The sequence below is a fragment of the Anser brachyrhynchus genome (genome assembly GCF_964034855.1).
Source record: "Anser brachyrhynchus genome assembly, chromosome: Z".
In the NCBI taxonomy this organism is placed as follows: domain Eukaryota; kingdom Metazoa; phylum Chordata; class Aves; order Anseriformes; family Anatidae; genus Anser; species Anser brachyrhynchus.
In genome coordinates, this window is record NC_137697.1 from 40675061 (window position 1) to 40747149 (window position 72089).

The following is a 72089-nucleotide window of genomic DNA, read 5'->3' on the forward strand; positions in this document are numbered from 1 at the left end:
CTCATTTTCTGTTCCTGGTTTCTACTAGGTTTGTAATTTTTTTTCAAAAAATCATCTGGGTCAAAATTTTCATATTTTAATCAAACAGAAAATGGTGTTTCTGCTTTCTCACCACATGTGAGGCAGTGGCTGAGTGCTGTTTCCTAATTTGTTGTTCACTTTGTACTTTCTATACTCTCCAGCATAGCCAACATTCCACTTGAGCATAATGAAGATAACTGTTGTTCATCTGCTCTTTTGGAATCATTTCTATGTGTCTGTAGACACTGAACTTGATAAACATTTAATTTGGATGAAAGGCCCAGTAATCAGTTGCTTTGCCCTGGTCATTCATATGGAGAAAAAATCCCCGTGAACAAACCTATCTCTATAAATATTTCTAAGTGTGAATTGCAGAAGGTTGCTTTATCACTTGCTTTTGGTGATGCTGAAAGAAATATTTTTATTCATACAGCATTGAAAACACAGCTCAGTAAAATGATATGCAATGATAAATTTTACTCACTACTTTTAGAGCAAATGTTCTTCAGAATTAATTTCTGTGCCACTTTCCTCAATGTTTGAGATTTTCTGCCTTTCTCCTTTCATAAGTGTTACTTCTGTTCTCGTAATTGCAACTCCTAATTTAATAGCACAAGTGATTTTATTTAATATATTGCTTCAATAGTACAGGCAACAAAACACTTGTACTTCTCTTGTACTCTTCTTCCTTACGCTTCAGGCAATTTTCAGTTCACAGAAGATGACTCCTACTTATTCTTTGAAGGCAGATTTCCTCAGGCACTGTATCAAATGCTTTTCTAAGCTCCTATTATATTAAATCTGACATATTTCCATTTGTCCATGGACTCCCTTGTATTATTCTCTCCTATGTGAATATCAATAGACTTACCAGAATCTGAAAGATGTTGTCACAGTGAAGGGGCTTGCTGCCTCCTTCTCCTGAGGTTTATCCTCTGGAGTTTCATTGGCCCTTGCTTCTACTTCCTTGTCATTTATTTGTAGAAAAACAGTCTATATTTTCATTTAAAATGTCCCTGTTAATTTTCTGCTTGTGTTCTTTAAAGTTAAATGATCAAAGTTTTGAATCTTTACCAGGTCCCCAGTAGTTGTTTCTGTTCTGCTAGAATCCAACATTCTGTGTTGGGAATGATTCACATTTCAGATAGGTACAGAATAGACTCAAAAACAAAAACAAAAACAAAATCAAACAAACAAAAAACATCAACATAATCTCAAAGTGTATATACTAAAAGCATGGAAAACAGAAAAATTTCAAGTATTTGCGGAAGTCAGTCAATATCTGTGTAGTTTAACTAAAAATATATATATTTTTTCTTTTTCTGGCAATGGAAAGTATCAGAGTGCTATTTTCTTCTAGAGCCTCTCTTTTCTCATTCTTTACTATCTCCATCACTAAAACAGAATATTTATCTCAGAATATTTTAAGTTTACTCCTCCTTTTGTTGCTTTTCACACCAATATCTATAACTAGCCACTTTGCAATCTCAGCATCTACTAATTCTGAAAAGATAAGTATGTTAGACCTATATGTTGACATAGTGTAAATATTCCTATATATAGTTTCTTTCCTACTGTTTTTTTTTCTGTTGCTAGAATCTTCTATTATTTTATCTTTTTCTTCATAAATAGCTGATCTTGAGCCTGTATGGTTTTTGTCATGACATTACCAATTTCTGCAATGTATCCACTTTAGCTTATGTGCTTTACCTTGACCTCATCTGCTTTACCTTGAGCTCATCTGTTTTTTTAGTCCCTCCAGCTTCTGCACAAATAAATTGATGTCTCTTATACAATGTTATTGTTCATGTGGATATGGGGCTACCAATCAGTATAGCTTTCATGTCAGTTATACCTTTGGGAAACTTGTGGATTATCTAATGAAATAATACATTTTAAATGTGCGGTGTAAAACAAGTTTTGTGCAATTTTAACTCTCTAGAGTAACAAGATTCAAATTCCCAACTGTCATGTAATATAGAAAGATCGTAGGAATCTATTCATACATTCAAATTTCATTTCATTTAAAGTGCCCAGCATAAATTATTGTTTTGTACGTAAAGGTCACACATTTATGTTTGCGTTCCTAAGGATTTAATCTAGAACTTCACTGTGGATGTGAGCAGGAGTCCACTGCTGAGGTTCTCAGAAAAGCATATGAGACTTTAGGTGAGAGAATTCTAGTGGCAAAATGTAGATCCAAATTCCACTAACTAGATAAGTTTAAGATTTTTTCCTATAGAGTTAAATCTGCTGTTACTGAAATTAACAGTTGCTTAGCCATTAGCTCAAACAGGATCAAGAAAAATCCCTTAAAATGTGATCCTAATTTACGCTTGGCATGCAAGTCATTCACCTTTGCTTTACATTTCTGTAAAGATGTGTTGCAATTTTTTCATTCAGTATCTTGTCAAAAAATAATTGTTTGCAAGTTCTGCAGTTTACCAGATTGGCTGGAGTCTGATTTCTGTCCCAGATACACTGTGCAGTCATACTTTTAAAAAGAAGACTTAACTACAGTTATTTATGTACCTGGAATGGCTTCTCACCTCTACAAATACCTGTGTGTTTGTCTTTGCAGTTCAGCTCATCCTTACTTTGAACTCCCATGAACTATGGATCATGGAACATAGTTCAGTCTGGTTTCAAAATGCATGCGAAATATTGCGTTTTTGGAGTTCTTATTCCAAACATCAAACCAAACAACCCCTCTTCCCCCCATCACACACCACTTTTTGGCTCCACTATATTTATATAGAAGGTTGTTGTCCTGTTCCGATTGCTCAGAGGGCCATTTGCAAGTCACCCACAGTGAGATTAAGACACAAGTGAGGTCAGATATTGTCTGCTAGTTATTACTTTTGTATTAAGATATCAAAAGAGAAGCAAGAGAAAAAAAAAAAAAAGAAAAAAAAAAAAGAATGATGGAAAGGTATTGAAATATGAGTGAAGGTATGTTCTAGATTGCAAGAGATAGTCACCACCATGGATCCAGCAGTGTCTTCTTGGTCTTGCTGTGGGCAGGGGTTCTTGTGTCTTGAAAAGACACTGGTTTTTTTACAGTGTCCCCTCCTCATGGTATTTTTATTTGATTTTGAAGGTAATGGCATGTAGCAAGTTCATTACTGCACATGTACTTATTTCCAATTGGTTGAGATCACTGCCACTGGGCAGGAACACCTCCAGTATCATGTGCCTAGAACTTGCTGTACTGGCATTTTTCTCCTACCCATGCATTTTGGTATTTACAGGCACCAGCCAATCAGGAAGAGATGTGCTAGCCGTATGGATAGGTAGGTCTACATTGTTAGGCAGGAAACTCTGCAAACAATGCTTGAGGTAGAGTGTAAATGGTGTCTTTCACAGGTTTCCTATTTTCTCCTGAAATGTCCTTGGCGTAGAATGTTGCATAGATTAATAGACAGTGTTTGGCTTCTAGATCTTGCACTTCCTCATCTTTTCAACTGTAATCAACCAATGCTAGGACACCTATTCCTTGAAGTATTCCACTCAGGTGCCTTGAAAATAAAGACCATAATTCAATGAATTGATTTTGCCTGGCAGAGATCCAAGTCTGTTGAAGTAACCGGGGCACAAAATTGCATCTAAACAGAAGTAAATCTATACTCAAAACTATTTTAAAAATAAGTTTTGGCTAAACATCATACAGCTCATCAACAGTTGTTAAATAATGGTGTAGATTATATTGTTAAGGTTGTTTAGAACACTTTTGTTTGCATTAGAATTATGTTCATTACTACTTCAGCTGAATTTGAACTGCATTTCTGATCAGTGAATATAAATTACAAAAGTACTGTGTGATTTTTGTAAAAAAAAAAACAAACTTTAAAACTATTTAAATTATATTAGATGTGTCTGTTTTTATTACACAGAAAATCATGCAATCCCCACTCCTGTTAGTTAATTGCTCTAGCAGGAGAGGTCTAGCCATTGCAGAGGTACTGAAAAATACCAGATTTTGTATTTGCTTTTGTCTAGGAAATCCTGACTTCTCCGGCCCATGCATATTTATTCATATTTATGCAATAGCATTGCACCTGCCATCATGGCTAAATGTCAGAGAAAACTGATATTTTGTTTGCATTAAAATCTTGCTTAAGTTTAATTAAGGTAAACCTTGGTCTTGGAACAAAATAAAAATATAGGTATTGGTTTGCTTTAAACTAACTGATTAAAAAAGTCCAACTTTATCAGTATAGAACGAAAGAGAAGTATTCTCTGTGATGTGTAACAAATACAGCCTCTTCCCTGACATCTTGGCAGACAACCTTGCCAAAACACAGTGAATAGATTTACCCGTGTGTGAAGATAAATCCTATTGCAGTGTTTATTTTGTAAATAACTTTTGTATACAAATATTTCTAATATATCATGTTTCTTCTGTGCTAGCAAACAGAACCCTCAATATACTAACATTAAAAAAAAATATATTATTATTATATTAATTAATTATAGTATTCTATAAATGTGAAAATGCTGCAAACATCAAAGGAGGAAAGACAATGTTGCAGTAATAACAACAACAACAAGAACAAAATGGCACAGAGACTAAGAGAGATTTAAGCCAATTATCAAGGAACTTTTCTTAGCGCTCTCTAATTCTGTGTAATAGGTTTTGAAAGGAAGTCTGCCCATCAATCGGATTATTTTAGAGCAAGCCAAAATCGATCAATCATTCAATCAAATAAAGCAATCAGCTGTTTTCTGGAAAGAATCATCTATGTTCTTTACGAAATGGGGAAGATGACTTAAGAGATCTTTTGTGTTTCTTATTTCCATGTTGAAGAGAATAATTGATTGAGCCTCTGCCTTAAAAAATAAATAAATCTATAAATAAATAAATTGCCGTGTAAATAATGTATTCGTCTCAATTTAAAAATAGGCCTCACATACCATTATGATAAAATATATCCTTCTGAAAGCTTTCTCACATCCAATGTACAGAGAAAAAAGGTTTCTCTCCAAATAAAGTAGGAGACATTGAGATTCTGATTCTATATCCTGCCCCCCTCCCCCAATCTGCATTTTTTATGTTTTTTTTTTAATGTTTATTTTTATTATTATCCATATATTCATATACACTGGTCATTTATATAAAATTATTGTGTTTTTGAACATCCAAGAGCAGGCCAAGCTTAAGTAGCAGAAACCAAGCTATCAAATGAAAACTGGTTATTTTCTCATGTATCTTGTCCTCACTATTTCTTCTGAAAGTAATCTCTGAAGTTCCTCATCTACCTGATACTGAGTATTAAAATAATCTAAATTGCTTAATACAGGACAAGATGGGAAGTTTTGAACAGAACTTGAATCCTGGAAATAATTAAAATTCTCATTGACCTCAGGTTTGTAAGGTTAGGTATCAGAGACACAGGTATCAGAGACACAGGCTAAAAAACTGTTGGAACTTCTGTAAAATTTGTATTTGTTCAAGTGTTGGAGAGAGAAACTAGTAAGGGTAATAGGATCTAGTTGTGCTGGCAGTCACAGAATCACAGAATGGTTGAGGTTGGAAGGGACCTCCATCTAGTCAAACCCCCCTGCTCAAGCAGGGTTACCTAGAGCATGTTACACAGGATAGCATCCAGATGGGTTTTGAATATCTCTAAAGAAGGAGACTCCACACCCTCCCTGGGAGCCTGTTCCAGTGCTCTGTGACCAAAAACATAAGTTTTTCCTCTTATGGTGATGAAACCTCCTGTGGTTCAATTTATACCCATTACCCCTTGTCCGATCACTGGCTACCACTGAGTAGGGTTTGCAATATGATACAATTTCCAGGGCTTACTTTGATGATGTAAACTTTGATCATTATAAGTAAAATTGATGAATATGGAAAAAAAGGAATCACCTTGTACATGACTTTTAAAAGGGTTTTGTAAGCTGTATAGGTATGTTCTGTTACTGTATAAAAATTATGTTTTTGCTGTGAAGATCTTATAAAAATTATTGAGAAAATGTTATTACAAATGATAGTCTAAAGCAGGATGAGTCAAATGTACAGTAAAATTTAAATTGTAAGAAGTAGAATATAAAATAAAATATCTTTCAAAGTATAAATTTAATATTAGGAAAAGGTTCAAGAGGCATAGTTCTCAGACCCTTAAAGGATTTTATGGAAATAATCAATTTTATGTAAAGCAGCAGCCATCTACCACATTTTGGAAATAATTTTCTTGTATTCAAGTACCTGTATACTATAGCTGTAATATTGTAATGTTTTAAAACAATGTAGACAAATAAGTAATAAATATTTTTTGACTATTCTGCCAGCTCATATATCAAGAAATATTAGAGAGAAATAAGAATGTCATTGGTTATTTTTAGAAGATATATGGTTATAATAAATAGAATTATTGCCTCTAGGAATTTATCATATTCCTTCCAGCTGATTCTGAGGTCCACATTCAGATATTTTTCTAGAAATGTATTAATTTCTCCTAATATGAACATTACAGTGTCTTTTATCTTGATCCTGCAAACCACTTTTACAAATATATTGAGGCTCCAGTCATGAAAGTATTAAATGAGACTTTGAATGTAAGATACTTGGATTTCATTTCAATAATGTGTGGTGGTTTTACTCATGTGGGTGGCCAAGCTCCACCACAACTGCTCTCTCACTCCCCCTCCTCAAAGGTAAAGTCTCATCTCACTCATCTCTCACTCCTCTGACTCTTCCAGCTGCTGTGTAGATGCATTTTTTTCTCCCTTTCTTAAATATACTCTCACAGAGGTGCAAACAACATCACTTATCGGCTCAGCTCTGGTCAGCAGCGGGGCCCTTACCTAACACAGGGCAGCTTCTAGATTCTTCTCACAGAAGCCACCCCTATGGCCCCCTGCTACCAAAACCTTGCCACGTAAACCTCTGTTAGGCTTATCATAAAATAAAGATATTGAAGATATTGAAAACTTTTTATTTTTTTTTAAACTACTCCCTATCTGTACGACAACAAAAAGCTTATTTTTGTTTGGAGTGTAGAACAGCAGGTAGATGTCTAGGTTTTATATTTCCTGTAATTTCCAAACTTCAGTCACAAACATTTATTTTTTTCCTGTTTTGTTTGAAGAAATGAAGAGATGCTCAGCACTGACAATGTAGGTTGACACTTTTGTAAGTTATAATTTGCTTTTCTTCAGTGCATCAGTCCATGATGTGGAGTTCTGTAATAAAACAATGACATGATACAATATCAAATTATATCCTTTTTAATTCAGACCGAAGGAAATGGATAACTCTTGTAATGGTGCTGTTTCTTTACACTGATCAGACATGAAAACAATTAAAAAGAAAATTTGTAGAACATTGAGTTAGACTGCAGGTTTTGAATATTCTTTTCTCATGTTGTTAAAGAGATCCTAACATTTCTGAAGTCTAATCCATGTAGCTGTCATACTGCTGCTTTTTATGTTTTGCGAAGTATTGCATAGTTTTTCATTTACAAATATAGTGTATAAAATCTACTCTTCTTATCTATATGTAATATATCTCTATATATAATTGGATTTCTCAATGATAAGGTAGTCTAAAATCGATTTTGATTTCCTAGGCCTTGTTTAGAGTGTCCTGTGGGAAGAAATTACTGGTCAGACAAATTAAATGGACTAATGTTTAATAATTTTGTAATAAACAATTTCTATTTTTTTTTAGCATGAGTTGAAATAATGAGCCTCTTTAATTTAATATTCATCTTTAATCATAAAAATAAATCTTATTGTGATCTTTAAATCAGATGATGAGATCCTTTTTATTTGTTCAAAAATTTGTATAAAGTTGTAATAATTTCTAGTTAAGTGCCTAGGTAGCACCTATATTTAGTTTCATAAAACATATTAAAAATAACTTCATGCGATCTAATCTTTCAATTTAAATATGTACCCAACTAATTTGCTGAAAGCTGCCTATAACTTCTAGCTGATTAACAAGGAAGGTTCTAGTATTTGGCTAGGGTGAGAAGAGATAGAAAAAGTTGGTCCTGAAAAATAAAAATAAAAAAAAATAAAAATCTGTTAAATAAGTGAATGTTGTCTCAGTAAAAGTTAAAGTTTCAGTTGTTTCTTTCTACTCAGTTTATTTTAAAGTTATACCTTTACCTCTACCAGAATCTTTATCAATAAAACTAACCATTTCTGTTTAAATAAGTTTCGTCTGATTTTCTCTAGAATCCTATTTTCTTTATATGTCTTTCTAGAGGTCTTTCTAAATATATATGAAATTGAATGACAATTCTTATCAACTAGTTTATGTCTTCTAACAGCCATAGGTGCATTTACTGCTTCAGTTTTCTAAGGAATTAAAAAAAATAGGCAACTGCTTATGCATCCAAAGTGTAGCTCACGCCTCAGTCAACCCTCAGTTCTTTAACTATACTAACACTGAAAAATATCAGAGGATAACAGCCACAATAAGATGAGCTTCACAGTCCAAAATGTAAAGAAGAGGGACTTAGGAGCAAGAGAGATGTTAGACTAGAAAAAGAAAGATATGAGGAATCAGATACAGCACCACTGGGTCCCCTAGAGGTATGTGGACACAGAATCTCTATTACTACTGAATCATAAGTTTTGTTTTATGGACAGGGAAGGGATTTTATGCATTACAATAATAATAATAATATATATATATATGTATAAATCAATACACATTTTTGGTTTCTGTTTTCATATTTGTAATTATATAAAATAATATATCTATATAACATGTATATCTACATAATTAATAAGTAGTGTACATATTGCATTATTTGCAATGCTACTTTTAAAGATTTTACCATCCTTTTAAAAGTCTTGTTAAGTAACTATTACATAAATTAGACTTTTATTAGATATGCGAAGGAATTTCAGAATACCTAATTTAAATCTTTAAAAATTTAGAGACAATCCATATTTTTATTTTAGGAAAAAATTTGACTTACAGTTACTTCATGTTTTATGTCAAAAAAAAAATGAATTAGGTTGAACGTAGACACTTGTGTCTGTGAGAAAATAATAACATTTAACCAATGCTGGATTAAATGAATCATTCACCTGTCCAGTTTGGGAAAAGTTCACACTTAGAAGATGCCACTAAAATACTGCTTTTACCAACTGCTTTTGTTGTTGTTTTCCTTTTTCTCTATCTCCCCCACTCTTCTCTCTTCAAACTTTGTTCTCATTTAATAATGTATGAATTAATATATGCATATCTGCATATAACATACATGCACACATATATACATAAATATATATATCCATACATACATATAAGTATGTAGGGAAAGATGACATATTAAATGCACATCTATAGATTTATTTTTTTTTTTAAAAAAGCTGAGGTTTACATTAAAAGACCAGTAGATATTTTAGTCTGTTAAAAGTTACATTATGTTCTTCCTCCTATACAGCATACACTGTAAAATTATTCTCTGTTCCATCAATATTAGACTAAAATGTTTAGCTAAAAGCAAAAATGACAGATATTTAAAAAAAAAAAGAAGGTTGAGAAGGGTTGGAAGGAAGGAAGGGTTGGTCTATAAGGAAAGACCAACTGGATAAGGAGAAATGGGAGTGGAAAAGATACTTATTATCTTTAAAGAGAGAAGATGGATGTTAACTGAAAGGAAGCAAAATAAGGAAGAAATAAGTGGTTCTAAGATAAATGATATAAGAAGCGAGTGTACTGTATATTATCCCGCAGAAGATGACAGATGTTTCTAAAGCCAAATGAAAAAGTATTTCTAGGAGTAGAAAAATTCTACATTACAACTTCAAGAAAGGAAGTGATATATAATACAACATGGTTACACAAAGGAGCTGTCACACATAAGCTGTGAATGATACGTCAAAATAGAGAAAGAGAAGTGGAAAAATCAGTAAGCAGCAGCCACTATGGCAAACAACAGAGATCTATCAGCAAAATGTTTAACTGCTATCAGAAAGGGTCAGGAAATTTCACAGAGAGACCTTTGAGCCACAATTGGGAAAACTATAAACATTATCTTAAAAGCAGAAAGAAAATAAAAGAATTTTATGTTCTCTGAGATTGTTTCAAACTGGAATCAAAGGCTCAAAATCATTTAGCAGCAGTGTATAGAATAAATCATTTTTCTCTTTCATCTTGTTAAGTGTACTAGAAGATGAGCAAGGCCCTCCAGAGATGAGTAATGATCAGAGATGGGCAAAATGCCTTCTGAGCACTAGTATCATTACACTTTTTACATTCGTTTTAGAAATAGAGATTTTGCCCCTTTAAAACAAAATATTTCCACAAATATTCTTGAGAGACCTATATATGTATATATATATACATACATAGTTTAAATTACTATTAAATTTTTAGTAAAATGTCTTCCCACTTACCTTTCCACTTCTTACTTTTTTGCATTCAGACATCTACACAGTTGTGATAGCAGCTGCATAATTAACCACATATTCTCCAGATTTCATGAAGATATAATGTGTGTTGTGAATCTCTAGGCCCTTGACACTAAATCTTTTCCATCCACCTACTAGTAATAATGATGAACAGGTGGTCTTCACATCCAAACCTAATTATTTCTGGCTCTTGCTAGATTTATCATGTCAGAAAGATAATGGCACTATAGGGGAACTCTGTAGAAGAATCTCAAGATGTGAAATTAAGTTACTTCATTTGTGGTCAGTAAATCCCACATGATCTTACCCCCTGTTGGTTTCTTGCTTAAACTCAGTTGTCTCACTATTTGTGAAAATCTCTCTAAGACATACGAGTGGATTAACATGAGAGAGGTGAAAGCAGTTTTCATGTCCCTGGTCCCTTTTGCCAAACTCTCACCGAATTCCAGGTTGTGGATTTCCCTTCTGCAAATGAGATTTTGTGTACTTGAAAAATTATTAATCATATCACTTGGATTAAAGAAGAGAAAGGAAGCTGAATAATGATCAGGTTAGAATAACCAAGTTCTTTGTTTTACAATAATAGTTGACAAGCTATGTGGAAGATATAGCCTCCTCAGTGACAAAATTATCACTGATTTATGAAATTAAAATGTTATTTATTATCAAAGAGAGAAATATTATATAATTGCATAGAACTGTTTGATAATATTGGATTTGACTGTGAATATGACATTTGATTTTGTTGCTTACATTAGACAATCAGATTGTAATCCCATGACAGGAAATGTAAAAACAGAAGCATTTACCAAATATATATATATATATATATATATAATAATTATTATTATTGTTGTTGTTGTTGTTATCGTCATCGTCGTCATCATCATCAGTTGTAAACTGGATGATATTTATTATCTAAATTATCATATAAACATAAACTTTACCTTTATATACAATTTTGCATACTGTCTACAACTTATGAAAACACTAAGTAAATATATATTGTTATCTTACAAATAATTTATAGCTATAGATTTAGGATATACATTTTACTCCAAGAGCCTGGAGTGGTTTATGTAAGCCACTGAAACAACTGAAGGTGAAAACTTCATACTATTTATACTACAAATTTCATAAAACAAAGACAAAAGCAAACAAAGAACAAAACAAAACAAAACAAAAACATACCAAAATAAACCACCACAACAACAACAAAAACACAGAAAGATTTGGGAGTGACACACTTGTATCTTGGTTTGGCTCCTTTGTTTCATTCCTCCACTTGTGATGTATATTTTGAAATTATTTCTATCTCTAGCATACTGAAAATGGTATGGGATAAATGTGTAATTGAGAGTGAAGAAAGAGTTGAACAGCATAAAAAGAAAAATCAGACACATCTGCAGATTCCCAAGTGGTTGTATATGCCACATGTTTGACAGACCAATAATCTCCTGTTCTCATTATGATATATAGAGAAATACGAAGGTTTTATTAACATTGAAGTGATTTGGCTTCAACTCTTCTGAGCAAAGGAATATATCAAAATTGTCCCTACATCCCTTCATACTGCTTTGTCATGCGTTCATTTACTCAATATATCTCATATTTTTCCACATTTTTCTTTCCCTTGCCATTCTTTTGTAAATGTATAATTACCTTTGTACTACGCATTGACACTGGAAGGCTAAACTGAATGAGATATCCGGATATCATGGTACTGAAAATAATAATAATAGATTAAATATCGTTTTTATTAAAAAGATGTATATTTACAGTAAATACCTTTCATTATCATAATTTGGTACATGTTAAAGAAATTTGATATGTGTCAATGAAGGTTAACTTCCTCTATTTTTCTTGAAGCAAAAAGCCACAGATGACTTTTTCATTATAATATCCCATTATTTTTTTTGGAACAGAACTTTTAGTCCAAATTCCACACCCACAGCGGGTGGGGTGTGGAAACTTGATTCTTGAATCTTCCCTAGTGATTTCAGGAGCCTCAATTACCTCACTACTGGGTTTAAGCATATAAGGACTATTAGTGCTGGTTCTCATTGCGTAAAATGAGCTTAGTCCTTGATGGTACCACTTCAAGCACTAAGGCACATGGAGAACACCACTAAGGCACATGGAGAACAGAGATGTGATAGTGCTGGTGACAGCCAACTACTTACTAAGGGCAAATCATGACTGACAAATCTCGTTGCCTTACAGAAAGGGGTTACAGCATTGATAGATAACTGTTGTGGTTTAACCTGGCTGGCAACTAAACACCACACAGCCGTTCGCTCACCGTCCCCCCGGCCAGCCACCCCTATATATTGTTTAGCATGACGTCAGATGGTATGGAATAACCCTTTGGCCAGTTTGGGTCAGCTGTCCTGGGTCTGTCCCCTCCCAGCTCCTGCTGCACCCCTAGCCTGCTCGCTGGCAGGACAGAGCGAGAAGCTGAAAAGTCCTTGGCCTGGTGTAAACACTGCTCTGCAACAATTAAAACATCAGCATGTTATCAGCGCTCTTCTCATCCTAATCCAAAACATAGCACCCTACCAGCTACTAGGAGGAAAACTCTGTCCTAACTGGAACCAGGACAATAACAGAAGAGTGCTGTTATTTGCCTGGACTTGTACTGATTTTGATATAGTCCAGATATATTAATATATAGCTGATATATATATATATATTGATATATCCTTATGTCTAAAATAGAGAAATATAGATATGTTGAGTGAACAGTTCCAAGGATAAGGAATTGGTAGTATGGTTGCACTGACATTGTTGTAGTTAATGGTTTGATGTACAGGTGCAGACCTGTGAAGAATGGTGTCCCTCAGGTGTCACTGCTGGGACCAACATTATTTAACATCTTTAATTGTGACATGGACAATGGCACTGAGTGCACCCTCGGCAAGTTCTCTGATGACATCAAACGGTGTGGTGCAGCGAATACACCAGAGAAAAGGGATGCCATCCAGAGGGATCTTGATAGGCTTGAAATGTGGACTTGTGCAAACCTCATGAAGTTCAAAAAAGCAAAGTGCAAGGTCCTGCATCTGGGTCGGGGCATTCCCAAACATGAATAAAACCTGGGTGATGAGTGGATTGAGAGCAGCCTTGCCAAGATGTTCTTGGGCTACTGATGGACAACAAACTGGATGTGAGCTGGCAATGTGTGTTTGCAGACCAGAAAGCCAAGTGTATCCTGGGCTGCATCTAAAAGAGTGTAGTTAGTGGGTCTAAGGAGAAGATTCTCTCCCTTTACTCTGTTTTCACCCAACCTGGAGTATTGTGTTCAGCTCTGGGGCCCCCAGCATAAGAAAGACGTGGACCTGTTAGAGCATGTCCACAAAAATAATCAGAGGGCTGGTGTGCTCTAGCATGTGTCAGTGAGCATTAAATGTAGTTTAGGTAGTCTTTCAGATTAGTTAACTGAATCACCTCCAAGAGTTACTTCTGTACTCTTTCTAATATGCTGACATCACTTTTGATTTTGTTGAATTCTTATCCTTACAAAGTTCAACTCACAGAATGCAAAATGAGCTTCCTCAAACTTTATAGGCTAAATTGTCAAAGCCATGAACAGGGAATTACACTCAGCAATGCTCTTGACAATAATGCTTTCAGATAGGAAACTTAATTTATTGCTTTAAAGATGGTAACTTGTGCTTGTTTTGAACTCATTTGTGGAGTCTCTCCAAACTAAATAGTAATGTTTTAAAACATCATATAATTTGTATAAATAATTCCAAAAGTGAGAGAAGATATTAATGGTTTTTGAATTGTGTCTGATAAATATAATAATAAAGAAATAAAACATTTAAATCACAATATAATGGTGACCTATAAGAAGGTGAAAGACATTTTATCCTTGGAAATACAAATAATGTTATTTTCTCTTACTAACTTAGTTACAGAGTCATTGAATAATTTATGTTGGGAGTGACCTCTGATGATGACATCCATTGTTGAAATAAGAGGCCAATATGACAGAGTTGTGCAGGTTGTCACCTGTTGGGTTAAAGCATCAATCAGAGTGAATGTTCTCTGGGCACCTGCTCCTATATCTGATTGCCCTCTTTGTGAAAATGTATTTCCTCATATCTGTTCAGAATTTCTCTCTCATAACGTCTGATACCTCTTCTACCACTCCTATCACCTATTAGAAGAGTTTGGTTTGGTTGTTTCCTGTCTACCCTCTCACTAGGTATATGGATACGTCAATAATAATCCTCCTTAACCTCTTGTTGAGACTGGATAAATCCATTCTTCTCAGTCTCTTTTCTTGGTATATATTTTTATACCATGAGCTCAAATGTAGCATAAACACTGGAAGAAGTCTGGACAGCTGGAACTATTCAACCTTTGTGATCTACTTCTGCTGTCATAAATGCGTGTGGAGTGGACAGAGAAGGAATTTATAAATAAATTATTAAACTATTATGTATACAGATGTAAACCTCCATGACTTTTCTCCTATGAAGAAAGGCTGAGAGATCTGGGGCTGTTCAGCATGAAGAGAAGGCTCCAGGCTGACCTGATTGCAGCTTTTCATAGCTCAACCGGGGCTTATAGAAAAAGATGAAGAGCAACTTTTTGCTAAGGCAAATAAAGATAGGACATGGGGGAATAGTTTTAAACTAAAAGAAGGGAGGTTTAGATTAGAGACTAGGGGGAATTTCTTCACTCAGAGGGTGGTAAGGCCCTGAAACAGGTTGCCCAGAGAAATAGTGGATACCCCATCCTTGGAGGTGTTTCAGACCAGGTTGGATGAGGCCCTAGGCAACCTGATCTACTGTGTGGCCTCCCTGTCCATGGCATGGGGGTTGGAACTAGATGATCTTTAAGGTCCCTTCCAACGCAAGCCATTCTATGATTCTATGAATGCAAATATTTATGTGTATATGCATGCATTTATGATAATGATTAAATATGTGTATATCTTATACAAGCTTTGGCAGTGTATTCCTTTTATATAAATGTATTTGTAATTTAAACTTTTTTTTTTTCTCAAATGTTAGTATATATATATTTTAATTAACAAAATTGAAATAGTTTTTCAAAATGCATAGGGAAATTGAATTATAAATGGTATACAGAGTGTTCTAAAGAAAGAAACGGTCAGTATTTAACAAAGCACATTTCATCCAAAGCTTTTTTTTTTTTTTTTTTTTTCCCAACATGTTAGCTGTGTGAGGAGAAGACAGTATTTCTTATTCTTGCATTACTATTTATAAGAATTGCAATGTGATTATTTTGTGATTGAAAGAAACAGAAGACTTAATTTTGTCTATCACTCTACTTCTACTCATGTGTATTCAATGGTTCCTGTTGCTAAAAAAGACCTATCATGAGAAGGATGTTCTCTGGACTAGTGGTGGACTAATAACTATTTTTCCCAGCTCTCACTGAGTTCTCATCTACTTAAATCTACTTTTTTCTTCATATAGTATTAAAAAACAAAACAAAACAAACAAAAACAAAATGAAGCAAAGAACAACCAAAGCAAACAAACAAACTAAAAACAACAGAAAACAGCAATGGCAAATACTATCTACCAATTTAGGGAGAATTTTTCCAGTCATATGAGCTTCCTGACTGAATCCCTAAGAGTAACACAAGGACATTTTTGGAAAAGAAGTCATCAGATGTATGACAAAATTGTCATCTATTACTGACTTTTTTTTTTGTTTGTTTGTTTAAATTTTGTTCTTAAAAAAAAAAAAAAAGAAAAAAAAAAAGAAAAAGTTTTATTTAGTTCTATGACCACCAGGAAATTAGAAGTCTTAGAGGGCTTTTTTTGATCACACAGAAGAAATTTGCTCCCTCCTCAACTATGAGATGACAACAACCTAGAATTTCATCATTAATACTGAGAAAGCAATTTCCCTTATTAATGCTTTTGATTTCTGTTAGATTTTTTTCTGGGACAAATACTAGAACACTATATTTCATAACCCAGGTTTATGATTACAGATCCAGTTCCTTTGAAAATATATTATGTAACTATACTGTTTTTATGCTGTTTTGACATAAATCTGAATTATTTTTATTTGTTTTTCTTTGCCAGATTTTGCATTTTGAAATGGGAATGGGGGAAGGGGTAGTGGGAGGTGGTTAAAGGTTTTCATTTTTATTTGTATGGGGAAAGCAAAACTATAGACCTACTAAAATGCCTGAAAAAGAAATGTTGTAAATGTTTAAATTTTGTAATGTCCTCCAGAAAACAAACAAACAACAACAACACACAAAACAAACAAAACAAAAATCCTTATCATTTATGATGTCTAAACTTTCATTTAAAAGACTGTTATTATTTAGACCAGACTCTGACATTTATTTTGTGAATTTGTCACACATATTCTGCTTTTGTCAGAGCTCTACTATGAGTTGAGACAAAAATCACAGACCAAAGTTTCTGACACAACAATTTTTATTCTGTTAGAATAACAGAAAACGTCTTAATGAATCAAAGCAGACTGATCAATTTTCTCCATGGTAGAAAAATATTCTTAGCTTACAGGTCAAAAATATTTTTGTTAACCAGGACACACGTTATCCCAGAAAGGATAGAAACAGAGCTTAGTTCAGAAGCCAAATCTATCTCTTGTGAGATTTATAAGCAAGACAGTCTGTTTTTCTATTTATTAAACAGCACATTAACTTGTCATAAAGTAAAAGAAAATATTAGCTTAATGCAAGACCTTCTCATGTGCAGAAAAATAAAGTCAGACAGTTGTGGTCTTTTTAAAATGCATAAATTCAGAGATCTTCAAAATAAATTGTTGTAAGGTGTATAAAAATTAAGTAATATTTCCCTTAATTTTCCACATTTTTTTCCCCTGATGGAATTTTCAGGTAAGCAAAAATTTGCCACATTAAGAAAGAATGATTAACATTGTTGGAAAACTTCATTATATTTCTATCTTCCCCCTTAGAATCTTGTATAACAATAGTTGTTCATCACCTATAATTTGTCTCCTTACTGATACCCCATTAAATTTTAAGGGTGTAATTTAACCAAATAGTGAGCTGAAATGAAAATTAAAATCAAACTGAAATGAAAACTTTGGAAAATATATATATTTATATATATATATTAATTTTAAAAGTGGTCTTTTAAACCCTAAGGAATACTTTAAAAATAAATTCAGTAACTCAAAGTCAAAATAATAATTAAAACTCTAAAATATATCTGTGCTACAATCAGAGTAATAAAATTATATATAAGCTATCTGGAAATTACTTCACTGGCTTATCATAAACAGCCAAAATGTACAACACAGAGATCAGCAAGAGCTAATTTTCTTTTCTTAAAAGAAGTCATTTCTAACTGTAGCTACTACATTATTTTTAATCCCAGTAAAACTGATGGGAGAAGTAATAATACCCTTAGTAATGTTACATTTGAATAATGTATTGTAAATAAACCATGGGGCCATTCACTAAAAATGAAGAAAAAATTCTGAATAGCTGCTCATTAAGTGAGCATCATCAATTCTGTGCACAGACAGTTATTCTCCGGAAAAAATACTGTGTGACTATGTAATTAAAATGTCTTATAGTGTACACACAAATTGGTCTATTAAAGGTTGTCTCAGCATCTAATTCTACCATTCTTAACTTCTCAACATTTGAGGATGAATTCCTAATAATGGTGTAATATTATAGTTGCGCAACTGTTGCAACGATGGACTCTAAATGAAAAAAACAAAAAGAAAAAAATAAAAAAATAAAAGAAACCACAATAATATATATATATATAACAAAACAAAATGAAAGAAACCACAATCAAATATATATATATTTGATTATATATTTATTTGATTACATATATATATATATATTATTATGTTTTGTTTTGTTTTGTTTTCTTTTCTTTTCTTTTTTTTTCCTTTACTATATATATATATATACATATATATATATAAGAAAAGATTAAAAAAACATTATGATATCCACCCCCCCCAAAAAAAAAATAAATAACATGGTTCTATTGCATGTTATAAGAAGTCTTAAACAAGGAACAGAGTTATTTATTTTGAAAACAAAGCAAACGTGTTGACTGATTACTATTAAAAAATGAAAACATTAACCAGCGATTCATCTTGATAATCTATTTTCTTTACTTGTCAACAGGGAAGGACTAATCTACAGCATTCTGCATAATATACAGAATTACTTTCTGTTTTTTGAATTACACAAGTGCCTTAGAATTATTTTTCAGATAATACTGACTCTTATGCAAATTACATAGTGAAGCTGCCTTCACTACAAAAAAAGCATGATGCTTGAAAAATATGTAGCTCAATGTTAACAGTCTGTCTAATGTATAGTGTCTGTATAATGTATTGTGCAGTAAAGGAAGATATCATCTGAAAGCAGATTTGTGATAAACTCCAAACACACAACTCTGATTTTTGGTTTAAATGCATGTAAAAAGAAGCTTGTGACTTTAAAAGCTTAACATATATAGTAATTTAAGTAGGTATACTGTAGGGAAATGAAAATTTCTCTATCTCCAATAGAAACAACCTATTACTATGGGTAGAACTGTGGGTTTATTTTATTTTAGGACTCAGATCTTTTAAAGCTCAGCCACAAACCAAAATTAACTAAAGATGCTACAAAGCACTAAGGGTTAAATTTACATTCCTATACATTCCTATTCTTTAACTGCCCTGTGCTTTAAGTATTCATGAAGGTTTGTAAATCCTCACTGGACTTGGGCAAGTAGGTCCAATACTAAAGTCTCATTCTTTATGCAAAATAAAACAAACAAAACAAAGCGAAAACCCACTGTGTCTCTGTGAACATCCTCCAAGCCTTTTTTTTTCATGAGGAAGATGAATTTGGCAGTTCGACTAAGACAGTCAGTCCATAAGCTAGACAAAGGGGAAAAAGGAAAGTGATCTTTCAAGACTGGTTTGCCTCACCTGTTTTTTGGGAACTAAAAAATTCTTGTTAAACTGGAACTTTGTAGGGATATCCCAGTACATGTACCTTGTTCCTTACATGCTGTTGGTGGTCTGATCAAGTCTGATCAAGCATACTTAGATTTGGGTCAAATTTCTTGAGAAAGCTAAGAGTTTTATAAATCTTTATTTAAGCACTTTTTGTATATGATATGCACTGCCTTGTTAAGTGATAATGTTAAATCAATACCTGAACTCAGTCCATTCTACAGCTCATTTGTCTGCTCTGTGAGTTATTTTCTTACTTTGATATTTAAGTAAGAAAATACCCATTCATGTTACAAAGCATGTGTAACATATATATACATATATATATATATGGATATCCATATATATATAACATATATATATGGATATATGGATATCCATCTATATATATATGTTGTATATATAGATCGTAACTATATATATATGTCTGTTATATGGTAACTATCCATATATGTATAGAGCTTTTCTAAAGCTCTTTTGAGGGGTTAGATGTCATACAACTCAGCTGTTCTTGCAGGAGCATCTTGAAGAAGTGTACCTCAGGTGTACCTGTTCATACAGTAGGAAGTGGTAGTTGTAACACCTATAGATGAGGTGATAAAGGTCAGTTTTGTAGTGTATTTTAAGACAGGATTCAGGGCTAAACTTCAGGCTACATCGTCTTTTCAGGTTACTCACTAGTAAGTTTTCAGGTTTGCCTCTGAGGTAATTAGTATAAAGCCAAAACCTGAAGGGTGTGTGTGTTTTAGAGGGCAGTCACAGTACATTTAGAGTACTGGAACTTCCACCTTCTGTCACAGCTATGCACTACAACTCATCTTAGACTTCATTAATTGAATTCTGATTATTCCGAATACCTATGAAATACAGGCAGCAACTCTACTGATTGTAGGTGTCAAGATACTAGTAGTGGGGTGGCTTCAGGGACGGCCTCTGTTAGAAGAGTCCAGAGCTTTTCCAGTGCTGGAGACAAACAAGTCCAGCTGTCTCCAAAATGGACTCACACAGTTAAGACCACCACCCATGTGCGTGGTGCCTCTGTGAAAGCATATATAAACAAGGTCAGAAAGAGAAGGGAACAAAAAGACTGAAAGAAGAGGAAACACCGAGGTCAGAGAAGGAGGAGGAGGAAGTGGAGAACAAGAGAGGTGTCTGAGGATTGGAAGAAAGCCACAGTCATACCAGTCTACAAAAAGGGCAAGAAAGAGGACCCAGGCAACTACAGGCCAGTCAGCCTCACCTCCATCCCTGGAAAGATGATGGAACATCTCATCCTGGAGGTCATCTCCAAGCATGTGGAGGATAAGAAGGTGATCAGGAGTAGTCATCATGGGTTCACCAAGGGGAAATCATGCATAACCAAAGAGATAGCCTTCTACGATGGGATAACTAGCTGGGTAAATGAGGGGAGAATGGTGGATGTGGTCTTCCATGACTTCAGCAAGGCTTTTGACACTGTCTCCCATAACATTCTCATAGACAAGATCAGGAGGTGTGGGCTAGATGAGGGGCCAGTGTGGTAGATTGATAATTGTCAGGATGACAGAGCTCAGAGGGCTGTGCTTAGTGGTGCAGTCTAGTTGAAGGCCCGTAGCTAGCGGTGTCCCCCAGGGGTCAGTACTGGGTTGAGCGTCGTTCAGCTTATTCATCAATGACCTGGATGATGGAACAGAGTAGACCCTCAGTAAGTCTGCTGATGACACAAAGCTTGGAGCAGTGGCTGATACCCCAGAGGGCTGTGCTGTCATTCAGAAGGACCTCGACAGGCTGGAGAGATGGGCTGAGAGAAACCTCATGAAGTTCAAAAAAGGCAAGTGCAGGGTCATGCATCTAGGGAGGAATAACCCCAAACACCAGTACAGGCTGGGGGCTGACCTGCTGGAGAGCACCTCTGCAGAGAGAGACTTGGGAGTCCTGGTGGACAGCAGGCTGACCATAGGTCAGCAATGAGCCCTTGTGGCCAAGAAGGCCAAAGGTATCCTGGGGGCCAAGGAAGAGTGTTGCCAGAGAGGTGATCTTCCCCCTCTACTCAGCCCTGGTGAGGCCACAGATGAAGTATTGTGTCCAGTTCTGGGCTCCCCAGTACAAGAGGGACATAGAACTACTGGACCAAGTCCAGGGGAGGGTTATGAAGATGATTAAAGGATTGGAGCATCTGTTGTATGAGGACAGGCTGAGAGAACTGGGCTTATTTAACTTGGAAAAGAGTGGACTGAGGGGAGACCTCATCAATGTGTATAAATATCTGAGAGAAGGGTGTCAAGAAGATGGAGCAGGTCTCTTTCCAGTTGTGTCTAGAGATAGGACGAGAGGCAGCAGGCACAAACTGAAACACAGGAAGGGGCACTTCTTTATTGTGAGGGAGACAGAGCACTGGGCTGTCAGTCCAGTGGCACTCAGTTGCCCAGAGAAGTTGTGGAGTCTTCTTCTCTGGAGATATTCAAAAACATCTTTGACGCCATCCTGCTCAATGTGTTCTAGGTGATCCTGCTTGGCAGGGAGGTTGGACTAGACAATCTCCATAGGTCCCTTCCAGCCTCAGCCATTCTATGATTCTGTGATTCTGCGGTTAAGTGTGCTATGGTGGAGCAGATCTCTGACCTGCAGCCCTTGGAAAACCTACACTGGAATATATGTATATTTCTGAAATTCACTTCTATGAGCAGTGCAGCCCATGGGAGAGTCCATGCTGGAGCAAGGGAAAAGTGTGAGTAGGAAAGAGCAGCAGAAGGAAACTGGTTTGTGATGAGCATAAACACCTTCCATCCTTCTGCGCTGTTCAGGGCAGAGAGAGACATCTAGAGTGAAGGAATGAAGATAAGCCTAGGAAATAGGGGAGGAAAAAATGTTTGATATTTACTTTTTTTTTTTTTTTTCTTAATATAAAAAATCTGTTTTATTTGGAAGTAAATTAAATTAATTTTCCCTATAGGAAATCTGCTTTGCCTTCAACAGTAATTGATAAGCTATCTCCCTGTCTGTATCTTGGCCCATGAGCTTTCTTGTTATGTTGTTCATTTTTGTTGCTGTTTGTTTTTGTTTTTGCTTTTACTAAGGATGGGAAGTGAGTGAGCATCTGTTTGAGAGTCTTGCTGCTAGTCTGTTAGACAAGTGATCAATTTTAACAAATAGGTTTCAGGAAACAACAACAACAAGATTTGTTAAACTCCTGACCATTTGAAATAAAAGAACTTATTTAGTGATGCCTTCACTGTTCAGCATATTTAGTGATACCCTCACTGGAGTGCTGTTGCTAAAATGTCTTGTGCAAATGTCTGTTTTCTAGGAGAAAAAAATATCAAAGTTATAGAGGTGAGAAAGAAATTGTCAGCTTTGAAATCTATCCAGTCTTTCTTCAAAGTAATATAGAAGGCTGCCTTGTTCACTTGTCCTTGTAATTGGAAGAAAACATTCAGATGAATTGAAAAACAAAATAAAACAAACAAAAAAAACATACAAAATAACACCATCAAAAAAAAATAAATCAGAGATTTCAGTTGAATATCAGCTTACAGGCACATTGATATCCTGTAGTCATTTCTGAAATAATAAAGAAAGCCATGTATCAAGGAGCAAAAAAAGGGAAAATTATCTAACATATTTTTTCTCATAACATTTAATATTCTTTCTAAAACCAAAGATTCATAGCAGATAATTTAATATAATCACTGTTTAAAGTTTTCTTTTGAAGATATCGTGTTCTTCTGTCAGTTTTCCCTTTGATAATATGATAGCTTTACATAATATTCATACATATTGTTTTTATTATAAGGACATTTAAAACATATATTCTCCTGTGACTGACTGTATGCATCAAATGTCTCTATTCTATCATAATTTAAAAGAAGCGGTGAGTAGCACAACACTTTTATTTAAACAATTTGAAATCAATAATCTTCTGTTGAATTACTGAAAAAAATAAGCATAAATAAAAAATATTTAAATTCAGAATCTTATTTTTTACAGAAAAGTGGAAAAAATATTTTTGTGTACCTTAGTTACAGATATTTTTCAACAGTTTTCCCCCTCCCTTAGCAACATTTGAGAGCTTCATGTATGACTAGAAAAGTCATGGTGAATGGAACTAAATCCAGCTGGAAGCCAGTCACTAGTGGTGTCCCCCAGGGCTCAGTACTGGGGACAGTTCTCTTCAATATTTTAAACAATAATCTTGTTGAGGGCATCAAGTACACTCTCAGTAAGTTTGCAGAAGACACCAAGTTAGGCAAGAGTGTTGATCTACTCAAGCGTAGGAGGGCTCTACAAAGGGACAGGCTGGATTGATAAGCCGAGGCCAACTGTATGAGGTTCAACAGGGCTAAGAGCCAGATCCTGTACTTGGGACAAAACAACCCCATGCAACACTACAGGCCGGGGGAAGAGTGGCTAAAAAGCTGACTGGAGGAAAGGGACCTGGGGGTATTGGTCAATAGCCAGCCGAATATGAGCCATCATTGTGCTCAGGAGGCCAAGAAGACCAAGATCATCCTGGCTTGTATCAGAAATAGTGTGGCCAGCAGGACTAGGGAAGTGATTTTCCCCCAGTATACATTTCCGCGGCACACTCAGTTTGAAAAAGACAGCTCAACAATTGATGAATAAATGGAATGGAAAGAATCACCAGCTGTACTCCTGATATGAGACAGTACAGCTGCTTCCCATATTGCATTTAATTTAACTTACGCTTGCTTCCATTGCAAATATTTTTGCTATTACTTCTGTGTAATCTAGGTTGCAACATATCGTTATCCAGAATTTACACTGATAGTAAGAGATATTGCTTTCATCGTGATTCTCTGCTCCATGTACCACCCCCCTTTTTCCCCCCCTCCCCCTCCCCATTCCTTTCCCTTGAGAGGAGTCCGCAAAAGGGACATGGTGACTCCTGCAATAGTTCTCCTGATCTCTGTGGCTGTCACAGGGTCATGGTGCTGGATCCTGTTAAAAGAATTAGGTTTCTTGATCTAAGATAGTGTTGCAGAAAGATAAATATATCTATATTATTCCAAGTTTCATAACTGAGAGCAATACATGTCTTTCTTTGTCTGCCTCTTTGTGGGATCTGCAAAAGAACGTGCCAGTGTGGGCACCATCTGTAGCTTGCATCATGAAGAATGATCCTGTTGAGAGTACTGAAAATGTTCTTGCTGTCTAGGCTGTTGTAATGGGTGTTTCACTGACCCCTCTTCAATAACTGAGAACTGGAAGCTGTGAAAGTACAACACAACACTTTGTGATTATGTGTGCACTTTTGCTAGATATTGCTGGCTAGATTTTATCTCTTAAGCACCATTCCAGGCAGACAGGTTCTGTACTCAGTTAAATACACTGTATGTCTACTGCCTGCTAAGACATTCCTAACAGTATGATGTAAATATGCAGAGAACACTTAAGAAGAATTATATTCTTTACTCACATTTTTTCTTTCTTACCTGAGGAGGAATGAAAGAAATCTCTATGCCCAATCGCCCAATCCCAAGTTTTGCTCTCCTAAACTCCTTTTTTTTTTCTTTTTTTTTTTTTTTTTTTCAGATTCCCTTGCAATATTATATCCGTTCCTGTAACCATTGTGTTTGTAGTCTATTAAAATGGAAAGGTAATGAAAAAGGATGCAAAAATGCTGTAGTTTTGGTTGGGACAGCTAATTTTCTTTGTAGAGGCTCACACAATGCTGTCTTTTGTATTTTTGTATTTTTGATGAAAATAGTGGTGTTAACATACTGGTGTTTTTAGCTGTTGCAGAGCAGTGTTTGCATAGATCTGCAGACCTTCCTGCTTATTGTGCTGCCCTGACAGTGAGGAGGCTGGGGGAGCACCAGAAGCTTGGAAGGGACACAGCCTGGACGGCTGGACCAGGCTGATCGAAAACTTATTCCATTCTATATGGTGTATCATGCTCAGCAATAAAAGTTGGGGTAAAGAACGAGGAACGGCATGGAGCGATGGCGTTAGTCTTCCCAAGAAACTGTTATGAGCCTTACTTTCCAAGAAGTGGCTGAACACCTGCCTGCTGATGTGACGGGGATGAATAAACTCCTTCTCTGGCTTTGCTAGTGTACATGGCTTTTGCTTTACCTAGTGAACTGTCCTTATCTCAAACCATGAGTTCTCACACTTTTTACTCTTACAATTCTCTCTCCCATCCTACCTAGGGAGTGTGAATCAGCTGTTGTGTGGTACTTAGCTGTTTGTAGGGGCTAAACCACAACAAAGAGTAACCATTTCAGCCCTCCCATCACAGTGATTTCCTTTTAGGCTCAGTCCTCTGAGAAACTGCCAAGCTTTACCAGGTTTCCAGCAAATTGATCTAGTGGGAGGTGTCCCCACCCATGGCAGGGGGGTTGGAATTAGATGATCTTTAAGGTCCCTTCCAAGCCAAACCATTCTATCATTATATGACTTACCTGAGTTATGGAGAAACACCAATAATTTTGTCAGATGATCTGTCAAAGATGCTCACAGAGTGTACTAAGATTCTTTATTCATTGATTATCCTGTGATTAAAAGAATGATAATTTAATTTTTGTTAGTTAAGGTGCAAAAGTAATTTTATTTTATTTTATTTTATTTATTTTATTTTATTTTATTTTAAGTTTCCTTATAGTATTAGAATAAAAACAGACATTGATAGCTGGTTAACATTTTTTCTTTTTTTTTTTTTTTTCTTTTTTCAGCTAGAGCAAGATGTCTATTACCTCCACTCAACCTTTCACAAAAGTGGCAATCTCACAAAATGTGCCACAGAAGTAACATTTATTTCCGTAGCCTCCAGTCACACTTTATTAATCTTACTACAAATATATATATATATATTATTTATATATATATATTATATATATATTATATATATATAAATGTGGGGGCAAGGGCGAGGGGGGAGGTTCACAATTTTAAATCTTTCTCAAAAATTGTAAGAAATAATATTATTCCTGACACATATTTTATTCTAAAGGATACCTTCCTGACAAAATATTCTCTCATCCACTTTTCAGATTCATTATTGAAGAATCACAGGGCTAAACAGAGCACATAAAAACTGATTTTAACCTCCCAGGCAGCATTTAAGACACCTAAAAAATCAATTTATGGTCTGCTTTTTACATTTACATTTAATTTTTGCAGCATGTCTTCTCTGACGATTTCTAACCACCCAAGAGGTTTTTCATTTTATTTTTATTTTGCAAATTTTGATCTGCCATGACCTGTACATAAAAACAAAACAAAACAAAACCACAAAACACAAACAAAAAACCACCAACCAACCAAATAAAAACCTCAAACCCACTACCCAGTAACTTGTTGAAATTGTGCTAATAATCTGAGTCCATACGTTTTTTAATGTAAACTGTTCAAAAACTTGTCAGCACTAGAAGCACTGTCTCTTCAAAGACAGAAAAGGAAACAAAAATGTTATTACAGCAGTCAATATATCTGAGCTCCTTCTTCTTTCTGTAGATTTTTTGATGCAAATTGCTCACTGTAATCTGTAAATGCCTGATTGTTTTTATTCTGTTTCTAGCTTAGAAGGAAAATTGGAGAAGCTCTCCTTTAGTGATAAGTAGTATATATTTTCCAAGCCTGTTTTAAAGAAAAATTAATATGCTTGTCAATGCATATTTTTTCTCAAACCATTGAGAATAATGAATTAAGATTATTACTTATACTATGTGCACCTGGACTGAAGCTACTTTATTAACTGCAAATGTGGGTAACATTATGAGTTAGTTTGCAGGCAAAGGTTTGCAAACAATGTACTTTAAATTTCAGATTAAAAGATACCATTCCATATTTAACTACTTAGGGTCAATGACAGTAGTGTTTGTCTGCCAGGACAAAATTATGCTTTAACACTATTTAAATAAAATATTTCTGCAGTGTAAAAGTGAAAGTGCTGTCTCAAATTTCTGTTATGACAACATTTCTTGAACAGTTACTTTTCTTGTTAGTGTCATTAAACCAGCTTTTTCTACAGAGAAGTTGTAAGAGAAGTCAACTTTCTTATCCGTAACAATGCACTAAAGTACTTAGGTGAAATCCGTTAGTATGATTTAACACTGTTGTGAATTTCATTTCACAAAATAAATAAATAAATAAATCTGAAAGCTGGACAGATGTCAAAAACAACGAAGAAGATTGAAGCTGACTGTTAACAATCTGATCATAAAAAATCTTTTCATAAGATTGTGCCTCTGTGAAGATATTGTAGAAGTCATCGAGGAGAATTCTAAGAGAATGGGATCTGATGATATTTTATAGTAAAATTCTAAGTAATATAATTGCAAATAATACTCTACAATGCAATACCACTCTAATTATTTCTGTATCTGCACATACACTGAAACTGTCATGCACCTTTCACAGACCAAATGATTTTAGTGGCAGTAGCTATAAGTTATTAATCAATGGCCTTCACCATTTGCCTTTTATTTAACCCACTGTAAACCTGAAAAGATATCAGATTAGGCTGTTTTGAACAATATTCCCTTAACAGTTGCTTTATACTAATTTTTCTTTCATTTTTACATATTACATTTACTCAGCTGTTTATGGAGTAAATATTGTGTACAGAAAAATTATAACCTCCTTCTTAAGTAAGTAGGACATTTTTCTAGACTGGAAAGCAAAGAACCATCTCCCTCTTTTTTTTTTTTTTTCTTTTTCCCTGCCTGTAAAAGGAATCTGACACAAGAAGAGAATGTGAATTTGGCAACAAATTTGTGGTGCAAGAAAGAAAATTACAATTTTTGACTTGCCATTTATATGTCTAAGAGCATAACACTTCCTTAATAACATAAATTAACATAAACCTTTCTGTTGAAGTAAGACTCCTCCAGACACCTATGTAGAACTGACTTCCATTTGTTATCCCAGAATGTCTTCTAGACTCATTTATTTATTTATGTACTTACTTATTTTTCTGATTAAGCTTACCTCAGAAGATATAAATAGAATGCAAATTAGAGAGAAAGGTTGACTTACATGACCTACTTTGTGCAGTAGGGCTGGGACGGGGAATACTGAATGGATGTGATCACCATTCACAGAAACATAGGTTTCCCTTTCTGGTGACTGAAGATGTTAAACACCTGTTGCACTTTTAAGAAAACAGAGTGAGTATATTAATTTTATCTTGGTCAAGATTTCCTGTCTTAATGAAGAAGCGTGGTACTCAAGGCTGTTTACAAGCAATTTCTTCAGCACAATGTGCATGTGCTGAAGAATGCATGTACATTACTTTTAAACAAGGATGAAATGCTTTGCCAGTAAGAGGTATTGCACAAATGAGAGTATCTGCTCTTCTTATCTCCACCTTCAATACTGTCACTATGCTATAATTACAGTTAAAGAATATTTGAAATTTTGCTTTGTGTTTTCTCACTCAAGCCATCTGTTTAAGCCCAGATTCAGTAGTAGGTAACTATGAGATCTGACATGATAAAACAAACCCCAAACCTTATTAATAGCAATACTTTACAGCCAAATACTCTGAGACTAAAAGCAGATGGACACATGCTTAAATATCCATCACACAAACTGATTTTTACAAATTCTTAACTGAGTAAAATGGATGGTATTCTTTTCATTGCAATTCATGAACTGGGGGGGGGGGGGGGGGGGTTGAGGTGGGAGGGCAGTGGGAGAAGGGAGGGAGAGGGGGAGAAGGGGCAGGAGGAGAGGTGGAGGGGGAGAAGGAGAGAGAGGGAGAGAAGGGGGGAGAGAGGGAAGGAGAGGGGGACAGAGAGGGAGAGAAAGCAATTTGCAAATTACTTGGCAATGTGAAAACCAATAACAAGTTAATGTCTTCATGCTGTTCTAATAATAATTAGGGGACCACCAACATTTCTGAATAAAGAGAAAAAAAGATAAATGAAGAGATCTTCTAGCCCAGTAACATGAATTAGAATTTGGTAAAAATAAAATCTGATTAGACAAAGAACATTAAGAAGTTTTGTTATGAGGAAAAACTAATAATTAGAGGTGAATGATACAGGAACTCTCAGTCTTAAAGGTTGTCTAGAGACAAAACACTATTCAATTTTTATGGAGGGGAAAAATCCTAATGTTGAAGCTGTGAGGCAAACAGAAATGTGATTGTTTAGAACACAGGATAGTTATGCAAAACTTGCTGTGTTTTAAGAAAACAGAAAATAAGGCATTACTTGGAATAGTTCATTAACAGTACTGTAGTCATCCCCAATCTTATCAGCATACTCATGTTTGCTGCATTAACATGTGGGCTTGTTTCTCATGCAAAGGTGGTCATTATAATCATTTATCCTATTTCCCTAATTTAAAAGAGTGTTTTTACTGGGTCAAAATAATTAAGGCAACAGATAATATATTGGATTTTTTATTTTATTTTATTTTATTTTATTTTATTTTATTTTATTTTATTTTATTTTATTTTATTTTATTTTTTATTTGTAGCTGCTAAGACCTTGTTTTTCTTTGGGTACAAATTGCATTTAAACTAAATATCTTTTGGTGGTTTTACCTCAACCAGCAAATAAATACCCATTAGTCTCTTGCTTACTCCCTACCATTTGTGTTGTGGGGAACAGAATCAGAGGCCAAGGCCAAGATACTTACTTTTAATAAGTGAAGGAAAGTGGAAAAAAAATAGTGATGTAAAGGCAATCAGTCACCACCTTCCCCCACCAGCAGAACTGTGCCGAACCAGTCTCTTAATAGCTGCCTTGGAAAAATTGCAAAACAACAGACCCCCCCCCCCCCCCCCCCCCCCCCCCACCATTTTACCCCTGAGAGTGACATTAACTGTTCATCAACTGCTATAGAATATCCCTTTGAGCAGTTCAAGACAGATGTCCTGCCTCTATTCCCACCCAGCTTCCCAGCTTCTTCAGCAACACCTCAGGGCAGGTGGGGGGGAAGGGTGGGCTCTGGGGTGAGAGTGGGAGTGCAGAAGTAACATGCAGAACATGTTACATGATCACTGAAAATAGTTAAAACACCGGTGTGTTATCAACATTGTAGTAATGGATTGTAAATACAGTACCAATGAAGAAAGCTCCCTCCACCCCAGCCAGACGCAGTGTATACTTCTATCCAGAAATGAAGAGAAACTTCACTTTAGGCAACTCCTACATGTAATGCTATTCATGCTGACATCTCACAGGAGTAAATGAATCCTGTGCTAAGGTTGTAGGCCAAGAACTAAGGACTGTTATTATATGGCATCCAGATGAGGTGACCAATTCAGTGCATTTTTGTAAATTTGACCAATATTGAATATATATATATCCTTCCTTTAGTATTAATGATGTTTTTGTTTAAGCATAGGCAAAGTGTGTGGTTCTGTTACAGATAGATGGTAATTGATTGCCATTTCAGGTATCTTGTAGCATCCCAATCTGCCTTCCAGTTGCTGCTGAGGAAACTGGGTTTGTTTAGTCTGGAGAAGAGGAGGCTCAGGGGAGACCTTATTGCTCTCTACAACTACCTGAAAGGAAGTTGTGGGGAGCTGGGGGCTGGCCTCTTCTCACAGGTAACTAGTGATAGGACTAGAGGGAATGACCTCAAGTTGTGCCAGGGGAGGTTTAGGCTGGAAATTAGGAGACATTTCTTCTCAGAAAGAGTAGTCAGACATTGGAACGGGTTGCCCAAGGGAAGTGGTAGAGTCACCATCCCTGGACGTATTTAAGGAAAGGTTGGATGTGGTGCTTAGGGACATGGTTTTGTAGGTGAAATTGGTGCTAGGGTGATGGTTGGACCAGATGATCTTGGAGGTCTTTTCTAACCCTAAAGATCCTATGATTCTATCATTCTTCTCAGAAAGGGGTGCTGGTCTGTCAAAGCTCCTGTGTCCGATCTATCATCCCCTGAATATGCCACTGATATCAAAAGCATCTAAATACCTGTGTTTCAGTGCTCAATTGCAGCTAGTATTCTTTAATCCAGGCTTTGTCACAAAAGTGTGCATGGGAATGTATGTGAAGGAAAAGCATGGAAATCTGTGAAATCCTTTGTAAAGTACTTTCGTAATGTTGAAGTACTTTCAGAAGGTTGCTTTCTCATCTGACAACGTTTGCCTTGCCTTTTTTTTTTTTTTTTCCCAAGGGTTGGAGCTATAGCTCTGTCCACGAATGATGAAAAGAATGTTAAGATTTAGCACACTTTTGTGATTAGTAGAGCCACACAAAACAGTGGAAATATGTATAAATATATAAACATACCCATATAAAAAAATATATACATACATATATATATATACAAATACACAAATATATATGTGTATATAGTCATAATGCAAAAAAAAAATTACTCAATAAAGCATATAAAAACAAAACAAAACAACAACAAACACAACAACCAAATTTCCTCCATTTGTTTTCTATTTTAGTTATACAAAATTTAGTATGTTTCATTTTGGACAGGTCTGTTCACAGAGCAGACTTCAGCATATTCCTATTTTGGAAGCTGCCATATGATAAGTAATCAAGGTACCTGCTCTAAATATTATAGATATTTCCTACAGTACATTTAATTTGTTCCAGGAGAAAATGGTTTGGGGTGCTCTTTTAATGACCTAGTATAATTACTGAGGGCAAGCATTTTTTTTATTATTATTATTATTTTATTTTTTTTCAAACATGCTTGCACAGAAATCAAGTGAAGAAACAGTTCACTGGAGATGTAGTTGAAAACATTGATGCTTCCTTAGTTTATCTTTCTGTATTGCTGTACATTCTTTGCCTGCGCTATGAATCTACTACCTCCTGATTTTTGATATGGCATTCTGTTCATCAATTTACAGTAGATTTTGGGAGTTTCAAAGAGTAAGAGTCTTTTGCCCCAGGTTATACAGTGATAGTACAGCTGTTCTATAGTTTCTGCAAAAGACCATTTAATTTCAAGAAAAAAGCTAGTCACGAAGTGTTGCATTTTCAAAAAAGCTCAATTACAAGAATAGTGAGTTGTAGGTATTTATTTAGGAGCCTCACTGTGATTCGTTAAAAATCTGTAAAAACAACAAAACCAAGGAGATATAGAAAGATAATTTGGTTCCTTTGTGGGAAGGAAGGAAGGAAGGAAGGAAGGAAGGAAGGAAGGAAGGAAGGAAGGAAGGAAGGAAAGACAACAAACACCAAAATATTTAAAATCTTTTACACAAAAACTTTTGAATTTGATTATATATACATATATACATATGTATACATATATATATTTATATTCCCCCAAGTATTCAAGTAGAATTATAATGTAGACAATCTGATCTGTCATAACAATTCAATGCCCATCTATATTTATTCAAGCTGGTCTTGTCTTATTGCCTTTTTTCCTCTAGGCCAAGATGTCCCTCTGTACCATATGCAATGATGCTACTTTCTGCTGTCTTTTGAAGTGCTGTTGTACTTCCTCTGGGCTCTGACACTACAGCACTTGCCAACAGAGAGAAGACAAAAAACAGAAAAAGGAAGACACAGTCATTTTAAACTGCAGCTCCTGTTGTATATTAAGAAATATTTTAAACTAATTTTATCAGTTTACCAGTTTATTAGACTCATCATTTTTAATATATGTTTTGATAAATAGACATATTTTTTATATATATATATGATCATATGTACTATCTCCAAGTTACAGAGCTGGATATCTTGTAAATAATATAGTCTTAAAGAGGAAATGAATCTTGCAATCTAATGTTTCTGGAAGGATGTGATGCATGAAAAAAAAAATCTTTAATTCAATCTGAGTATTAAATAAAACATTTACTGGATACACATACTTTCTATTCCAAGATATGAGTCAATTTCTGAAATTACCAGAATGGATAACAATGCTTGGATTATTTTTTGAAATTCATCTGATTTACAGAGCTTTGGAATGCCTGGTGCAAAAGGAAAAGATATCGTGCTGAATTTGAATATGGTTTAACTCTACCAAGGATTCAACTATTGAAGATGACTGCGTAATTGGAATTGAAGTGGATATCTCTAATAGAAACAGAAAAATAGCTTGGCTGCCTGCAGACAGACAAAAATGGATTAATGTAAAGCTGAAAGGTCATTGAGTAAGTCTTTTATCTTTTAAGAGTTAAACTTGATGTATTACTTGGCCAAATATTTCTTTGTAAAACTTGTGAAGTCCATGTTTGATTTTTAAGGACCTATATCTTTTTCATTTATTTTCTTGTCTTCTCTCATGCAAACATTTGTTGTTGTTGCTGTTGTTGTTTTTTTAATGCTTCTATACAGGAGTTCAGCACCAAAGACATTTCATTTCCAGTGAAGTGCATTGCTAAAAATGCTTTAAGATACTTGCAATAGATAGCTAATAATATCCTTTTCTGAACACTACATGAAAAAGAATGGAATATGGATTTAAATCACCCAGATATATGTAATTAATTGCAATGTTGCGGTGACAGGTAAAGTGGCCTTTGCTTTCCTATATGATCAATAAAGAGGTATGGTGCTGCCTATTCTCCTAGGAATGAAACCATCTTTGAGAATCTAATCTCTATTGACTAATTAATTGCATCGGTGAGGCATCTTGGACTATTACCTCACATACGCTACGTTTACAGTTTCCATGCAGAAATGTGATTAAACAAACATCATTAACAAATACCTCATCTTTAAAATGCAAACTATACAGTCAGAGAAATATACTCAAAGCAGGACAAACATGCATGTATTTGGGCTGGGAGTATGTACCAACTGGCATAAAACATCCAACTCAGGAACACGTTAGTAGTTTTACTTTGCCTGATATAAACCTGAGGACTTTGTCTTAGGCAAATTTGTCTATTTCTCACTAGTTTCATGAATGTTTATAAAACTCTTCGTATGTTTTTATGAAATGTGTAGCTCTGATCTTCCACAACTTGAATTTTATTTTATTCTTACTATCTTATCATATTTCTTGGGAAATATAAAGCTGAAATCACTCACACATTAATGATAAAGTTGAACTATTATTACTTTTTTAATTAAAGTTATAAAAATCAAATTTAAAAATAAATTTAAAAATGTGTCTTACTTTTGATTATATAAATCTTTTCATGCATAATTGTAGAAATAATGCATGATTAATAATTCAATCAAAATGCTATCATTTACCAAGATAAACAGTGCACATCCCTGTCTTTATGCCTATTGTCATTCATCTGTGTGGACGACCTGAAACCTATACACTCAGAATTACTTAGCTCATTAATACTGTATTGCAGTGACAATAAAGTTGAGAGGAACTCAGAAAAATAAACACAAAACAAACAATATTTTGTACATTTTTCCAAGAGTAATGAAATGGATAATATAAAGTATCAGACATCATTGTTTGTAAAAAAGTTATGTTTTTTATGAAACAGAAAAAGAACAAAGATTTTTCTTACCAAAGTATTATCTATAATTTCATTCCTTTCATTTATATTTTCAGTATAAGCAAATGACATGTTAAAAGTTGAAAGCTTTCAATGGAGTATCACAAGCTGAATTTGATATACCTTTTTATAAGATGAATTTTAGCTTCCAGAAAAACAAATCTGTTAAATTTTACTTAGTATTTTCATTCTCCTAATTTTCTATGATGCATTTTAATGTCTTCACCACAGACAGCATAGAGGTCAGTGCCAGCATTACCTCAGTAGATATAAGTTTGATCATTTGCAGAAGAAGAAAGAAAAATTAAGGCAGTCCCTGCTATTAAACAGAGTGAATGAATCCGAGCCAACTAATACTCATATTTGTTGACTCAACAAAGAAAGGGGTAAAAACTAAGCAGAGATAAAAAATGTTGGTGTGCCTTTGGAGTTACGTGGAAAGGTTTTGGTAGTGTGGGGGCTGCAGGGGTGGCTTCTGTGAGAAGAATCCAGAAGCTGCCCCTTGTTTTAGATAACGGCCAGTTTCAGCTGCTCCAAAGCGATCTGCTGCTGCCCAGAGCCAATCCAAAATGCGATGTTGTTTGCACCTCTGTGCGAGCATATTTAAGAAAGGGGAAAAAAAACTGCTGTTTAACAGCAGCTGGGAGAGTGAGGAGTGATAAACTGTCCTGCAGACACCAAAGTCAGTGAAGGAGGGGGAGGAGGTGCTCCGGGCACTGGAGCTGAAGTTCCCATGTGGCCTGTGGAGAGTACCATGGTGAAGCAGGCTGCACCCCTGCAGGCCATGGTGTACCACAGCGGAGCAGATTTCCATGCTGCAGCCCATGGAGGAATCCATGGTGGAGCAGGTGGATCTGACCTGAAGGAGGCTGTGGCCTGTGGAGAACCCACACTGGAGCAGACACTGGGCCGGACCTGTATCCTGTTGAGAGGAGCCCACACAGGAGCAGATGACCTGGTAGGAGCTGCTGCCCATGGGGGACTTGTGATGGAGAAGTTTGCTCCTGATGCATGGACCCTGTGGCATGGGTCCATACTTGGAGCACTTCCCTATGTCTAGAAATTCAGGCTTGAGTTGGGTCTTCGTATTGTGTTTACATGGTGGGGTTTTGGTAGTGGGGAGCTGCAGGGATGACCTCTGTGAGCAGAACCCAGAAGCTGCCCCATGTCAAATTGGAGCCAGCTCCAGCCACCTCCAAAGGGACCCAACACTGGCCAGAGCCAAACCAATAAGCAATGTTGCTTGCACCTCTGTGAGAGCAGATTTAAGAAAGGGGAAAAAAACTGCTGTGCAACAGTGGCTGGGAGAGAGGAGTGATACAATACAAGAGAACCAACCCTGCAGACCTCAAGGTCTGTGCAGAATAGGGCAGGAGGTGCTCCAGGTGCTGGTGCAGAAGTTTCCCTGCAGCCTGTGGAGAGGCGCCTGGTGGAACAGGCTGTACCCCTGCAGCTCATGGGTCTCACAGCAGAGCAGATATCCATACTGCAGCTTGTGGAGGAGCTCCGGATGGAGCAGGTGGATGTGGCCTGGAGGATGCTGCGGCCCATGGAGAGCCCCTGCAGGAGCAGGCCCTGGGCTGGAGCTGCAGCCCGTGGAGAGGAGCCCACACAGGAGCAGGGGATCTAGGGGGAGATGCTGCCTATGCAGGACCCACGTCGGAGCAGTTTACTCCTGACATATGGACCCTATGGTACGGACCCATGTTAGAGCAGTTCTTGAAGAGCTGCTTCCTGTGGGAAGCCCACACAGGATCAATTCAGGAAGGACAGCATCCTGTGAGAGGGATCCCAGGTTGGAGCAAGGGAAGAGAGTGATCGTGAAGTAGGAGCAGCAGCGAAGTGCTGTAGACTGACCACAAACCTCATTCCCCTTTGCTGCTCGGGGAGAGGAGTTGGAAGAGGATGGTTGGAGGAAGGCAGTATTAGTTTGTTTTCTTTGTTTCTCACTTCTCTACCTTGTTAATAATAGTCAGTAAATTTTATTAATCTACCTATGCTGAGTCTGTTCTGCCTGCGATGATAATTGTTGAGTGATGTCCCTGTCTTTAGCTCAACCCTTGAACCCTTTTCATCATATTTTCTCCCCCTTTCCCTTTGAGGAGGGGGAGTGAGAGAGCAGTTGTGCTGAAGCTCAGCTGCCCACCCGAGTAAAACCACCGCAGTCTTCACGGGTACAAAGGTACCTTATCTTATTTCACTTTTCAAGTCAATTACTTAAAATGTTTCAAATCCTTGTACAGAGTACTTTTGCTCAAATTTAAGGCAGCCCTAATTCAAATTTGATCTTTGGATAACTCCCCAAGTAATTAAAGTATGTGTAACTGAAGGTTCTTTACTTCCAAGCAAAAGTGTTTACATGATTTAATGTGTTTTATGAAAATCGTATTAAATTCACATCTTTCCTTGAATCTCTCTGTAGAAATTAAACTTGAGATAGGACAGATATTTTCCAACATGAGCTAGTACTTCAGGTGTCTGATGATTTAAAATATCCCTTTGAGTTGTTAATTTTACAATTCATTCTCTCATTTATGATGCAAAACTGCTTCTTGAAGTTATCTTGTAAAATGATTGAACCACTTAAAATAGAATAACAAACAAGAAATCATGAATAATGGAAAACTAATAAGGAAGAACTCTGCTCCCCTGTGAATAACAGCATTTGTACAAAGTAGAGTCATTGCCAAATATTTATGTGAATACAGAAGATCATAGATTCATTGCATGATTAGGTGCTCAATTATTTCTCAAAGTACAAGAATGTCTGGATATCCTTACAGTTAAGCTAAATAAGTGGACTTTAGTAGAACTATAACATCTATCTATTAAAGAAATTTTTATAAGAACTCCTTTCCTTATTTCCAAGCAAAGTTAAATATTATCCTTTTGTTCTCTCACATTTCCTTTTAATATGGAATACTTTATCTTGACGAATTGATATTAAATACTGGTGAGCAATTCCAAACTGTCATTTCTGAGTCATTTCTTCAGGGGCTGTTTTGGTATTAGATGATCTTGCAGCTAACATATTACTCATGGATATTTTCTTTGGATCAGTCAGTCATTAATTCAGATACCAGTTTGCTGTTCAAATGTTTCTTCTTCACAATCTTAGCCACAGAAAGAGTACAGCTGTAACATAATGTCAAGCTGAAGTTGTGCTTTATAGTAAACAAGAAAAGGATGCAACATGAAGAGAAAATTACACATGTATACTGTGAATAAGAGAATATGAAAGCTTAGTATGCTGAAGTTCTTTTTTTGTTGTTGTTGTTTCTGTTTTGTTTGTAAGATAGTAAATAATTTATTTAAAAATATTTTAATAATACAAAAGGCGATATGTTTTCATTTCTAAAGATTATGAAAGTCTGTGTCAATGAGGTGAACATAAGGGCTTAAGCACTAAAACTCCATTAAATATGCAATAGTCTGAATGTAATAAGTCTTCACAGAAAAAGTCAAGAAATTAATAAAATATTACTCGTTTGCCATAGGGATACTTTTGTATTTGAGAATACAGTACAAGAATATTTCTCTATTTGTTAGAATTGGTGCTTGAGATAATTGGCTGCTTATGTGATGAAGAATAAATAATGTAAGCAAATCAACCAGCAATACAGAGGTTAAAATATGCATAAGGTAGATAAATATTCACCCGAGAAGAGAAATAGAGTCATAGGAATTATATATGAAGAAGACAAGTGAGGTTTTTATTTTATTTTATTTTATTTTATTTTATTTTATTTTATTTTATTTTAATTATACTGGAAGGTTCATTAAAGACAGTCTCTTAAGAGCAAAGCCATAACTCGTAGTATATATTCAATTCAGTTAAGTGAACTTCAGATCATATAGTTATGATCAAGGTACAGTAATAAACAAGATTTTACCTTTTTTAACCAGCAACTGTGTATTTTATGGATATATTGACCTGTAGGTTATTTAGGGATCAACTTGTGGTAAGCAGCTTGGTGAAAAATAAGTATATAAAGAAATGCAATAGCTCTTATTTCTCAAAGGGAGGCCTGTTCCATGTGGAATGTTGATTCAGATTAACCATACTTTCAAATTATTTATTATTATTATTATTATTATTATTATTATTAGTAGTAGTAGTAGTAGTAGTAGTAGTAGTAGTAGTAGTCACTCTGCAAGAGGTAGGATTGTCCAAGTCCAATGCTTTTTATTTTCATAACCATCCTATGGGGTTGTACAACGGAGCATTATCCTCAAGGGTAGTGGCTATAGTGTAGTGTGTACTGATTCTTTACATGGTATAACATGATAACTGAGCTGAGGAAAAGAATATGGATATGTACCAATACGGACTTTTGTTTTTGCTTTCATTATATGAGAGAACCAGTTGTCTATTTATGAATCTATGTGGATGTATTTTTATGTCAGTTGCAGGTGTGCAGAACTAACTAACTAACTAACTCGTGTACTAGGGTTTCAATATGGCTTGGGTTTCAGTAAAGAAAAAGAGAGAACAATCTGTGCTGTTGGCACTTCCAAGTTGATGGGCTCAGTGCAGAGAGAGAGAGAAGGGAAAGAATGGTATGGCATGGCAGAGTAATTATGGAAAAAATTAGAATCAAAGAAATGAAGACAACCTGTATGTAATTAACTGTCTCTCAGTGTGGAAGTAATTGGATGTAGCTCCAAAATATTCACAGTAAGAAGATATCTGTGTGGTGTAGCTCATCCCTGTTTCTCAGTACTATTCAATCACAGATGGATTCCTACACTAATTTGACCATATCACTTTTAGTGCCTGCGCTAGCTTGGACTGCATTTTGTCCAGTTCAGTTATATTGAATTGCATCTGGATTTCTCTATTTCAGCTGGAAGAATAACACACACATTTTGCTACAGTGATAACACACACATTTTGCTACATTATAAGTCTATGTGGTAAAATCTGTGGAGATGACATCTGTGTTTCATAAAACAAGATTCAAACAAGAGCAAAAACAAATTTAGATGACTGTTCAAATTATTTCAAAAAAATATAAATAACTAAATGTATTTAAATGGGAGTGTAAATATAGTTTTCTTGCCTGTTGGAGATCACATCATATACACTGAACAACAGCTAGAAAAGTGAGGTTTTCATATTTTGAGGTTGTAGTTTTGGCTGAAGATTACATGTTCCTATAATAAGTATTAGCAGATAAGATACGTAACAGTCAGTTGTATTTTTCTGATGTATTTATTATTCAGTATTTTTCTTTCATCTTTATCAGCAATATTGGCAGTCAAGAGCAGTTGGTATATTATTACTTTTCTTTTCTTTTTTTTTTTCAGAGTATTTAAAAGGTAAATTCCTCCATATTTATGATAACATTGTCTTAGAAAATTTTTCAAAGGATCACACAATAAGATAATGGTTCCTTTTTATTTTTTTATTTTTATTTGTTGTTTCGCTAAGTTCCCTATCATACCTATATTCTTATGCACAGGCAAATTTTTTATCCATAAACATTTTTTTTTTCAGTCTTGTAAATTTGCACCTTTTTTCTATATGAACAATATGTAACACAAATAATTGACTATATTCTTCTTAAACATCAATCATTCCCATGCTTCACACTTGAAAAGCAAGTCATGACAATGCATCATTTTTCAGCCCCAAACCAGATTTTATCTGTCTATAGCACAAGGTGGAATGATGCATTAGGTACAAATATAGACCTTTGAGTTAGCTCTGTTATTCTTTCAGAAATGAAGAAATTTTTCCCTAGGCTGTTCCAGATATGCAGATTATCCCAATTATCCCAATATGATCCTTCTGCTTGTCTTTTGTTGGTGCTTTAATCAGTGGTAAAATGGGTATTGAAATGTTTGACAGCTATACTGTCAGTACTATCCACACAGCTGAAACTTCTCTTAAGTGAATGAAACAGCAGTTAATATTCGTAAGACTGTATTTCTTGGTCATTGTTTCAAGCTGATGTAAAACCTGCATGACATTCGTAAGTGACTAATTTTTAATTGGTAAACTATATTTTTTTAACCCTGAATACAAGAGAGCTTTTAGTGAAAAAGTTTTAAATTGATTCTGGGGTAGTTGTTGGCATCTATCAGACAAAATTATTTTCAATAATTTTTCAATTATTTTCAATTAATTTCAAAATTGCCTGAACACCAAAAATGCCACATTTGCCTCTGTTGTCCTAACCTCAACAATTAAAAAGTGCCTTTGACAATGTGCCTTTTCAGGGTCTGCTGTACAGTCAACAGGGGGATACTGTCTTGAAGCAAATTGACATTTAGCCTCAATTTACATAGTTATGTTGTTGGTGTCCTTGCTCAGGAAAAAAAATAAAAAAAAAAAAAATTGGAGAGAGACAATTTCCTGGCTGGGTGTTCCAGAAGTGTTCCAGCTGTTGAGGAGTGTATGATAACCACCCTGAGCATGCTATTCAATCATTCACCGCATATACAAATTAACAAACCAGACCAGACCAAAATATTTACATTATGATCACTAGAAAATGGAAAAAACAAAACAAAACAAAAACAAAAACATATCTTCCCTGAAGTTAAGAGGAAGGTCAGTTAAAAAAAAAAAAAAAAAAAAAAAAAAAAAAGATTTATCCAGCATTTACTTTTTCATAGGGAAAATACCTTTTATCACATAAATAGTATTTTTCCAAATTTATTTTCATTTTTTGATGGAAATTCTTTTATTACAATTTAATCTTTCAGGTAACAGAGAGATTAATATTTGTAGAATTTCTGTGTTAATCTAGATTAGGTCTAAACGTATGCTAATAAGAAGAAAAAAAGAAGAAAGAAAAAAGCTAGACATACATTATAATTTAATACTTAATACATATGTAAAAATAGTGTTTAAAAGTAAACCATTAAATATCATCTAATTAATTACAAAAATGATAGTTATGTTTGTTTATAAAATCCATATTTATTTCCCTTTCTGCAAAGCTTTAAAAAAGAACAAAGAGAAATGTTTATGAAACAGTTTAGCAGTTGTTGTACATTGGCTTTATGTCACTGATGAAAACAAACAAACATATGTTCACTTCTAAAAACATTTGTTTTAATAATATTCCCCCCCCCCCAAAAAAAACCAAAAAAAACAAACGACGGCCCACCCCATTAAGATTCAACTAGGAAGGCATGAGTGTTATGGGTTTAGACCTAGAGTTCATAATAATAATGCATGTGTATCCAAGAAGTTCCTGGCTGCTAAGCTAAGGAACAGAAAGGAGTGTGATTCCTTGGGAAAGTTTTCCAAAAATACTTAAAAGCATGCTTGAATGAAATTTACTTCCCAATATCTGACTGCAAATAGGCGGTAGAGAAGACCTGAGATATTAGACAGTAAAAGCTTCAGGGAAAAATAAATAAATAAATGAGGATGGGAAAACGTACAAGGTGAGAGAATCAGTTTTAAGGAATTCTGTGGTTTTGGCCATTAAGCCATACAGGCAATCTTTATTGAAATGTTCTACCATGAAAATAACTCATCACTTCACTGATTATTTATTTTAACTTTTGAGTGATGTTGACATCAGAACTCATTTTGAATGACCAAAAGAAAAGAATTAGCACTTTCTGTGCTAATATCCATGAAGGAACTGTTTCATTAATCAAAACTTGGGGTTTCTCTATCAACTTGGGTTTAGGAGCTAAACTTTTTACAAAGATCAATTATTTATTTATTTTATTTGTTTTTATACATTTATTTCAAAGCTTATTAGAAAGTTTTGTATAGGGAATACTAGGTTGCAGTTATCTTTCACTCTTTCATGTTTTACTGTTTCAGTCACAAAGCAAGGAAAACTTTTTACTCTTTTTTTTTTTTCTTTTTTCTACATCTTTAATGAGGGCATTGGTATCTATATGAAGCTCAGCTTAAATTTACATGTGTACTGAGAACACACACAAGAAGTAGTCTTAGATTCTTATGTGATTCTTTTTACAAACGAGATAATGCTAGAAAATGTGATTGTTACAAAACAGCATGTAAAATGCTTGTGAACAGCAATAATTTTATAATTACTGCCATTCTGCAGAAATATATACTCATTTTGTTCTTGCTGATTTATTTATATGTGAAGGGTATACACAGGTAAGGTTTTCATCCCTCTATGAAATGCAAAGCTTTTTTTTTTTTTTTTTTCTTTTAAAGTTGGCCAACAGATACCCAATATGCATCAAAACCATGGAAAATTATATTGGTAATTTTGTTGTGTTTGTTATCATGTCAAGAAAGCAAGGATCTTTTATGCACAAGAACTGACTGAAGACCATGAGCTAGAAGACTATTCTGAGTCACTAAATATATTTGGGGGTTGTATCAGGGAAGTGTATTAAAGTCCAGTTTACAGTTGCCAACCAGGTCTGGAAGTGACAGAACCACATTCTGGTGGCATTTCATCTCTATGTTCATATCAATTACTGAACCTAATGAAACCTGTCTGAGTAACCTACTTTGTAATTTTGCCCATATTCATCCAATCATTGTCACGTTCTTGTATGAACAAAATATAAATTTAATAGTGTATGTACCAGGAAAAAAAGACAATACTGATAGACTTCATAAGTGGGAACCCCAGCAAAGCAAAAGCTTTACATTTCATATAGGCATGTTGTCACAAGAGTGGGAATCTGTCTGAAGAAAGTTACTAAGACAGCTTTGTGGAGCTCTGTAAGAATCTTTCTATGATGAATGATAAGGATAGAGGTCATTGTCTGAGAATGAGTAAATGGACAGAGAAATCCTAGTTACTTGGATAATAAATCTTGATAATTATGTTGGAAAGAGCCTGTGCAGTGCATAGCAGCTCCTTATGATGAATGAGAGAGAAAAGATAACAAATACTTGCAAAAAAAAAGGTAAGCTGAAAAACTGCTGAATGTGGAAAAAATTGCAGCAAGATTTTTTTTTTTTTTTTTTTTTTCTGCTGGTGCTCAATGGTAGTACAACCAGCACAGAATTAATCTTTCTGTACCGTAACTTTATATTCTCTGTTCCTGACAACTGCATTTTTTGCTTTCCTTTCATTTTGCTTTTTCTGTCCTTTTTGAAAGTTGGTGGACAAGAGATATGAACGATTTGGCTATTAACTTTTATTCATAAGAAGTCATCAGCAAATCTGTTTCAGAATCCAAATATCCAAAGCTGCATTCTCTCCTTTTTAACATCCTAACCATATTCCATATTTGAGGATCTGGTTGCAGTCTTTGAAGTAAAAATCAATGAATGTGAAACTGAATCATGGATAGCAAAAAGAAAAACAAAAGCAAATAAACAAAAAACAACACCAAAACCACACACACACTACTACTTCATATTAGGATTCCTATCAAATAGTCAGAACTGTCCTTTACAGGGGTTTATTTGTTTTTTAAAGCATTAGTGAATGTTTCTTATAAAATTATTGATGCATCGAAAGTGTATTACAGGTATTGTTGACTAGGGCCAACGAGACGGTAGTTTAGAGAACAGCTTTGGGGTTTCTGTTTGGACTTTGTATACCTTTTCAGGTCTGGAGGATAAAAACTAATTAGCTAAGTAAACATATAAAGCTACTGATATTTTATAACTGTTCTGAAATATACCTATGAGCAAATTCTGTTTCAAAGCCTATAGAAAAATTAAGAAGCAGGAAAACAAACTCATAAAGGGAATTGACTTGTCACTTCAAAGGAGTAGCAGAGCTGGAAAAGGATCCAGATTTCATTCAATTTCTAATGCTTATATCATTTAAATTCATTGGTTCCTTATTTGATTTGGTGGAATGCTGACAGTCAATCTTTAAGATTAGGAGTGAACTTCTACAGTAATACAATATACAGTATACAAAATTTACTTATATATAAATCCATAGATAAAAACTAAGTAAATTGGAGAAATTACCATGAGACTCTCTGAATTGTAAATACTGTAGAAGCCTTCATTTTCTTAAAAATGGCTTGGAGCCAGATGGGCATTTCAACTTTAAGAGGAAACTGAAAGCAGTTTTGTGTCTTGAGTATAGAATTACTTTAGAACTAAAATAAATTGTTGCTAAACTGTATGTCTATCCTTTTTGTCAAAAGACCATGGAATCCTAGAATGGTTCAGGTCAGAAGGGACCTTAAAGATAATATAACTCCAGCCCTCTCTGTCATAGGCAGGGATCCACCCACTAGATCACGTTGGCGGAGGCTGCATCCAGCCTGACCTTGAACACCTCTAGGAATGGGGCATCCACAACTTACCTTGGCAACTTGTTCAAGTGCCTTGCTACCCTTAAGGTGAAGAATTTCCTCTTAATGTCTAATCTAACTCTTCCTTCTTAGAGTTTAAGACCATACCTCCTTGCCCTATCATTACCTACCTTAGTAAAGAGTCACAGAATCACAGAATCACAGAATCGTCTAGGTTGGAAGAGACCTCCAAGATCACCTAGTCCAACCTCTGACCTAACACTAACAAGTCCTCCACTAAACCATATCATTAAGTTCAACATCTAAATGTCTCTTAAAGACCTCCAGGGATGGTGACTCAACCACTTCCCTGGGCAGCCTATTCCAATGCCTAACAACCCTTTCAGTAAAAAAGTTCTTCCTAATATCCAACCTAAACCTCCCCTGGTGCAACTTTAGCCCATTCCCCCTTGTCCCGTCACCAGGCATGTGGGAGAATAGCCCAACCCCTACCTCGCTACAGCCTCCTTTAAGGTACCTATAGAGAGCGATAAGGTCGCCCCTGAGCCTCCTCTTCTCCAGACTGAACAATCCTAACTCCCTCAGCTGCTCCTCATAAGACTTGCTCTCCAGACCCCTCACCAGCTTTGTTGCCCTTCTCTTGACATGCTTGAGCACCTCGATGTCCTTGTAGTGAGGGGCCCAAAACCAAACACAGTACTTGAGGTGCGGCCTCACCAGAGCCGAGTACAGAGGGACAATCACTTCCCTATCAATTCCACTTCAAAAGTTCGGGATGGAAAGGGAAGAATACGATTAATAGATTGCATAAAAGAATCCTTTAGGGCATGTATATGTGTTTTTATTTTACACAATATGTAAATGTGTATAACAGTAAATATGCTTTTATTTTGTACAATACTTGTTTTGTTTATATAACGAGTCATGGATGTAAATTTAATTGTGGGTTGAAATATGAAATAACAGTATAGTACTGTAGTATTATTACAAATATATATATAACATATATATGTAATATATAACATTCTTAAAAAGATGCCATGGAAAACTCACAAGGTGATTTATTAAACAGAGATGTAATCAATTATTAAACAAGAATCTCTGTCTTCATTATTCCAAGCTTCTTTTAAGTTATACTAGATATTTTAAGCATTATTTGCCTCCCTAAAATGAAAACAATTAATATAGTCTGTGATGTATGTAGCAGCTGGAACAGCAAGGCTCTAAATGCTTGTCAATCTCAAAGTTCATTCAAACTCTTTTCCTTCAGTTGTCCTTATAAATCAGTATTGGCAGGACAGAACAAACAGTCGTGAACTTCTTTGTGTATTCACAGCTCCATTCAGCCATTCTTAGAAGTGCACTTGACAAAACATGCTATTGATGACCTTGATTTTGTTCTTCCCTGAGTAATATGATACATATAACTTAAATAGTCCTAGAAGGAAAATATCCCAAGGCAGAAAAATTGAAGCAATAATCAAAACTGCGCATACTCTCAGTTATACCAAAAATCAGCTAGTTTCTGCATGTACTTTTGAAGTTCTCTGTCCATTCTAAGATTTAATTTGACGGTATTAATCAATATTTAATTAAATCTTATTTAAGGTGTCAACCTTCAAAAATAAGGAAAAATGTACAACTGAAAAAGTAACTACCATTTAAATGAAAGGTGCTTTTATGAAAGCGTTACAAAGAAATAATTTTATGATGTCCTTTGTACATGTATACTTTAAAATAATTGACACTTCCTGTGAATATAATGAAAAGAGCTATAAATTCCCTCATATTTTTTTCTTCAGGAGTCATATTAAACTCATGAGTTACTGGGAAGATGGGGAGATACTGAAAACAAGTACTTTATCGTGTAACTGAAACTGTATGAAGAACAACTTTACCTTGTTAATGTATTTTTAAGGCAGCAGCAGATGTATTTTGAACAATTATTATGCTTAACATATATATAATATACTGTGCTAGCAGTAGGAAGTTGGAAACCTTATACCTGAGAAACATTACTTTTCTTGCACGTTTCTGTTAAGGTAGATTTTTGTGGGTTGTCATTTAACCATTATGTCTATAATCTGTTTTGCAGCACACATGGAAATAAACATTGGATGAATAAATTTGCTAATGGTAAAGAGATGATTTGATCGATGAGTGAGTTAATGTATGGACAATCAAAATATCTAATGATTATTTTTTTTTTTCCTACGGGTATATTTTTATTGTTGGTAGCAACAAAAGTTTCAGGTGGTGACCAGCTTCTTTGCTTTTGCTATTAACTAGAAAGTGTTCCTGTATATACTCTGTGGTGTCTTCAACTACTTCACAATGATGTGAAGTCCCAAGAGGTAAAAGCAGACTTAAAAAGTTAATTCTGTTTTTTTATACAGTTGTAGTTCCTGCCTAAAAAGAAGGCAACACACTGATTAAAGATATAAATTCATAATTTTTACTGTTCTGTCAGTTGAAGATGGGAAAGAAGGGGAGTAAAAAAAACACTTAGAATTGCAGAGCCTTCATATTTAGAATACCAATGGAGATTAAATTCCGCTGAAAGATTAACAACAACAGCAGCAATAAAAATCACTAAAAATAAAGAGTGCCTGAAATAGAAGTAAATTTCTCATTTATAACAGTCCTCTTTATATAAAACTAAAAGCAAGTTATTTTCCTAACACAACACTTCAAGAAATGTGGGAGATGCTAGCAAGACAAACTTTTTCCTGTTCTTATTGCATATGCAACTAGAGTGCAAACAGTATCCAATGAGCCATGAAGGTAATCTTTTCTAGTAGCTTTACACTTAATGGGATGCGGATGCAACGACAAAATTGACATACGCTGCAAAATCTATGATGCTACTGAGAGCAACTGTAAAATTGAAATGAAATCTTTGCTTCTGTGAATAACAGAAAACACAGAAGCTCTTCCTTTTCTTAACCTCAAATAAAACTTTTTTTTTTTTTTTTAATACATTTACAAAGGAGATGGTATGTTGATCAAAGTAGGTGAATGCGCCATAAAAGCATTGGTCCTTCAAGAAAAAAAACAGACACCTTTCTTAAACAGTAAAATGGCAACTTCTACAAAGAAATTATCCTGTGTATGCACAAAACCCAATGGAATTCATTAATTGTGAATTTAGAGGTTCATAATTAAAGTAACTATACAGGAATACATTTGAACCCTCCCACCTATTCATTTGTAACTAGTACAAACCAAAATTAACCCACAGATTTGCTTTTGGCAATTCAGTGTGGTCAATCAAGTACTATGCAACAGCAAACATTTCTTCAAAGTAAACCTAAGAAATTAATTACAGACTAAATTATTAGTGCAAAATAACTGTCTTAGCTTAACTGATATCATGGTTCAGGGTGGCTGAAATAACTTGAGATAAGGCTATACAAATACAATTTGTTTTTAAGTTGTGTAAAAAAAAAAAAAAATAAAGGGAGAAAAAAAAAATCCAAACATTGACCTGAATACTATATAGACTAAAAAAAAGTGCTTTTCTTTTTTCCTTTCTTCATATATACAATGAAAAGGAAATGCAGAACTTAGTAGCATGGTTTAGTGGTGGGATTGTCAATATTGGGTTAACGGTTGGGTTAAACAATCTTAGTGGTCTTTCCCAACATGTATGATTCTATGATTCTATGTGGTATATGGTATAATAAATATGGTACATATATTTATGGTATATTATATATTATATATATTATATTTTTATAATATTTATTTATTATATATTATTATATTTATATATAATATATAGATATCGTATATTAATAACATTTATATTTATTATATATATGTTATATATATATATATATTAACTGCAAGCCCAGTCCTTCAGACAGTCTTGTAGAAGTTCCACTTTTCTGCAAGTGAAAACATTACATTTTTTGTAGAATATGAAATGCCACTGAGAACGCACAGTGAAAAAGTATCCATGAAGACTGTAATAAATTGTTTCTGCCCTGGGAGAAGATGTGGGAGTTGCAAAACTGACCCAGTCTGCAGAAAGTGAGAAGCAGAAGCTCAATTCAACTAATTAAGACCATCAAATATGAAGTTTTCCTGAACTAAGGTGATGGATTTAACGCCTTCCTTGTCCATAGGACACCATACTTTTCTTGTAAGAAGCCATACATCTCTTTCTATTATGTATCTGCCTATTATATTGTAGATATTTCACTAGCTGCCAGCTGAAGACTTCATTTAATCATTTTTGGGAAGTCATCAAAGTCATCATGATAATAATAAAAAAAATCGAAAGTCATTGGAATGTCTTTGTTTTGGAGAGCCGTGTCTGAGACTTCTTTTTTTTTAAGAATTATCATCCTACTTTCTTTTTTTTCCATAGTTAATAAGACTAAGTAGACTTTGATTTGTTTATTTTCTTCACATGATTCACAAACCAATTCACATTTCAACAGAAAACATACTCAGTAAAATGACCACTTCTTCAAAGTTTTCCCTAGTTGGTAGGATGTTAAACAGAGTAAAAAGAAATCTCATTGCACAAATATTATAAAATCTGCGTAGAAAAAAATCAGTCCTATATGGAAGAAAAATGTAAAACAGAACTGCATTCCTCTATCTATTTCATATTTAGGGATTTTTATTTAATAATCACTTTATGCACTCTTTCCCAGAACATATGCCTTGATAGGCAGACCAAAAGAAAAATGTCACTGAATTTACTTTGAGGTCTTGCCCTACTTATCTGAAAGACTTACCGTAACACTGCATTAGCTCACTTTTTTAATGATGGTGATTTTTAAAGAATCAACATCACTGGCATATCAAGTGCCAGACTCGGCTTCATGATAGACAAGCCATACATTTCACTGGCTGTACATAGAAAAACGTACTCTTAATGACAACTTAGTATTATTGTAACTTGTTAACTTATTGTAACTTGTTAACTTGTAACTTATTATTGTAACTCTTGTAACTTCACAGTTTTTAGTTTTCGAGATGAGTCAAAACCTTCTGTACCAATATGGTAAAATTTCACTCCAGTTTAGGATCTGTCAAGAGTTTGGTGTGTGTAGCTGTGCAGTGTGACTAACCCTCAGGATCATCAGCACTCTTCTGGGCCCAGCACTGATGCTACAGTGGTTCCAGACCTAAGAAAATAAAATATAAAAACAGATCATTTTCTAGACAGTGAGCTGAGAGCTGGAATTTGAAAATTACTGTACTTGAATAAAATCATTTAAGTCCAGCTGAGAACATAAAAATTTGAATGCTGATCTTACATTGTTGATATAGATCTTTGGGTATGTTTTCTTTCAAGTAGAAAGTGGAAAATTTAACTAAAAATCATAAAAAGTTCATATCTGGAAAATAAGTGGGGGAAAAAAATCAATGTGATACAAAGAAATATCAATTAAAAAGAATGAGTTTCTCTAATATTTGTTTAACGTGAATGTTTGAAAAAGATGTACAGTTAAGCTTTCTTAATTTAAGATTGTCTACATTATTCATCTTTTTAAGTTCTCCTAGTTATATAATTCAACATATTGCGTGACAGCATGTAGAACGCAGTTATTGAAATTTTGATTCAGAAGGAAAATGTAAGGTCTTTTTCTTTCTAAGAAAGGTAATTGTACCACATTCCTAGCTTGTTTTGGAGATGTATTTTTTTTTTTAATCCATGTTTTTGTTGTTTTTTTCTTTGTTTGTTAGTTTAACACTTTTCAATTGTAGACAATATGCCTCAGAACAGGCCTGATTTCTTATGGTAAATTACTCTCATTTATATAGTTCCTCATAATAACAATGGCTCTGCATCAGTTGCATTAATTTACAACAATATTTTAAAAGAAATAATTTATAGGGTGAAGTTCCAACACAATGAACTAATGTAGGATGGTTTAAAATTAATATTCAATTTAACAGAAATATCACAAATATATATGGTGTTGAAATTATCATATGGGATCATATCAAGGGTTTGTCTAGTTTGCCTCCTGTCTGGGAGTTTGGGGTGCATCAGCAGAGGATGAAGAAACAGAACAAATAAGAAATGAAGCAATCAACATTCCACTCCTCTTCATTTTAGTCATAAATATACTTAGTATGAAATCCACATCTCTATAAGACAAGTTTGAGTTTTTTTTTTTAACTTTTTTTTTTTAAAAAAAAAAACTTTAACTGTCCACACACAGTTCAGTATATCTTCAGTCCATTCTGCTGTCACTGTTTGAGCACTACCTACTTGTAAAGTGTGTAGCATATGTGAGTTTTATATGAAATTACTGGATGAGCATCAACATTTGGAGAAACAGACTGGGAAGAGGAGGAAGGTAAGCTTTGTGTTGTACCTTCCAGTATTGTCTCCTGTAGCCTTTCCAAGGGCTGTACAAAAACTCTCTGAGTCAAACAGGAATCTTAGTCTGTTTATGGTATTCTGTTTGCCATTTGTACAAGTGCTTGCACAAGTGCTTGCACAAAGTAACTGCGCTTATGTTGAAGAGCAAATACTAGTTTTACTAGTTTTACTAGTTTTTTACTAGTTTTACTAGTTTACTTTAATATAGCCCACAATGACATATTCATGTACTCCTGTACAACAGGCTGGGGAGAGATAATCGCCATTCAATACAGCTATTCCTTCTTTAGGTTCAAGTCCTGATAAAGAAAACAAATATTGATTGGAGATCAGAGAAGAGGTGATACAAAGGATCAATGTTTTCACTAATCAGTTTCCACACTACGATGACTTTTCTGTTTAAAATATTTGTCTTATATATATTGTAGCCAGTAACTGTTTTGTACTGTCCAGAGACATCCTACAATGGAATATCTGGAATAAGTTTTGATAATTGAAATTTGGGTGAATTTTGCCATTAGTTTCATTCCTAAAACAAACAAACAAACAAAAAAAAAAAAAAAAACACAAAACACAAAAACAAACAAACAAAAACATTCTTGAAAGTTTTAAGCCTGTTACATACCTGTTACATGTTTTATTGTTTCAAAAGTTTGGTTGTACATATAAAGAATGTAAAGGAATGTTTAGAATATCCAGCATCCTCTACCATTGTTTACAAAGCTATTTTCCTCCTTTCCTGCATATGTAGTTCAACCCTTCACTTTCAAACAGTTTAGCTAAATGCATTATTTTTCTGTCATTGGATTTCTAAATTACATGTAAATAGAAGATATATCATTGCATGGTGTAATTGTACTGGTGTTAGCAGTAACAGCATATTATCATATGAGTTATCACAGTCAATTTCATAGCAATTCCTGATAACACCGTTTTCTCTATTTCATAAAACAGAGGTAGAAGTAGAAAATTTGTGCTGTGGAGACAAAGAGAAGATTGTTGCTGGTGTTTCTTCCATACTTCACCCCTGCTACATCCTGTTTATCAGTAAACAGAACCAGCTAGATCTTTATCAGAAAACATGAGAGGAAAAGTTATGTGGTTTTTAGGTAAGCATTTATAGACATTTTATTGTAATTTATATAAGCTCAAGTAAATACACACCTCCGTATTGTATCTTTTATTGTTGGTTTTGTTACATTAAAAAGGTTTCAATAGCCTCTTTTTCATGGAATATTAAATGGTAGAAAGACATAGAGGTCAAGCTCTATCGTCTACTTAGGAAGAAGGCCTGTAAGAAGATGTTATGTAAGTTAATTAGATAATGCTAGTGAAATGCATTAAAGGTGAAACAAAGAGTAGAGTTGTGTTTCTCCAAATACTGTCATATAGGAAAGGATATGGGAATTTACTATCATATATATTTCTTCCCCTCTGGCTGCATGTCTTGATTTTTTTTTATTTTTATTTTTATTTTTTTAGTAAACCCAGAATACAGAAATTTAATTTCTATAATGATGATAAATATTGTGGCAAAATGGTCCTCCTAATGAGACCTGCATAAGAGAAATCAGGAATTTATCTTCACTCCATCTGGGGATCATTGCACCTTAGGGGTATAGCTTCTATGGGAATGAATGCAAATGCTGCTGAAAAGAGAAATAATAACCTCAGGTGTACACTGTGTTAGCAATTGTGAAACATCACAATGTCCATCTACTTTTCTTTACTGCTTGATCTGTCACTCGGCTTTAGTGCAGAATTTGATCTCCAGCACAGGTCAACTGTATCTTGTAGCAGCTAACAGTATTTAAATTCAGCATTGCTGAATGTAATGAAATGCTACCTCATTCCCAGATGCCGGATATAATCCTCTCTCTCAGACCTTACACATATTGTAGCAAGATAACTCTTCAGAGTTTCTAGTGCTTCATCTATTCCCCAAACATCTGTAAGGCTTATAGCCTTAGCCTTAGCCTAAGCTCCTTAACCTCCACCAGCCTCCAAAATATCTACCAGCAGCTTGATTAGCACTAATACAGTGGAACTGGTGGTAAGACCAATGGGAATTTTTGCATTAAATGTCTGACATGGGTATCATGATGTAAATCTCAGAGATGTAAATTAATACAGTCTTAGGGGCAGTGACATGGGAGTCAGGGACATGGGCAGTGTTGGTTTTTTTTGTTTATTTGTTTGTTTGTTTTTACCTAAGACAGCAGAACAATGCTAAGAAAAATGAGATTCATGTCTTCCTTGGGAAAATTTCAGATCTCAGTGAAGGAAGGTTCACAAATACACTGAACTTGTGCCCAACTGGGGAAAAGCAACATAGCCCATCTGTGAAACTGAGAATGTTGTTGAAATGAATCCTGCAGCAGGTAATCAGCTTAAAATGATTGTGAATTGAATATTTACTATTGATCTATGTGCATGGCAAATATGATGAAAGTCATATCAATATTGATATTAGGATATTTTCTAATACTGAGTTTTAATTATACCAAGTGCCTGACTATTATCAGAAAATAATTTAATCAGTTAAATAAACAACTTTTTTCCCACTTTGTTAGCATTTTTCCTCTTTCTATCATGCTTGATAGAGAAGGATTATATAGTTCAGATAAAACATGCTGTTACAGGCACAGCAGGTATAAGCAGCTGGTACAGGACTAGATTATTATTATTATTATTATTATTATTATTATTATTATTATTATTATTTTATTATTTTATTATTTTATCATTTTTCTTAAACACTTTGTCCAGTAGAATAAAAGAGCAATCTCAGGCTGATGTTGTTATCCATATTAAGTTATACAAAGAACAAGAAAGAAAGAAAATAACCTAAGATAAAAAATAGGTATTCTACAACTTAAGATTGTAGTAAAGGTAGGGATTTATTTTATTTATTTTATTTTATTTTATTTTATTTTATTTTATTTTATTTTATTTTATTTTATTTTATTTTATTTTATTTTATTTTATTTATTTTATTTTATTTTATTTTATTTTATTTTATTTTATTTTATTTTATTTATTTATTTATTTATTTTTGTCCTGTTACAGTGTCTGGACAGGATTTTAGGCTTAGCTATAGCATATTTAACAAATATGTTAACTTTTTATGGACCAGCACAGCCCAGATAATTTGGGATAATTTATGCTTTGCTCTTTCAGTGGGTCATATAGTGACTAAACTGATTTGCAGTCTTTGAGCTGACCAGTTTGACAATATATATATATATCATAGAATCATAGAATCATAGAATATCCTGAGTTGGAAGGGACCCTTAAGGATAATCATGTCCAACTCCTGGCACCGCACAGGTCTACCCAAAAGTTCAGACCATGTGACTAAGTGCACAGTCCAATCTCTTCTTAAATTCAGACAGGCTCGGTGCAGTGACCACTTCCCTGGGGAGCCTGTTCCAGTGTGCAACCACCCTCTCTGTGAAGAACCCCCTCCTGATGTCAAGCCTAAATTTCCCCTGCCTCAGCTTAACCCCGTTCCCGCGGGTCCTGTCACTGGTGTTAATGGAGAAAAGGTCTCCTGCCTCTCGACACCCCCTTACGAGGAAGTTGTAGACTGTGATGAGGTCTCCCCTCAGCCTCCTCTTCTCCAGGCTGAACAGGCCCAGTGACCTCAGCCGTTCCTCGTACGTCTTCCCCTCCAGGCCTTTCACCATCTTCGTAGCCCTCCTCTGTACACTCTCCAACAGTTTCATGTCCTTTTTATACTGTGGTGCCCAGAACTGCAAACAGTACTCGAGGTGAGGCCGCACCAGCGCAGAGTAGAGCGGGACAATCACCTCCCTTGACCTACTAGCGATGCCGTGCTTGATGCACCCCAGGACACGGTTGGCCCTCCTGGCCGCCAGGGCACACTGCTGGCTCATATTCAACTTGCTGTCTACCACGACCCCCAGATCCCTCTCTTCTAGGCTGCTCTCCAGCGTCTCATCGCCCAGTCTGTATGTGCAGCCAGGGTTTCCCTGTCCCAGGTGCAGGACCCGGCACTTGCTCTTATTGAACTTCATGCGGTTGGTGATCGCCCAGCTCTCCAACCTATCCAGATCCCTCTGCAAGGCCTTTCCACCCTCATTCGAGTCCACAACTCCTCCAAGTTTGGTGTCATCAGCAAACTTGCTCAAAATACCTTCTATTCCTACATCCAGATCGTTTATAAAAATATTGAAAAGTACCGGCCCTAAAATGGAGCCTTGAGGGACCCAACTGGTTACCGCCCGCCAGCCTGACGCAGCCCCATTTACCATAACCCTTTGGGCCCTGCCCGTTAGCCAATTGCTCACCCATCGTATGATGTTTTTATTTAGCTGTATGGTGGACATTTTGTCCAGTAGGATCCTATGGGAAACCGTGTCAAAAGCCTTGCTGAAGTCCAAAAAAATCACATCAGCTGGTTTCCCTTGGTCCATCATACGGGTGATCTTATCATAAAAGGAAATCAGGTTAGTTAGGCAGGACCTACCCTTCACAAACCCATGCTGGCTGGGACCAATGACTGCTTTGTCCCCCAGGTGCGCCTCAATAAGTTCGAGAACCATCTTCTCCATGATTTTACCAGGCACTGATGTGAGACTGACAGGCCTGTAATTGCTAGGGTCTTCTTTCTGACCCTTCTTGTAAATCGGCACAACATTTGCCAGCTTCCAGTCTACCGGGACCTCTCCAAATTCCCAGGATCGTTGAAAAATAATTGAGAGAGGTTCTGCGATGACGTCCGCCAGCTCTTTCAGCACCCGGGGATGAATCCCATCTGGACCCATGGACTTGTACGGATCCAGGTGGAGTAGCAAGTCCCGCACACGTTTAGGGTCGGTTGGGAGTTTGTCATCCCCACCATCCCGGTCCTCCAGCTCAGGGCACCCTGGGTCCCGAAGCCCATCATCGGCATTGAAGACAGAGGCAAAGAAGGCGTTAAGCGTCTCTGCTTTGCCTACGTCATTGTCTGTGAGGAGACCTTCCCTATCAAGGAGCGGCCCTATGTATTCTTTAGTTCTCCTTTTTCCATTCACATATCTGAAAAAGCCCTTTTTATTTTCTCTCACAGACCCAGCCAGCTTCAACTCTAGGTGTGCTTTGGCCACACGAATTTTCTCCCTACAAACACGAACAGCATCCCTGTATTCTTTCCATGACAGCTGGCCCTCCTTCCAGTAGCGAAACACTCTCTGTTTCCGCCTAATCTCCATTAGAATGTTCCTGGTCAGCCACGCCGGCCTCCTGCCCCGCCTGCCTGACTTGCGATATTTAGGAATTGCCTGATCTTGTGCTTCTAGGAGGCCTCGCTTAAAGAATGACCAGCACTGGTGGACATCGAGGCTTTCAAGAGCAGTTTCCCAGGGGACCTTGCTGACTAGTTCCCTGAGCAGCCTGAAGTCCGCTTTCCCCATATCTAGGGATGAGGTTTTGGTGGCACTTTTCCTTCTGTCACCGTAAATTTTGAACTCAACCACTTCATGGTCGCTATGACCAAGGCGGCCACCAATCACCACATCTCCCACCAGACCCTCTCTGTTTTCTAGCAACAGGTCTAGGAGGGCACCTTTCCTAGTTGGCTCCGTTAGCACCTGCACCAAGAAGTTATCATCGAGGTGCTTCATGAACCTCCTGGACTTGCTCGTGTCAGCCGTGTGGCACTCCCAGTTAACTTCTGGCAAGTTGAAGTCCCCCATAAGGACAAGGGGAGTTAATCTCGAGGCCTCTCTTAGTTCTGTAAAGAATAATTTATCGGCGCTATCGTCCTGGCCAGGCAGTCTGTAATAGACTCCCACAACGACATCCCCTTTATTCGTTCGTCCCTTGATCCTTACCCAGAGGCTCTCAACTTTGCCATCGCCGACCTGAAGTTCCACACAGTCCAGCCCCTGCTTCACATACATCGCCACCCCACCACCTCGCCTACCCTGCCTGTCCCTCCTGAAGAGCCTGTAACCATCTATCGCAACACCCCAGTCACAGGACTCATCCCACCAGGTTTCGCTTATGCCGATGATGTCGTAGTTGCGGGACTGGGCCAGGACTTCTAGCTCATCCATTTTATTCATCATACTGCGTGCGTTCGTGTAGAAGCACTTCAGGTGCGTCTCCTTACACTCAGCACCTTGTGGATCTGCCCGAAGGACCTCACTGGCACACAGCCCCTCTGATTCTAGCGTACCTTCCCTTAGGTCTTCACCGGCGTGCCTGGTTTTAGCCCCTTCCCCCTTCGACTCTAGTTTAAAGCCCTATCTATCAGCCCTGCCAACTCCTGACCAAAGATCCTTACCCCTCTCCGAGAGAGGCACATCCCATCCGGTGCCATCAGACCCTGTGTAGCATAGACCTTCCCGTGATCAAAGAACCCAAAGTTCTGCCGGTCACACCAGTCTCGAAGCCACGAGTTTATGTGAACAGCACGCCTTTCAGCTTCGATCTCCCCTATCGGAAGGACAGAGGCAAACACAACCTGCGCCCCTGATCCTCTAAGTAGTCGCCCCAAATCCCTAAAGTCTCTTTTGATCGCCTTCAGACTTCTCGTTGCTACTTCATCGCTACCAGCCTGAAAGACCAGTAGCGGGTAGTAGTCAGTGGGCCGTACCAGGCGCTTGACTTTCTTGGCGAAGTCTCTCACCCGAGCCCCAGGGAGGCAACAGACTTCTCTGCGGGTTGGGTCCGGTCGGCATATCGGTCCCTCTGTCCCTTTCAGAAGGGAGCCCCCCATAACAATAGCCCTTCTTTCTTTTTTGAAGGATGATGTGGCAATGCGATGTGTAGGTCGCCTTGTCTTAGGCGCCCCCTCCAACTGGGACGGGTTTTTATCTACTTTGTCATTCAGATTGTCTTGTTCTAGTCCTTCATATCGATTATTTAAGGGTAGATGAGAAGGTGAGGTGGGCAGAGAGAGGGCTCGCCTACCACCCCGAATAGGCACCTGCCTCCATTCCCCCCCTTGATCTAGGTCTCCTCCCGCTGCCTGGCAGGAGGAGGGAACCTCCGTCTTCTGCATAACAGGAGACGCCTGTGCTGTGGCAGGCTCGTGAGCCTGCCTCAGAGAGGGTAGAGTGCACCTCCACCAGTCAATTTCCATCTCCGATTCCCTGATGCTCCTGAGCCTGTTCACCTCCTCCCGGAGCACCGCTACCTGGCTGAGCAGTTCTTCAACCTGGGCACACCTCCCACAGGCATACCCACCACTGCTGTCGGAGACCGACAGAAGGCTGGGGCACACTCTGCAGCCCAGGACCTGGACGGCTGCGTGTTTCCCGGAGCCCTCCGTCTGAGTAGCCACCCTGGTGACCGTGGCTGGAGATGCCGCACGAGATGCGGAGGCCACAGTTTTCTGCCTGGTTGATACCATGGTCAGGTTCTACACAAGCAGGTTACAAGCACCGAAGGGAGAGGCAGCTGCAACAAAGCGACGATGGGTCCCCGCCCTTCCTGCCTGCGCTAACTGCCTCGCTAACTGCCGCGTCACTCCCCCCGCGTCACTCCCTCTTTGCCGGGCAAACCGCGCTCCTGGTCGCTCGCGCTCCCTAAGGGCTGCCTTTGAACGGCCGGGGGGAGGAGCTGTCGCTGACGCTGCTGGCTCCGCCTACGCCTCATCAGCCTCCCTCACGAGGGCTGCCGGTGCCTGGCGGCTCCCTCACGTAGGCTCGATGCCCGAAAAATAGCCCTGCCTGTCCCGATCCCGCGCTCCGCTGCAGCACACGTCTGCCCCAGAGCCGGTCGCCTCGGCAAGTGAGCATATAAGCAGTTCCTGGGAATTACACAGTTCCATGTTGCCTCTTATTACAGTTTTACATCTTCACTGAATATCTTTTTTTTTTTCTTTCATATTGCATTCAATAGAAAAGAGAAAGTTATTAGTTATTAGTAAGAAGTTACTAGTGGCTAGTTTTTTGTAGTGTTCCTGTCTAGTATAGTGTCCTCAAACATTAACACCAACAGTTAATACAAAGCACTGTTAATCTTTTCTTTACATCCACTAGAACAAGTCAGTAGTGAAATAGTGGCAAAAATAAAACCAAGAAGACTGAACTGTAAACATAACCTGCAGTTGAACCTCAGACTGGACATTCAAGAGAGGTTTTACTTCTAATCCCTGCAAGAAAAACTTCAGGGTTCTGTTTACAAATAAAATTTAGAGAGCTTGTGTTGCCTTTGTAACCAGACAATTAAAACATTTGATGTTAATTGTATTAATGAACAGCTTACTTTGTACCAGGCAGTATGGAACATTCTTTTCAACGATGGAATTTTAAAAAGACATATGGAGGACCAACTTTTCTTGTTTTAGCACACAGGTCAACAATGTTGTTATAGCAGCATTTCTCCACTCTGTAGGGGTGATGGAGGATAAATTTCTGTGGGGATAAATCTCTGTTTAACCAAAACAAAGATGAAAGATCTAAGTGCAGTGGCAGTAAATGTTGGTCTCTATGTCAATACTGTAGGAAAAAAGCTAAATTAGGTCTAGCAAAATAATCTCTGTAACAAGCTGGATAGTTTTCACTGAGCTTCTTGTAGTGTTTGACACATTAGCTAGCTGGTTAGAAGGTTTTATTTTTTTTTTTTAAGGGAAGAAAAGTCTGTATCTACCACAATGAATGAATCAAATTCAGTTTTTGTCCTTCCCCACCCCACCCCCATTTCCAATAAGCATATGTTTTCTTCAGTAGTTGAAATGTTGCAAATGAGTTCTTGTTGAATATCCGTGTATTTGTGTCTATGCCTGTGTACATATAGGCATTAAGGTGTCAGAGATCATTTGCAAGGGGAATGTTTAGAAGACTGCCAGTTTCAGACTTTAAAACAAACTTTCTCACATTAACATTCTTTAAGAACACCCTTTGTGCTAACAGTTAGTTTCTACACATCACCGCTAGTTTTCACTGCGTACAGAACTGTTAGCTTCTGACAGTTATACCCTAAATTATTGTGTGTATACTGACATGAAACTCAAGCCATACAGTTAACACAGTAAACACAGGCCTTGGTGGTTCTTAGTCACTGGGCCAAGGTGATCATTACTGAGGGTATTCTGATGAGCAAAGCTGGAACTGAAGTGGAAAATACCCTTCCTCCCCTGTTCACTTTGCTCATCCATGGAGCTGTAGGCTGCTTGCCTGGCACCAACCCATTAAAAAAAAAAAAAAAAAGAAAAAAAAAGGGGGGGGGGGTTGGGGGGATCTCATTGATCTCATTGGCTCCTGGTGTTTCTTATCTTGTTCTTGTTTTTTTCCAGTCATCTTTCTGCCACATGAACAGAAAGATCCACATTTTTACAGTCCCTTGCTCTTCTTTAGCTTGCAAATTATTTTTTTTTTTGTTGTTGTTGTTCATTTTATTTATTTATTCAGTGTTGGAATGTTTTCCCTTGCCACCTGAAAGTGAATGCCCAAATCTTTTCTCTGTGTCATTATCAATTACATTGCTTACTTATCAAAAATGTCTATATTTTGTGTCTGGCTAGGCTATCAGCATGTAAGAAAATGCTATATTTAAATCATGTGATCACTAACAATGTTGTTATACTAGGGCTAAATTCACTCCTTTCCACCCCAAATATTGGCACTAAGTCTATGGAGTACACACAGACATGGAATAGAGATTGAGACTATAGAGAGAGATTGTTGAGAAAGGATTTAGTAAGAAGATAGGACAGACTGCAGTTATCAGGCATAGGTCTCAGACAAGAATACCAAGTGGTCCTGTTTTACATGCAACCACCCTTCATGGAAAGGCTTTACCATTTTCCTCATCATCCCATCTGACAATGTGCTTGATCAGGTAATCCTACTGAAATGAACATTCCCACATTCCACCAAAAATGTGACTGACCAGGTTCAGTTCTCTTTTATGCTTCCCATACTATCTATTGGTCAGATTTGTGTCTCTGTATGTTCTTGTTTATGTCTCCCTCTAATTATTATCCCTTTTTGCACTGGAAAGGTAGCCTTAAAGGAACAGAGACTCTCAGCTTGCAAATACCATTACAGCATTTAAAAAACAACCAAACAACAACATATCCTATAGAGACTAAAACAGAAATTGTCGTTACAATTATGGTGTTCTCAGATGATGCAAAGGATCAGTTTTCCATTCCATTGATAATAATTTTACCTAGAACCACACTCAGAACCAACAGGATTTCAACAGATAACTGAAATTTTATGTTTAGTAAAACTTTTGCATATGACAGGTCAAGGTTTACAGTGATGGTATCATGGATGTAAGTTCAATTTCAAGTCTTTCAAGCAAAAGCAGTGATGTTTTGTTATTATTTTATATTTTTATCTATTTTTCTTCTTTAAAATAATAAACTTTGAATCAAAGATGTTTCCTCCTAGTAAAGACTGGAATAATTTCTCAAATCACTAGAATTTTCAAGGGGAGAGAATGCTATGTTCTGTACAATTCTAATCATCCCTGCTCAAATAGATATTGCTACAATAGCTGGTCCCCAGACCTGCTTGTACAGAATGGGTATGGAGATTTAAACACAGATGAAAAGATCATTAGAAACATGGCATTTAAAAGTGAATATATGAATTCTTGAACAAAAAGTACATAAAGTCAGTCATTTTATTATTATTTAATTTTATTTTATTTATTTTTCTTACATGGTGTAAAGGTGTTTTTATATACCATATACTACTGTTGCTGGTATTCTGATTATTTTACAGGTAGACGATATGTAGAAACAAGGAGGAGGTGAAAGGTTTACCTAGAAAGGTTCTAATAAAGAGAAGACTTAATGATGTTAACATAGATAAGCAATACTTTTGACTTTAGTTAGAAATGCCAAAGTACACCATAGAAGATGGAGGGACTGACTACTTTTGCTGACCTTCTATAGGTTTTTGATCAAAAAGACCTCTCTCTTTGTGGTAATGTTTCCTACCTGTAATGTGTAGTCAGAGTAAATGATTTACCACTTCTCTTCAGAAGATGACATAGTCTGACATGTGAAGGTAATAATTTTTCAACAAATCTTTTAAACTCCTCTAGATTTCTGAGCATCAGGGAATGCTTTGGTCATAAAAATTTAGTTGAAACATATTCTCTATCAAGTAAAATACTTGGAAAACTTATAATTGTATGTTTGACACATTGAGCTTCAGAGTAAGTGGCAGATATAATGGCCATATTTTAAGCATTTGATTTATTTTTCTGGAAAAATATGACCTAAGTTCTTTGTATCGTTGGTGGTTGATAAGTAATGAATGACTCTGGGACTGAAAACACTCTATCATTTTAACGTATATAACTCAGTCAACATATGGAACTATAGAATAGTTTTGTTTGGAAGGGACTTCCAGAGGTTATTCAGATTAAGCACCACCCTAAAACAGAGACAGTACTGAAATTATTATATTTAAGTGTCTCTTTGACTTCATTCCCCTTCTCTTTTTTGACAAAGCTAAGAGAAAATGGCAAGATCATAACACCGACAAAAAGATTCCCAGATTCTAGCAAGTGAAGAACAGGATATTTTCTACACTAGTCCTACTGCTTAAGAGCTCCAAAAGTAGGCTGTAAGAAATTTTAATTGAAAGGTCACCATTCACATTTCAGATATTTTCTGTTTATTTCTCTTCTATTGCATGATGCCTTCCTTAGTAATCTTTTTATTTGGGTGATTACAGAAAAGGTCGACAGAAACTGAGTAGTTGGAGAACCTTGCTGCAATTACGATGTCATGGATATACCAAAGAATTGAGGAGAAAAGTTTTTTATGCTTTGTGTATATCTTCGTGATGGAAAAGTAAAATCTGAGGTCATATCAGACTCTTCCCAAATTAAGCAAAACTAAGAATTAGATTTGAGATTGTGCTCTGTGAATTTATCTCTCTATGTTTTAATATTTAAATATAATTAATTTGGAAGATTTTTCAGTGAAGTACCATGACTAGACCCTTGATTGCTTGTATTTAACATAGATAAAGACTAAGATACAGCCTAAGATGTGTGCACACACAAAGGAAAAACACAGCAAATAACTTTATCACTCCTGTATTTTATCTCAAGAGAGATGTAGTAAGTTCTCTGGAAGAGCAGGAAGTGACTCTGTGTATGGTTTCAGTGACACAGGAAAGACAAGGAGTACTCTTGCATAGTAGGAATGCTCTTTAGTATCTTCAAATGCAATACACCTCTTTGTAGATTGTAGTTTTCTCTCAAAGGGATCACTAAATATCTGTCAAAAATTCTGTGCTTTCATACAGCAATTTAATAGAAAACATGCTCTGTGGAAACTTCAATTTTTCAATAATCTGTGAAATTTTTACAAGAAAAGAGTACTTCTATTTAAAAGAAAAAAAGAACTGGAAAGCAAGACATGATTTTTCCCTTTGTTTAATTTCATGTTTCTTTCTCTCTATCCCTCCAGTATGTCAAGGTCCCTCTGAATGGCAGCACAAACATATGGTGTATCAACCACTCATCTCAATTTTATACTTCCAGTAAACTTGCTGAGAATGAGCTGTGTTGCATTATCCAGGTCCTTAACAAAGATGTTAAATAGTACTGGCCACAGTATTGAACTCTGAGTACACTTTTAGTGACTGGCCTCCAGATGGGCTTTGTGCTGCTGATTCACAACCATTTTGGCAGTTCAGCCAGGGTTCAGACCACCAAATCCATCTTCTCATTGTAAAAAGTTATCCTGTTTGTCAGACATGACAAACCATGCTGACTACTCCCCATTAACTTCTTGTCCTTCATATGTTTGTAAATATTTTTGGGGATTATTTGCTCTATCAGCTTCCCAGAAATTGACATGGGGTTCAGTGGACTGTAGATCCCTGGGTCTTTCCTCTTGAACTTCTTGAACACAGTATTGACATATGATGTCTGCCAGCCCACAGGCATCTCCTCTGATCAACACGGCATTTCAAAGTTCATTGACAGTGGCCTCACCCTGACCTCAGCCAGTTCCCTTGGCACTTGTGGGTACAGAGCAGGTCTGGGTCCTCCTAAAGCAACGTAACAACTACAAGTTTATGGTCCCTGATGACATGCATCTGAGGGCCCTGAGGGAGTTGGCTGTTGTAGGTGCCAAGCCACTATCCAACATGTTTGAAAAATCATGGCAGTCAGGTGAAGTCCCTGGTGACTAGAAAAAGGAAAACATCATTCCCATTTTTAAAAAGTATAGAAAGGAAGACCAGGGGAACTACACACCAGTGAGCCTCACCTCTGTGTCTGGGAAGATTATGGAATGAATCTTCCTGGAGCCAATGTTAAGGCACATGCAGGACAAGGAATTGATCCGGGACAGCCAGCAGGGCTTCACCAAGGGTAAATCATGACTGGCCAATCTGGTGGCATTCTGTGATGGAGTGACTGCATCAGTCGACAAGGGAAGACTGACCGATGTCTACTTGGACTTCTGTAAAGCTCTTGACATTGTCCCACATGACATCCTAATCTCTAAATTGGAAAGATATGGATTTGAAGGGTGGACCATCTGGTGGATAAGGAATTGGCTCAATGGCTGCACCCAGATAGTAGTGGTCAATGGTTCTATGTCCAGGTGGAGGCAGTTGACAAGAGGTGTCCCTCAGGGCTCTGTCCTGGGACCTGATAACAGCTGCAGTGATGGAAGAACATGTTACTTGGTGTGTTACATTAAGCTCACTCTGATATCACTAGCTGGAATAAAGAACTCAGATGATCACTGTCTAGAGCTACAGTCAAACCTTCAATTGCTGCTAGACTTGATGCCTTAGATATAAGAATTTTTAGGATTTAATTTGTTTTGTCACCTCTACTTGTTTCATGCTTTCTTTTTATATAATACTCTCCTGGTTTCAGCTAGTATAGAATTTATTTTCATCCTAGTAGCTGGTAGGGTGCTGTGTTTTGGATTTAGCAAGAGAATAATGTTGATACCATGCTGATGTTTTAATTGTTACAGAGTAGTGCTTACACTAAGCCAAGGACTTTTCAGCTTCTCACACTGTCCTGCCAGTGAGCAGGCTGGGGGTGCAGCAAGAGCTGGGTGGGGACAGACCCAGGACAGCTGACCCAAACTGGCCAAAGGTATATTTCATATCATATGAGGTCACACTGAACAATTAATATGGGGTGGCTGGCCAGGGTGGGGGGACCGCTGTTCGGGGATAGGCTGGACATTGGTCAGCAGGTGGTGAACAATTGCAGTGTGCATCACTTGTTTTGTACACATTATTATTAGTAGTATGATGATGATGATGATGATTATTTTCCTTTATTTTCTGTCTTAATAAACTGTCTTTATCTCAACCTACAGGCTTTCACTTTTTTTTCAATAATCTCCCCCATCCTGGGTTGGGGTTGGTGGTGGTGGTGAGAAAATGGCTGTGTGGTGCTTAGCTGCCAGGCAGGTTAAACTACAACAGTCCTTTTGGTGCCCAACATGGGACACGAGGAATCTGAGGTAAGAATGACAGTTGAGAGGAGTAATGGGCAAAACATGGACTGGAGGTTTTTTATGAATGTAATAGTTGTAAAGAATTCGAGGAAGTAATAATTATGAGGAATATATTTCGTGTTAATGTGGTGAAGGGACGAGAGGCAGAGTGTGTGTAAATTATCCACTTTGTGTTGTGATGATGTTATATTTATTTTGGTGTGGGGAATTCTTTTTCTTTTTGACGTAAGTGAAATTTGTGAAGACTGATGATTGTGAAGTAAGATTATATTGTGATTGTTCTTAAATATACTTTTCACAGTGGTGAGGGGTGTAATGTAGTGTGTTTACATGGAAAGGTTTTTGTAGTGGGGAGGGACATAGGGATGGCTTCTGTGAGAACAATCCAAAAGCTGCCACATGTTAGATAAGGGGCCTGCTGCTGACCAGAGCCAAGCCAATAATCAATGTTGTTTGTACCTTTGTGAGAGCAGATTTAAGAAAGGAAAAAACAAAAAAACAAACAGGCATACAAACAAACAAACAAACAACAACAACAACAAAACTGCTGCACGAGAGCAGCTGGGAGAGAGAGGAGTGAGAAACAGCCTTTCAGACACCAAGGTCAGTGAATAAGGAGGGCAGGAGGTGCTCCAGGCATTGGAGCAGAATTTCCCCTGCAGCCTGTGGAGAGGACAATGGTGAAGCAGGTCGTCCCCCTCCAGACCATGGTGTACCACAGCAGAGCAGATTTCCATGCTGCAGCCCATGGAGAAGACCACAGTGGAGCAGGTGGATCTCTACTGAAGGAGGCTGTGGCCTATGGAGAACCCCTGCTGGAGCAGATTCTGGGCCAGACATGTAGCCTGTGGAGAGGGGACCACACAGGAGCAGGTGAGCTGGTAGGAGCTGCTGCCCGTGGGGAACCTATGTTGAAGCAGTGTGCTCCAGATGGATGGACCCTGTGGTATGAACCCACATATGGAGCAGTTCGTGAAGAGTTGCTGCCTGTGGGAAGCACCCTCTCTCTATTATCACTGTCTGGAATAAAGAACGCAGATGATCACTGTCTACATTCAAACCTTCAGTTGCAGCTAGACTTGATGCCTAGATATAGGATTTTTTAGGATTTAATTTGTTTTGTCATCTCTGCTTGTTTCTTGTTTTCTTTTTATAATACTTTACATATAATACTTCTAAATCCTTTATTTGTCTCTGTAAAATTATTCTCTTACATGAATGTTACTCCATTATCCTCTTCTAATATCCTGAAACTGGCCTGGAGCAGTTGTGTTGAGGGGGAATGAGGTGATGGTTGTAGATGACAAGGACAACCTGCCTTCCACCTGCTTTATGTTTTCAGTTGTTTTATTGAATCATGTATCAGAATCATATTACACAATGTCACCTTACAACTAACTTATTGGGACATTCCATGACACTTACCTGCAATTACGTCTGCCTCTTCTTTTCTGCCTAGATATAGATACTTATTCATGTGAGTCAGTGCAGCCATGGAAACCATTTGCTAGGACAAAATTTCTGTGAAGAACTCATCATCAGATGGTATAATTGCTATAGTAGACACTATTAAAGAAGTAATTTTGTGATCTTTTTGAGGCTAACATCAGAACAAAAATCAGATTTAAATTGTTGCTTATTTCAGCAGGTTTTGTACAGTATTTTGCCTGGTTGGTCACAGTGAGCACAGAAAACCTGTTCTTCCCCTTTCTGATATCTCCATTCTGAAAGAATTGCTAGCATGTGTGCTTATTAATAATAAATAATAATAATAATAATAAATCTTTCTTTTTACAATGAAATTTAATAGATAAAATAACAGAATATTAGGACCAAAACACGAACTTTGCTCGTCTCAATTGATCCAGGCTAAGGTTTGCTGCCATTGCTGTCATGAAAACAGTGAAGAGATAGGCCATTTAGATCAGTGACATGGTTGACAGACTGTGAGATAACATGAGGTATGAGATATATATAATTAATATATATTTGCCAGGGGACATTGAGGTTTAGGTTGGATATTAGGAAAAACTTTGTTACTGAAAGGGTTGTTAGAGAAGAGTTAAAAATTTGTTCCTTGTTAACCAGCAAGACAAGCCTGATAGGAACCAACAAACTAGTTTTAAGGAAAATAAAATGTGAACAGTAAATAAATTAATGCAGTAAATTAATTAATGCAGTAAATTGAAACAGATGAAGATCCTCTAGACTGCTGCTTCTTTTTTATTAATGCATAGTCTTGATTAATCTTTTATGATTAATAAATTAGTGTTTATTGTTGTTGTTGTTTTCATCAGCCCATTTTGTTTCTCATCAGTGATCTAACAGTTGATCGAGAAAAATCTTCATTTTCCAATGCAGAATTTCCCTCCTCTAATTATTATTATTATTGTTGTTGTTGTTCTTTTTATTTTCATTTAAATTTTTTGTTTTTCTTTCTCCTGTATTGGATTTCTTCCTGTCAACTGCAGTTCCTCAGGCTATGTCTGCAACGTAATTGAGATGTGTGATGGCATCACACATATCCATACCTGAGCTAGCTGTAACCTAACCGTTTTTTGCAATGATAGGAATTAAATTGCCAGATAAGTATTGTACTAGTCTGGCTAGGATGGAGTTAACTTTCCCTGCAGCAGCCCGTCTTTACCTGTAGTGGCACGTATAGTGTTGTGCTCTGCATTTGTAGCTAGAACAGTATTGGTATCACACCAATGATTTTTTATTGCTGAACAGTGCTGGCACAGCATCAACGCTACCCCTGTAGGCTGGGGTTGGGCAAAAAGTTGGGAGGGGATATCAAAAGGGCAGCTGACCTAAACCAACCAAAGAGATATTCAGTACCATATGATGTCACACTCAGCAATGAAAGGTGGGAAAGTGGCAAGTGGGGGGGCTGGGGGGGGATGGGGGGGGGGGGGGTGTCTGGGAGTGGAGGGCTCTTGTTATAAAGGTGTCTGTCTACCCAAACAACTGCTATGTGTATCAAAGCTGTCGAAGCTGTTTCCCAGGGTGTGGCTGGACATAATTTGTTGATGGGAAGTAGAGAATATATACTTTTTTCTCTCTCTGTGCTTCCACGTGGCTGTTGTGCTTTTTTTTTTTTTTTCTCTTCCTTTTCCCTTTAATCAAACTATCCTCATCTCAACCCTTGAGCCTTTTAGCTATTTTTTTTCTTTTTTTTTCTTTTTTTTTTTTTTTTCCAACCATGCTTTCTTCTCCCCATCTTCTTATAAAGAGGCGGAACGATAGAGCAGTTGATGTGGAATTTGGCTGCCCAGCATGGTAAAAAACACCACAAGTATAAAATATGCCTATCTAACTCGCTTCCACTTCTATGAATAGACAGATAGATTCCAACTATACTGGGTATATATATTCCAACTAAAATGGGTACCTGAGCTGCAATCACAACATCAGCAAGAGCATAGATATAACAATAGTTTATAGAGATATAACAACAAATAGACCACTCATAAGAACGGTATAAGAAATTTTAAGAGCAATTTCTGAAGTAGTTTATAATTTGCATGATGGTGGTGCTGTTACACAAAATCAGTAGCTTATCACAGGTGAATGAAAGCAAAGTTATAAAAGCAAATGATTGAAATTAAGCAATAGAATGGAAACCTAATCCCAACACCATTGTATTTTGTATTTTTGTATCATATCATTGTATTTTGTAGGTCTGATTAAAAAACAAAACAAAACAAAAAAAACACAGAATAATGTATGTTGACATCTAATGAGTTGGTTTTCTATATGTGGAGAAATAAACTTTGGTCAGTAATGACATTTGAAATAATTGTTACATATAAAAATAATACAGGTCAACATTGTTTAAGGAACTGTATGCATGCTTATGTATGCATATATACTACAGGAAAAAGTTCTGGTGTCAGGGATCTTTGGAAAAATTGTCTGTGGCAATGTGAGATTAAAATAAAGGACTCTTTTATGCAATCTATTAATCGTATTCTTCCCTTTCCATCCTGAACTTTTGAAGTGGAAGTGATAGGGAAGTGATTGTCCCTCTGTACTCAGCTATGGTGAGGCCGCACCTCGAGTACTGTGTTCGGTTTTGGGCCCCTCACTACAAGGACATCGAGGTGCTCAAGCATGTCCAGAGAAGGGCAACAAAGCTGGTGAGGGGTCTGGAGAGCAAGTCTTACAAGGAGCGGCTGAGGGAGTTAGGATTGTTCAGTCTGGAGAGGAGGAGGCTCGGGGCGACCTTATCGCTCTCCTAAAGGAGGCTGTAGAGAGGTGGGGGTAGGTCTGTTCTCCCACATGCCTGGTGATAGGACAAGGGGGAATAGGCTAAAGCTGCACCAGGGGAAGTTTAGGTTGGATATTAGGAAGAACTTCTTTACCGAAAGGGTTGTTAGGCATTGGAATGGGCTGCCCAGGGAAGTGGTTGAGTCACCATCCCTGGAGGTCTTTAAAAGCCGTTTAGTTGTAGAGCTTGGTGATAAGGTTTAGTGGGGGACTTGTTAGTGTTAGGTCAGAGGTTGGATTAGGTGATCTTGGACGTCTCTTCCAACCTTGATGATTCTGTGGTTCTGTGAAGTATGTTTTAGTATTCATTTTATCATACCATCATCTGTCCTGTGACCAGTTTTTCTGAAGATTCACAGATTTACAGATTCACAGATTTCTCTAGGTTGGAAGAGACCTCAAGATCATCGAGTCCAACCTCCGACCTAACACTAAGTACTCCACTAAACCATATCGCTAAGCTCTACATCTAAACGTCTTTTAAAGACCTCCAGGGATGGTGACTCCACCACCTCCCTGGGCAGCCCGTTCCAATGCTTAATAACCCTTTCGGTAAAGAAGTACTTCCTAACATCCAACCTAAAACTCCCCTGTCGCAACTTTAGCCCATTCCCCCTCATCCTGTCACCAGGCACGTGGGAGAATAGACCAACCCCCACCTCTCTACAGCCTCCTTTCAGGTAACTGTAGAGAGCGATGAGGTCGCCCCTGAGCCTCCTCTTCTCCAGGCTGAACAAGCCCAGCTCCCTCAGCCGCTCCTCGTAAGACTTGTTCTCCAGACCCCTCACCAGCTTGGTCGCCCTTCTCTGGACTCGCTCGAGCACGTCCATGTCCTTCCTGTAGCGAGGGGCCCAAAACTGAACACAGTACTCGAGGTGCGGCCTCACCAGAGCCGAGTACAGGGGCACAATCACTTCCCTCGACCTGCTGGCCACACTGCTTCTTATACAGGCCAGGATGCCGTTGGCCTTCTTGGTCACCTGAGCACACTGCTGGCTCATATTCAGCCGACTATCCACCAATACTCCCAGGTCCTTCTCGGCCAGGCAGCTTTCCAGCCACTCATCTCCCAGCCTGTAGCTCTGCTTGGGGTTATTGCAGCCCAGGTGCAGGACCCGGCACTTGGCCTTGTTGAACTTCATGCAGTTGACCCCAGCCCATCGCTCCAGCCTATCCAGATCCTCCTGCAGAGCCTCCCTGCCCTCGAGCAGATCGACACACGCACTTAGCTTGGTGTCATCTGCAAACTTACTGAGGGTGCACTGGACGCCCTCATCCAGATCATCAATAAAGATATTAAAGAGGACCGGCCCCAGTACCGAGCCCTGGGGGACTCCACTAGTGACCGGCCTCCAACCAGATTTGACTCCATTCACCACAACTCTCTGGGCCCGGCCATCCAGCCAGTTTCTAACCCAGCGAAGCGTACGCCAGTCCAAGCCCCGAGCAGCCAGTTTCTTGAGGAGAATGTTGTGGGGAACGGTGTCAAAAGCCTTACTGAGGTCAAGGTAGACCACGTCCACAGCCTTTCCCTCATCCACCAAGCGCGTCACTTGGTCATAGATGGAGATCAGGTTCGTCAAGCAGGACCTGCCTTTCATAAACCCATGCTGACTGGGCCTGATCGCCTGCTCGCCCTGCAAGTGCCGCGTGATGACCCTCAAGATAATCTGCTCCATGAGCTTCCCCGGCACTGAGGTCAAACTGACAGGCCTATAGTTCCCCGGGTCTGCCCTGCGGCCCTTCTTATAGATAGGCGTCACATTGGCTAGCCGCCAGTCAACCGGGACCTCCCCCGATAGCCAGGACTGCCGATAAATGATGGAAAGCGGCTCAGCCAGCTCCTCCGCCAGTTCTCTCAGTACCCTTGGGTGGATCCCATCCGGCCCCATCGACTTGCGCACATCCAATTTTTTTTTGTTTTATTTTTAATTTTTTTTTTTTAAGTTAACTTATTATAGATATTTGGTACAAAAATGCATTTTAAACATAGCTTCCATTTATTTTCAAAGAAGGGCACTGGTTTTTTAATTATTGTATGCAAACATAATTGAGTCTGAAGTTCCATTACCTTTTTAGTCTTAACAACCATTAGTCTTAACCTTAGATAGTAGTTGGGTGGATGTACTCTCCATTGGGTAAAAA

At 36.8% G+C, this 72089-nt stretch overlaps 1 long non-coding RNA gene across 1 annotated transcript; it reads right to left on the reverse strand.

Annotated features, from left to right (window-relative positions):
- Nucleotides 1-22955: 22955 nt before the first annotated feature.
- LOC308186155 lies at nucleotides 22956-28461 on the reverse strand. Its single transcript, XR_013943935.1, has 4 exons — nucleotides 28347-28461; nucleotides 25772-25861; nucleotides 24446-24575; nucleotides 22956-24305 (listed from the first exon to the last, which is right to left on the reverse strand). It is a non-coding gene; the product is annotated as an uncharacterized lncRNA (long non-coding RNA).
- Nucleotides 28462-72089: the final 43628 nt, after the last annotated feature.